The 72,089-nt window shown below is 30.5% G+C and overlaps 1 protein-coding gene and 2 long non-coding RNA genes across 3 annotated transcripts; 2 read left to right on the forward strand and 1 right to left on the reverse strand.

Annotated features, from left to right (window-relative positions):
- Positions 1-7,958: 7,958 nt before the first annotated feature.
- On the reverse strand, positions 7,959-8,506 carry LOC149987588 (uncharacterized). The gene is made up of 2 exons (XR_016506865.1): positions 8,283-8,506; positions 7,959-8,089 (listed from the first exon to the last, which is right to left on the reverse strand). It is a non-coding gene; the product is annotated as an uncharacterized LOC149987588 (long non-coding RNA).
- Positions 8,507-11,930: 3,424 nt separating this feature from the next.
- LOC149987589 (uncharacterized) lies at positions 11,931-12,793 on the forward strand. Its single transcript, XR_016506866.1, has 2 exons — positions 11,931-12,370; positions 12,525-12,793. It is a non-coding gene; the product is annotated as an uncharacterized LOC149987589 (long non-coding RNA).
- A 17,556-nt stretch (positions 12,794-30,349) lies between these two features.
- LOC112293898 (uncharacterized) lies at positions 30,350-34,414 on the forward strand. The gene is made up of 4 exons (XM_024543857.3): positions 30,350-31,203; positions 31,370-32,122; positions 32,237-32,485; positions 32,613-34,414. The coding sequence occupies exons 1-4, from the start codon at positions 31,153-31,155 to the stop codon at positions 33,612-33,614; spliced, it is 2,055 nt and encodes a 684-aa protein (XP_024399625.1). The 5' UTR covers positions 30,350-31,152; the 3' UTR covers positions 33,615-34,414.
- The last annotated feature ends 37,675 nt before the right edge of the window (positions 34,415-72,089 follow it).

The raw sequence follows: 72,089 nt of genomic DNA on the forward strand, positions 1-72,089 counted from the left end.
TAAATCACCAATTATATTTAATTGATGAATTTTTAAAACTTTATTCTTATACCATTAAATTTCTTGGATAAGGTAACTTTTGATTTTTTAATATTTGAAATATGTTTAATCACACAAGAGGTAATATAATTTGGTATAGATGTTATCAAGGAAATGAACCTCAAAGAATTATAATAGCAATATATCCTTGTATCACTTGAAAAGACTAAAAAACTACTCAAAGTTGATAATAGATTAAATTAGAATGGCTATTGGGAAAAATAAGAAGACTAAAAAATCTTGAAAGAAGACTAAGGACTAGAAAGGTATTGACAAGAGTGAACAAGGCTTCACTCTTGTCTCCATATATTCTCTTAATTAGAAGCTACATGATAAGGTATTAAGGACACAAATTGAAAGAAGATGCATAAAGTCGTGGAATCTGTATCAAAGAGAAAGTGACAAAATAGAAAAAAAAAAAAAAAAAGTATGTATATTCAAGAAAGAATTGGAATGGCTATTGCCAAAGACTAGAAAACATAAGACTCTTGAAATTAGACTAAAAATCAAAAAAAAGAATTGACAAGAGTGAAAAAGGTCTCACTCTTGCCTCTATATATACTACTTAAGTAAGGAATATGTGGCAGTATGTTATAGGACCTCTAATACACGTCCAACTTGAAGGACACATGTCTAATTTGTAAGGTAAGTTTCCTAGGTGTGTACCATATGTCCAACTTGTACTACAAGAGGTCAACATGTCGACAAGTGGCCTGCTTATTAGCCAAGTTTTCAACCTATCAATCACCTATAGACATGTATGAAGGCAAAGCAGCGTCTATGAAACTTCTAAGAAGCTTTCTATAAGATATTATCATATTTATCTACTTTGACTTATTTCTACCTATTCTTATTATTTAAATAATTATTAAGATAAATATATATATGTTTGTAATACAGGATCCTATAAGACCTCTAAAATAAATTGACTTTACAAGATACATATCTCAACTTATAAGGTAAGTTTTTTATATATATACTACATAATTATCTTGTTTTACAAGCTATTAACACGTGGTTAATTTATTGACTAAGTTTTTAACCTACTAATCAATTACAAATACATGTAGAGTCAAAGAAGTATCCAAAAAGCTTTTAGAAAGCTTTTCTAAAAGAATATTAAAAAATAAATTTAATTTTATCTACTTCTATTTAATCATATAAGTAAATATCATAATAAATATTTATGTCCATTTTTGTATTGTGGTTCTGCTTCTATATGAAAATAATGTACATAAATATTCAACATACAATTTATTATACAATATGATAAGATCTATATTATTAGACTTTAGTTAGTCACAAAATATGGTTAGATTATTAATTTAAAATAGTTAATTTAAAAGGGCTATTATTGAAGTTGATTTTATATTGATAATAGTTTTATATATTAAAAGCCACCTTTATAAGACATTAGTGATTCTTAAAATCTTATTTTGTTTCTTATCTTTCATGTTTAGGATATATATTATGTAAATCTTAATAGAAAAAGGATTGGAGAGGAGTCTTGATAGCAAAAAGAAAAGTTAGGACATCTATATGGATGAATAGAGATGGATCATAAAAATCTCCATTTCTATTGGCCAAAAATCATTCCCAATAGGCTTCAAAGAGGCTGCTTGAGGTCTTATTAGAGATTAGGGTTACTCTTTTAAGGCCATTCAAACTTTGGAGGCTAGGATTAGAAAATTTTGGATGATTTAGAGTTTTTATGAAAAAGATATAGGCAGTCAAAGTTATAGTATGGATTTTGTACCTACTATCACTCTTTTGGACATAACATGCACGTTTGGAAAGCAATGAAGGATTGGCAATTAGAATTGAAGAAAAATAAATTGACAATAATTTTTGTATATTACTTAATGAATTTTATGCTAGGATAAAGGAGTTATAAGAAGTTAAAGCCAGTACTTGTAATCTAAGGATAGTAAGTAATTTAATTTACTAGTAGTTGTGTTTTGAGCTATATCTTGAGTAATTTGACAAGATTTTGGCTAAAAAATTTTAAAAATGTGTATAATTATGTTAATAAACTTTATACACAAATTTTGTACCATTTAAATTTTTGGTTTTTGAGATATGAAGAAAATAGTGCTCATGTGCTTGTAAGTTAGGATTTAGAGTATCTGCTAAGATTTCTAAGATGTTAGAAGATCGATAGTGAATTTATAGTTGAATTTTTTTTTTGTAGTAAAGCTTAAAGATAATATCTTATGTTATATAAAAATTTGAGAGAAATTAAATGATTTGATCAAGAAATATAAGATTATAAAGTTCTAGGAGAAAAAAACCCGTTGCAAAAAATTAATTAATTAAAAGGATTTTATTATATTCTGAGCTTTTATTCAAAAATAAAGGGGTTTTGGGAGCCAAGACTTTGTATATAAGTTAAAGGTGGAATAAATCACTTATTAGAGCTTAGCTAATAAGTTAAAAATAAACTCTCTATACTTAGATACCTCATATATTCTTAAATTACAAACCATGTCGTATGACATTATGATACTTAACCATATAAGTAAATATTATAGTAAATATTTATGTCCATGAAAAATGTTGAAGCAACTCTAATTGTCTATATATCTTCACTTTTTGTCAATATTATTGCTCTTTATGGTGGTAAATTGAGTTGATGTATTGCAAGTATTAACTCCTTGAATTGCTCTTGAATTTGTACCATTGCATTCTTTATTTCAAAAAGCTTTGCTATTATAATTCAAATATATATATATATATATATATATATATATCATATTGCTTAAGACATATAGAAGAAAGAACTTGAGAAAAAAAATACTATGAACAATATTAGTTTAAAAGTGGGTAATCCATAATTTCTAATATGCTTTGTTATTTTTTTTTAAAAAAAGAATAATTTACTTTCAATCAGGTTTTGATTTTATAAGTATACTCTTGTTACTTTTTCAAAGACAAGAATTCAAACAAGATATGTAAACAAGTGAAATTTGTATAAAAAAAAAAGATTATATAGAAATAAGAAAATATCAATATTCAAAAAGAAATTAGAGTGGCTATTGCCGAAAGACTAGAAAACTAGAGATTCTTGAAATTAGATTATAAATAAGAAAAGAGTTGACAAGAGTAAAGAAGGTTTTACTCTTTCCTCCATTATATACTATCTAATTAGGAGTTACATTGCAATATTTTATAAGACCTCCAATATGTATTTAATTTACAAAACATATGTCTTAACTTGCAAAAAACGTTTTTTATATGTAAGCTATATAGTTAGCTTATACAAAAATCTATTAACACATGCAATATATAGATAACTTATTGGCCAAATTTCTAACGTATTAATCAACCACAAACACATGTAAAATCAAAGTTGCCTCTATGAAGCTTCTAAGAAGCTTTTCTATAAGATATTATCAGATTTATTTAGTTTAATCTACTTCTATATATTCATATTATCTAGGTAATTATTAGAAAAAATACATATTTTTGTAACAATAACTTAATTCATATCTCTACTAAAATGATAAGTATTAATTAAATTTTTTAAGTTTTAATTAATTTTTAACTATAAATATGTTTTAAATAATGACATTTAATCCTATTATTTTGATTATTTTTAATTATATATATATATATATAATATCATATTATTATATTTAATTTGAAATATATACTAATTATTTTAAATTTGAGGTATTTTAGAAATTAACATAAAAAGACTTAAGAATATTTTATGTATTCAAAACATGCTTTCTAATCCTATTTGGTAAAATGATTTGATGTTTATTTCAAGATATAGGAAGAATTAAGATTAATCTATCATATATAATGATTAAAATATAAAAAGTAACAAAAGATAAATCTCATATATCTTGATCTATTGATTAGAATTGAATTGAATTAAAATTAAAAAATTATCAATTTAAAATTCTTTATTTATGAATTTATTATAAATCATTTTAAATTGATAATTCTAATTCAACTCAATTTTTTTATAATTAAATTTTAAAATTAAATTTTAAAATTATATTAAATAATTTACATATTATAATTTTATATTAAAAATGATTTCATATAAAAGTTTTAGATATCAGTTATAAATATGGATTAAAAGATCAGCAAAAAGGTGCTTATAATTCAAAATCCATTGAACAAAGAATTTCTTGATTAATTTTCTATTTAAAATTAATTAATATTAGAAAAAGATGAACAAGCTTAAAAAAAATGTGGATATCACAATATATGTCTTCTTAATTTTCGCACTCATTTTATAGGATATAAGTACTTACATCAAATTTAATATAACCACTTCTAAGAAGTACTTAAATAAAATATCTATGTCTTTTATCAAAAGATATTTTATAGTGGTACAACCACATTAGTAATTAGATTGCAGTCAAGGACATGAATTTCAAAGAATGAAAATCCTAATACACTCTTTTGTCACTCAAAAAGACTAAGAAATCACTCAAAGATGGTAATATATTGAACTAGAATAGCTATTGTCAAAGACAATTAGACTAAGAATTTTTTTGAACATGTAGAAGACTTGTAGTGGCATTTGTGTGCAAAATTTTGTACCAAGTGGATGGTCAAATTAGAAGTTCTAGCTTGGTGAAACTCACTAACTATGGTTAGGGCTTGCAAGGAGAAATCAAAATTACCTAATTATAAAAATAATAAGGCAATTGGAATTTGTATATAGTTGAGGTTACTAAGAAGAATATTTTTGAGCAATTTGTATTGGTTTTAAGTAATTTTGAATTGAAATTTGAATTAATTTGTATTTAGATGGTTGAAACCTATTAGGATTTTTTAGATATTGGTAAAACACAACTTCACCTTCTACAACCAGGTGCCCAGTGTATTCCTAAACAAGACAACACGTATTAGGACACCATAGAGCTATATGTAGACATGGAAGCCAGATTTAAAATTTGAAATGTTTAAAATTTAAAATATGTAGAAGAAAAGTGTATCATAGTATATTATCAACATTCTTAAGTTGATGTAAATTAGTCTTTTAGAATTGCAAAGACTAATATTAAATGTAAACCACTATTGATATCAATACTAATTTAAAAAGATATAAGAGCTTACATGATTTTGGGATTTTTAATTTTGATCTTACCTATTATGTCTATATATTGGTGATATGATTTACTTCAATAGTGACTATATTAAAAAGAAAATGGTAAAATTGAACATGAATTTATATATATTCATTTTATTTGAAAAAAAATACAAAGCACATCTATAAATTAGTAAAGAAATTTAAGATTAAATAATAAATTGTTTTTAGAGTGGTTTTACTGCTAAATCAGTACATAAAGAGCATAATTGACTAAACTAATAAAAAATAAGAAACATTTTAGAAATGATGCATTTGAATCTATAACCCATAAAATTTTATATAAATCAATTTTAAAAAGTTAATGGTATAGAAATAAAAACATTTTCTTAAATCTTGATTTATAGAAATTCTAAAATTTAAATTTAGTATTATTTAATCTAAAAATAATAATCAAATGGATATTTATTTATCATTGAAATTCAAATTTCATGGCAAAAAAATAATATTCAGAAATGTGATACAAATTCATTTATATCTATAGATTCTAATTTTAATGCTAATAACTTAATATATGATTTATTTACATTATTTACACTTATTAAGTGACACAATGATTTACCAATAGCATGAATTATTACAATTTGATACACAAGATATATATGATTGATTGCTGGCTCTTAAAGTATTCATAAATATTAAATATCTAACATAGACACCATTTTATTTTATTCTCTTGTAAGTAATGCAATTTGGAAAAAAAAAAAAAAAAAAAAAAAAAAACACACACACACACATAACAAGTTTTTTTCTTGATGCAATTTTAAATTATTTTATTTATTTTACAAATATTTTAGTTATATTTTTTAAATAAATATATGTCTTTAAATTTTAAAACTATATATTTGACATGCAAACATATAAGGTCCAATATATGAGTCAATTTTTGTACATTTTATGTATTAAAAAATTAGAAGATTAAATCCAGTAAAAAAATATATAGAGATATATTTGTGAAGTAAAAATTATTTAATAAAATATAAAATATAATTCAAAATAAATTATAAAGAAAGAGCAAAAGATTATATTTTATGTGCAAAATAAGCAATGAAAAAATATTTTCAGCAGTATGATGTTTTTACTGTGAAAGAATTTTTTTAAAATATTAATTTTGAATTTGTGGTTTGTGAAAATCTTTTTCTTTGATAAAATTGTTAAATGAACCTGGACTTATTGAAATTAAATAGATTTAACATATTATTTCTAAATTTCTAAATTTAGTCAAATCCATAATTTTTATCATCTATCTTCTGTGGTTGGTTTTTTTGAACTAACTACATAAGTTATCTTTGTATATATTTTTCTATATTTAGATTGTTGAAAAAACTCTATTAACTTACATAAACTTATTATTTTTAGAAGGAGGAAGGTTTAAGTTAGTTCTCATTTACAAAAATAATTGCATTTGTTCAAAAAAATTATCTCCAACTTAATAATCTGATTACAAAATATATATATATATATATATATATGATGGAACTCTAAGCTAACAAATTCAAATGCTTTTGAGAAGTCTAGATATTAGAGCTGAGCCGGATTCCGAACATCGCATCGCGTCGCCATTTGGCACGCACTGGGAATGCAGAGGACTTTCTGCGAAGTTGCTGCCGAATTCTGCAGACAGGCCTGTACCAGCACATGCTGGCTCTACTTGGACCTCGGTGCCGTCTCCACCCGTCTTGCGAGCTCTGGCGACCGTAGCCTACCAGGCCATATAATCACCCCACCCCTGCTTGGACTCGTGCATGTATTCTCACGGTTAAGTGTGCGTGCGCGTTCTCGATCGCTGTGTCTTTGGATCGTTGTGGGCGGTGTCCTGCGGGAGAGTTCCTATTTGAGTTACTTGATCTTCAGCGCTGCTGTGTCGTCCATTAACCTGAGCTTCCCTGCCGAGTTTATCCGCTCAGCTCTGACCCCGGTCCCAATCCTCGGTCCAGAATTACGTGAGCAACGAGTGTTAGGATTTCTTGCCACGCTCAGCTCTGACGGTGCTTGTAACTTTGGAAGAGGTGTGGGTTTTTTGGAAGTGTCGCCAAAATACTATGGCGCCCACCATGACTGAAATCGTGAACACCACCCAGCAGGCATTGCACATGCGCGTGGCCAACGGTAGGTACTGCGCGGACGTCGCTAGGATTGAAAGGGGCCAAACGCACACCCTGGAGGTGGATTGCAACGATACGTACATGGAATATTCAATGGGGTCAGATCCGAGTGTGAACGATCTCATTGTGACTTCAGATGACCTCTGGGATTACAAACGCATCACCATCACTGAATTGGACGGCAAGTTCGACGTTCGCAAGGAGCTCCGGTTTCCCTGCCTCTCCGAAGAATTGGAGCCCGAGGTTGCTCCTGCGGCGAAGAAGCAACGCGTGAGCTCATCCTGGAAGCAGTGGATCAGGATTGGATTGCTCTTGTGAGCGCATTCGGGGAGTGAAGGCCCGGCTATTTTCATAGTAGAGAGTATTCTGTAAATACACAAACAATTTTGACACAGCACTTGGCTGCGGCTACTTCCATGTGTTAGACAGTAGAAACTGCTACTTCAAGAGTATTATGGAAAATATAATTCAAGAGCATCATTGAGTGTAATTATTATTAGCTTTTCTCTGGAAATTGACTTGAATAAATCATTTGACTTACGCAGACTCTAGTTCATCAACTTCTTTATTGTATAGAAAGTTTTTGAGTTTTTACAAGGCAAGAATGTAACGTTTAATTTGAAAGCGTGTCACATTACCCCTTTAGTAACTAATTTAAAGTCATCCCATCCTCGCGCCCTTTCCGATGATTCTCTTTGCCGGTGCCTCTGCGTCAATCATTTCATCAGGAGCGGCAGCTGATCCACATTTACGCCTCTGCCTTAGGGGCTCATTGGCCCGGGAGCAGCGAAGACTTCATGAAGCTCCGCAAAATAGGACTGGTCAGCTTCAATGTCTGCAATATACAAGCCGCGACGGAAGTGTATTAGCACCAGTTGTTGCAAATGTAGATTGTGGAAAGGTTCTGAGAATCGACGGAGGCACCATTTAAAACGGCTTGCAGAATTGCGTTGCAAATGCAAGAGCTGCGTGGGTCAAAACGTCTCGGAGAAGAGGGTAATGAAGGATCTCTCCTTCAACTTCTTCACCTGCAGGTTCTCCGCTTGCCCATGTGAGCCCATGCACGTTCTGCCAAGTTGTTGGGTCGACAACCGAAGAAACGCACACCTGCTCTTTCCGATGCTACTTCTTCTTCCGGCACCATCAAAGCACAAGCTCATGTTACCACTCCCGCCCATCGCTCTCAGCTGTTGCACCATTGCCTCGGCCATATCAGCTCCAATCGCCTCCAACAACTCACACAATCTGGTGCGGTTACTGGATTTCTGCTCTACTTGCCTTCATGGCAAACAGAGTGCCACCAAATTCCCAACGGTGGCTACTTTTATATATGTAATTTACTTAAAAACATTGATGAATTGTTGTTAGAATTGTTGAGATTGTGTGAGTTGTTGAGATTGTGTGAATTGTTGAGATTGTGTGAATTGTTGAGATTGTGTGAATTGTTATAGAATACTATGAGTGACAAGGTATTGATCAAAGTTGAAAGAGAGATATTCTCTTCCTTCATTACAACAAAGGGTTTTTAATTTGTGTGTAGTTTGAGTCCAATCATGGAATATCTTAAATTAAATATGGTGAAGCATTCACTTTTTTTTACAAAGGAGGCTGAGAACGATGTACAGGGAGAAATCATAATATTCAAAGCCAAAAAACGTTGGAGTGGAGATACTTCCACTAAGTTCAAAGTGAAGAAGTTTGAATGGATGGGAAGCAAGAAAAGTAGCCACCATTGGGAATTCTCCTAAGCAGCCTCTCTCTCTCTCTCTTGTCTTGATTACAATCTAAAACTAGTGTTCTTCACCCAAATTTTCCATCCTCTCCAATATGAGTCATCAATATTTCTTCTAGCTTAAAAATCATGCTCTCTCTTGGCCAATATGTTAACCAAAATTATCTTTCTTGCAAGTAAGTTAGTATTATTGATTCCTTACTATATTCTTCACATTTAACCTCTTTACTATATTCTTCACATTTAACCTCTTTACTATATTCTTCACATTTAACTTCTTTACTATATTCTTCACATTTAGAATCCAACCGGTTGAATAAAAGAGTATTTGTGTCATAAAATCCTATAAAAAACTATGACCCATCCTTTCTTTGATCTGGACTTTTGGAACTATATACCTATAAATAAGTGCACTTCTCTCTTAAAGCCAAACAATGATACCAAATAATTTTTAAAGATTAAACTCCTATATAATGAATGAAACTTGGAATTTTTTTGAACTATCTTTCAATTGCCATCCAATCACATTTGAATAGATTTTTAAATTTAAAGTCAAAGAAACTAGCCAAATTAACTAGTTTAAAGAGAGTCTTGTGGCTTAGGGTTTTAACAAAGTACTTGATCTTGATTTCAATGAGATATTCTCTCTCATTGTTTCTATCTAGTTAGTACTCTCATACTTGCTATTTCTGCTCAACAAGATCTTTATATCTACAGATAGATGTCAAAATTGCCTTTCTTAATAGCCTCTTTTACAGAGAGATTTTTATATAAAACTTGAAAGGGGTAACTCTTCCACAACTTGACATGGTTTATAAATTACACAAAATATTATATGGATTAAAATAATCCCTCTAAGAATGGTACAAAGTCATCAACTTATTTCTAAATTATCTTAGTTTTGTCCATTCAACTATAGATAGAAATGTATATAACCTTTATTAAGAATCAAATTTTATAATCTTCACTCTCAACATAGATGATATGTTGATAGCTTGTAATAATCTTTTGCTCATCCAATACATGAAGTCACAACTCTACAACTACTTTATGCTATCCAATTTCAGCAAAGTCCATCATCTTCTTAGCTTCCAATTTATTCAAATTGTACATCAAGATTGACTTTGCATTACATAAACTCTCTATCTTTAGTAGAAGTTTGTAGAGTTATGATTCTATCATGCTTAATTGATGCCAACTTCCTTCATTATAGGTACTAAAATTTCTATTACTAATTGTTCTATCACGATTGAGGCCAAAACATTATATGTCATTATTTCTTTTTACAAATATTGTTGGTTCTTTGAACTAGGCCATATTGTATATTCAACTTATTATTCAACATGAGACTCTTAGCCTGGTATATACATAATCTTGGACCAATACTTATTATGATGTTATGTTATAACAAAATTATTACATGAAAAAAAAAAAAAAAAAAAAAAAATGTATTATAGAAAATCTAAATTTAAAATATTGTAATAAATTATCATAAAAATATACATAATAGTCAAGGAGATAATAAAACTAGTAAGTCCTAATGTTGCCTCTTTATAAAATAAATTTCTAATTACTTTATATAGCTATAGATGAGATAAATTAAAATAAATAAGAAAAATAATTAATATAAGAATATTTTGGAAGAAATTAAGAATAATATGAAATTGATATTTAAAGAGCATTGGTTGTTAACTAAGATTGAAATCAAAATTCAAGGCACAAAACTATGCATCTATAGCAATTCTAAGTTTTTTTAGTTGATTAGAGAGTGGAGTTTGAGAGAAGACTAAAAAAAAAAAAAATTGGAATTGGTTTTGAATAACTTAAGTTTGTAATGACTTTATAAAGGCTTTACAATAATTATCAGTTATTGAAGTTTCAATTTTCTATAGGATTGATTAATGATTTATTTAGGATTTAAGACTTGATTAGGATTTTATTAAATTTTGATTTAGAATTACATTAGTATTTCATTAGGATTCCATTAAGATTTGATTAAAATTTACTTAGAATTTGTTTGTAATGTTTCAAGTTGGTGAATCAAGTACATTACTTCATCCACTAACTTGAAACTTTCAACAAACATTTCTTCTAATATTATCCAACTGCTACAATGTATGACAATCTTACAAAACTATTATCTAGTCCTAAAATTATCTAGTACTTGCCACTACATGGTATTTTTGGATTAGAAATACAATAATCAATGCATGTCAACTAAGTAAGTAAGTAGAAATAAATACAAACATTACAATTAATTAAACATCTATGAAATTTATAATAATAAAGTAATCACATCTTATTAACGAGTATGTGAGTCACACAATTGATTCATTAGTTGTTTTAATACAAAAAAGACAATTTTGCTCCTTTAAGTCACTATTTTAGTGAATTAGTATAAGAATTTTGAGATAAATAGAAAGAATAAAAAAATAATATAAAAATACAATGGAATGTTAGTTGCAAGAATAGATCTCTTGTAGAATTGTCCTTAAAAAGGGATTTTAAACTACATATCTTGTCTTTAGATTCGTCAATAGAAAATTAGGATTTTTAATAGTAGTCTTATTTCCATTAAATATTTAATGGAGCTAGAATTTAATTAGGATCTTAATCCAAAAAAATCCAAATATATATATATATATATATATATATATAACTTGGTAGCTTTTGGACAACTAAATTGGAAGGGAAAATAGAATAAAAAATAATCACAATAAATTTTATATATATATATATATATATAGTAGAGGGGGAAAAAAAAAAAAAAAAAAAAAAAAAAAAAGACGAAGAAGAAGAAGAAGAGAAAGAGAAGAGAAGAGAAAAAGAAAAAGAAAAAGAATTGAGATAAAGTAATAGATGGATGGGGGCAAGAGGCTGCCCCCAAATTCCGGCAACCTCTCTGCCGATAGAGGTCCGAGCCGCCCCAGATCCGCTCTCTCTTTTTGGTTTGCTTTTTTGCTTTTTTCACGCCTTCACGAGCTCCGGGCGATTCAGAACATTTTTTCTGATTTCTCTTAGTGTTGTGAAAGTGCTGCAGTGCAGCATTTCTTGACCCTCTTCTCCTTTTGTTTTGTTAATCACACTGTACTTAGGGCGGGTCTTGAGTGTTCCGTTTTTGGTAGGATGTGCGGATGTTGTGGTCAATACCAAATCTCACTATTGTTGTTCATTTAGTAATTATTTTCTTAGTGCAATATTACGACTGGAGCGATCACTTAGGATCTTGTCGCTCCCTCCCTGCCTTGTTATTGTGAAGCGATGTTCAAATGAGTTGCCTTTTGTAGTGGGAAGCGACAACTCAAGTGCCAATCTAGGCTTGCTGCAAAATTCTTCACGGCGCAATTACTCTTGGCATGGTCCTGTATTCTTTTGTACTGATAAGTATGCCACAGTACCTACATGTTTGAGTGCTCTTCTTGGGTTCTGGATTTGGTGTTGCACTAGAACGAGAAGCTCTTATTACTGTGGTGCTGTTTGGCATTGGATTAGATCTTCTATTACTCTCTAATGTTGGAATTTGGGCTGCAAATCTAAGGAGCAACGGCGTTGATTTTTTTGCTGAAACAAAGGCGTACTGCAACATTGCTTGAATTTTTAATCACAAGCATCCTGTTTTTACAAGTACGAAGTGGTAGAACTCGTGTACAAAAATTGAATTCTATCAATTCTTGGAAGGAATTCAGAAGGGTGTCAAGCGAATAAGCGCTTGAGCATCATGTTGAGCGTAGATGATCTTAGATGTAGAAGTTGGATCTTATTACGATTCCATATTACCATCTAATATATTACATTCTTGTGCAATCACCTTGGAACATCAAAACCATCAATTAGGCGGTAAGCAAATGCAGTGCATTGAAGGGATTGGATTCCTCTAACCACATGAGTTGAGAACCTACTAAAGGCGTGGCAAGGATCGAGAGTCATTGCTCAACAATAACCATTAAAATCTTGAATGTAGGAGACATTCGGGGTTCTTCCATACTAGGACCAAGTAATTGTGGTAAGCAGAGCACTTCTCTAGGTCCTTGGAAATTGTGCAAGGATTGTGGGCTTCCAAAAATTCAAGTATCAACATTGGATGTAAGCAAGAAAACTAGATTGTGTGGCTAGGTTGACGACAATCCACTAGGTTCTTCTTCTTGGTGATTACAACCCAACAACTGCTGCTACAAATTCTCGCCATTGACTACAATAGGCACATTACAGATCTTGATAGGCGGAAATGTTGAATTACCCTTAAAAAGTGTTGAAATAGAGAAAAAAGGAGTTTATGACAAAGGTTTTGGAAGTTCAGCGGCTACGAGAAGAAGTCTACATTAATACATCTTGTCATCTAGTATTTTGAAGATTTAGGAATTCCACAAAGACGAGCTCGTAGCTGAGCTCCTTTTTATGGATCTGGCTACCAGAATTGGTGTAGAATGCCTCACGAATCCCGTAAATCTACTCATGATACACGATTTTCCTGCAGCCCTTGTGTGCGTGTATGATTCCAACGGCTGTTGTATAATTTTAAATGGGAGTTAGGTAATCTTGTGCAGTTTTTAGAAAGTATCAAGAAGTGGTAAAGACGAAGAGAGCCCATTGTAGGTTGCGAGCCTTGGGTTGTTAATGGTTGTTGCTTCTTGAATTAAAGCAAGCTGATCACTTCCGCCTCTATACTACATTCTATTTGAGGTGGAGTATTTTACGAGATACAATCACACAAACGAGATTTTTAAAAATGAAGTCTCTCGCTGCAGAGCATATCTATTGAAGTGTGACGATCAACGGTATCACCAAGACAGGCAACAGTCTCCAGTATCCTCTTTCTCATCAGCCTTTCTAGATCGTAAAGGAAGAAGGCAGTCGGTGTGCTAAGGCGATACAATCGAGGTTGCGATTGAAGCATCAGCATTTTACGTCCAATTAACATGTGATCAAATGCGACCAAAAGCAAAGTAGGATCTGGAGCTCACATCAACATCAACGTGGAATCAAACACAAGAAATTGTTTCATAAGATCAATCAGTTGAGGAGGTTTTGAATCAGAGAGTGTTGCTGTGAAGCGGACGGAATCCAATTTTGCAGGTATACTACTTCACATGAAGAGACTATTCAGATGACTCTTGATTCCAAGTGAAGTCATCGCTCTTGCACTGCTGGAGTGGAGACATAGCGCTAATCAAACTATGGTGCTTCCCAACCTCGTCTCGACTCGTCATCAACCTTCTCATTTTGTTAGACCTTGAAATTAAGTTACATATGAACCAACCATCATATGCAATTATCATGATCAATTTAAATTGAATTGGATGAATTAGGGTTTGAAGTGGATGATAAATTATGGATGTAGGTTAATTGAAATTAAACGAATTTTCATTTGTGGATGAAAAGTTATTATAGATGAAAACTCATTCATGCATTGAAATTTATCATAGATGAATTTTAAATTTTTGATGATAATTAATACTAGATAAAAATAAAATTTTAAATTTAAGAAAATAAAAATAAAAAAATAAAAAAAATTATATAAACATAAATTAATCCATATAACAAATCGTCTTGAAAGGGTGTGTTTTTGTTAAGTTATTTAAGGGCTTTATATTGTTTTTATGATGTGTGAGGGTAGTTTTTATTAGTTAAGAGCATTATGAATTTAAGATAAAGTAGAAGACAACTTAAGTAATTAAATTGGAAGCTAGTTAATAATTGTGAATTAGAATAGACTTCCAACTAATTGAGGTTTATTTTACTTCACAAAGTCACAACTCAGTTAGTTGTCTTCTTTGATAGAATATATTTTACAAGATATTTAATATTAATTAATAAGAAAATATAAATCTAAATACATGTTATTAATCTAATTCTAATATCTTAATGTAGTGGTGATCTATACCAATACACAACTTTGCTTTTGTCCATCCAATTCTTGTCAAAGCTATATATAGCTGTGACAAATTTTGTTGAAGGATTTTAAAATCAATAGATACAATAAGATTGTGGTAGTTAAATATCATTAAAATTAGAAGCCTTTGAAAGAAGGAGGAATCAAATCAATCATATTTATCTAAGTTGACAATTTGTAAAGCAAGGCTTCAATTTGTAGGTACTAACAACCACAAGCTTGTAGACTAAAACCTTCCTTAGCTCAAGTATGGTAATGTTATGCCTCCAAGTAGTAGTGGAAGTGTTGTCTCTTGCGCAACATTTTCAAAGTTATAGCCTACACTTCTATACTATGTCAATTGAGATTTTAAGACATCTAACTTTAGTACCTCAAAGAATCTTGCATGCTAAAGTGAGAAAAATTGTGGTTCATATTTATAGATTTTAAAAAAATTAATTGATTTTGCCTACATTTTGGAACAAATTGAATAAAAATTTATACTAATTTTGTCTTTTTAAACAAGTAATATCCAATTTAGAACAAGATGTTTTAGTTTTCTCATTCAAGTCAACTTAGTAGATTTAAAAATTAAAATAATTATTTTTTAAAATTAAACTATATGTCTAATATTAAGCTTTATATTTTGATCTTTATTTTGATTTAGATTTTTTTTCTCTTTTTGTTTAGGAGAATATTAAAAAACTGTTTAATAGAAAGCTATAGTGATAATAAAAAAATACTAAGTAATATTCTAAATATATTTTTTAGTCTTCAGAATAAAATTATTTCATAGAAGACTTTGAAAATTATGGAATTAAATGATGAATCTATGACTATTGAGTAATAACCTTTTGATTCAAAAATATTTTAAGATTAAAAATTTGCAAACTTGCATATTTGCATATAAATTTATATACCATATATATGTAGATATAAAAGTAATTAAAGATATATCTAATTTTTAATAATGTAAAACAAATATAATTTTTGATTGAAGAGATTATTAATCAACGTATTAAAAAATCCTTATATTATTTTTTTAAATTAGAATAATAATATTACTAATAATTATTATTTTAAAAAACTTGGTTCTATCTTCTACTAGTAAAATCATTTACATCTTTATTAAAGTGACAAAAATCTAATAAAATTTCTACTTCTTTAAAATCCTTTATAAAAATATTTTAATTTATTTCTAAAATAATATTTTTTAATTGGCTAAATTTTTTTTTTTAATTCAAAAGTTTTTATTGAGAAATAAAAAAATAAATTTAAATCTTTTATTTGATGGCTTCCTTTGCAACTCTTTATTATGTATGGTAATAAGAAGTCTTATCATTTTTTACAAACAGAGACAAATTATACGTATAAAAAATCAAACTAAAGTAAAATTTGAAAAAAACAAAAAAACAAAAAAAAACAAACACACAAACAAACAAATAAACAATCAAATAAGGAAAATAAATAAATAAAAAATAAAACAAAAAAAGACAGAAACAAAAAATAAATAAATAAAAATAATAAATAAAATAAGGAAAAACAAAATAATAAAAAAAAAAAACAAAACAAAACAAAACAAGACAGAAACAAACAAAAAAAAAAAAAAAAAAAAAAAAAAAAAATGTTTCACTAATATTTCAAATAATATAAAATGCAATTTCGACTACAAAGTTAAGTAATAGAGCCTTGAAACCCTTTAAGATATTCTAGAACATATCTTAAGCATCTACCAAATAGGACATATATTGAACTGTAAGAAGCATCTCTCTTGCCTAAAGGGATGGGTTGGGAGAGAGGGAAGGCATTAGAATAATGTATTTTCTAATCTTTGGGACCTCCAATGGGGTAGCTTTAATTATATGGTAAGAAAGCATACAAGCAATAATATTTAATTTAAAATAATTGATTTTTTCAACAGAAGGAAACATTCTTATGATATTTGGTTAGATTTTTAAAAAATTTGAAGATTAAAATGTAGATTTGCTTTTAACTTTTTTCACCACCCAAAATATATTAACATAATATCTAATTGATAGAAAATTTATTTAAAGTAGTTCTTAGAGTATTAAATTATTTGAATTGTTGCAAGATATTCTTCAAGAGGAATAGTCTTAAAATATTTAATTCTTATAATTTACAAGTAATTTTCCTCAACTTTATATTTTTAGGTATCACATTATCTTATAAAGCTATTAATTTTTTAATAAATAAATATTTCAGAAATTAACATCCTTTATAATCATAAACGTTTTTGCAATGTTTTAATATTACATACTATTAATAATTTTTATTTTCATTTTTATAACTACATCTTTCTTTTTATATAGATTTAATTATGATAATTATTTTTAAAAATTATAATTAAAGTTAGATATTTTAGTGATACAAATCATATTAATTCATTCAATTTTAAACTTAAAAAGACATTGTATGTGTGTATATATACCTATATTCAATTGCTTTGTGAATCTTTAAATAAAAATTTGTAAAACATTTTAATGCATGTAACTTGCATGCTTTGATGTTTTTCTGAAACTAAATATGATATTTTATTATCAATTACACAAGCTTCAAGTGTTAATTCCTTTACTCTTTTTTTTAATTCATAGTTTTAATTATATTAATAGAATAAAGACATTTTACATTGAAATTGTTTGTAAAAATGTAAGAGTATTATTCCGATTCTAAAGATATTAATATATGCTGAAAGAGTTTGTAATATTAAAAAAAAACCTATAATTGAATTAGGCATGCGAAAAAGTATCTTAATTTTATTTAAGAAAAATAACTCTTGATGGACGAATCAATGGTATAAATTTTATCCAAAACATATCTCTTTTCTTTTCGATGTCATAATTTCACCAATAATCACATAGATATTTTTCTGCAAATTTTATAGAAATATTAAAAAAATTATTGTAGTTGGTTCTCTTTTTGACTTCAAAAATTATAAGATGTATTTCAATTAAATAATATAAATACTTTTATAATAATCATTTATTTTATTTTAATAATATTTAAAGAACATTTTATCAAATGAAAAATTATTATAAATTAAGAATAAATTTCTTCTCATTGTACTTTGCTAAATTAATTAAAAATTAATTCAATTATAAAAATTATCTTATAGTTTGTTTTAATATATTAAATTATCTTTGTAATCTTTGATTTTCTTATAAATCTTAGATCAATTCATGGACTTTTTTTTAAGTGTTTCTCATTAAACATAAGATGAAGTTTTTTTAATACTGTTTTTAGAAAATAATTGAGAATTCATATAATTACAAGAAATAGTCAATTTTTTGTCATATATACTTATTGAGAAATTTAGACCTAACAACATGTTTGTGATGTCTTTATTTTAAATAAATCAAATAGACTAAATAGAAGGGCCTAACATCTTAAAATCACATAAAAAATTAAAGAATTCTATATTATTTATAATTTTTTCTTCAACCTTAAGATGTTAATCACAAACATTGTTTATACCTAATAAAGGTTTTTTCTACATATTTTTATTTATCAATCTAAAAATTATAAATTTTTATTTGTAAAATAATAAAATATTGGTACTAACTTTAAAATATTTTTTAATCTTAATTAAAAAATTAATGTTTTTTTATGTGAATATAAAAAAATATATTAATATATCTCAAAATTTTTATTATATATTATATTTTACTTTAGTTTCATTTTCTAAGTATTAAGATTTTTTCAAATTTTTATAATATTATATTTTTATTTTTATTTTTTATGGAAATCATTAAATAATTTATCAAGAATATCTACTTATTCTTATTCTTTTTGTTAATCTTTTCAATTTTTTGATCTCTAATAGATAATTCCAAATCTATCAATACTAAATATTATTCTATATAATTAAAAAAAAAACTTTAAAATTATATTTTTACATAAAATATTAAAATAAAGTTTATAAAAATATTTTTCAAAATTTTTAAACTATTAAATAATAATAATAAATTATTAAAATAATTGATTAACTTTGTAAGGTCAAATTATTAAAAAAAACTAAGAATAAATTTCTATATATACCAAATTAAATAAATCTATTATTTATCAAAAAAATATAAATTTACCCTTTCATTTAGAATCAAAACGTTTTTCAATCTTTATGCAAAAAGAAACATTAATTTATCTTTGTAATATTTATTTTTCTTATAGGTCTTAGATTTACTCTGAATATCATTTAGAATTATTTTTTTTATTAAATATAAGATGTAGATTTTTCTTAGATTGTATTTTTTATAAGATTTAAGGATACAAGGAAATGATAAGAAATAATCATTTTTTGACTTGATACTTAATGTTTTTAAAATAGATCTACTGTCTTTTATTAATTTCTTTCCTCTTCTTGGATCTAATCAATTAAATAGGTGGGCCTAAAGACTTTAGTAATACATTTAAAATTTAAGAATTCCATAATCTTTATACTTTTTCTTCAATCCTATAATATTGATTACAAACATTGTTTATATTGCTTAAAAACATTCTTTGAAATATTTGTATTTATTATTCTACATTATTATATAAATAAAGACTATTATACACAACACATTGAGTGCTATAAATCAGTCACTTAGTATGCAATCTAAACCAAACAGAAAAGTACAACCAATACACTCTCAAAAAAAAGATGACAAATCTACATACAACAAAATCAAGCCATCTCTTACATTACAAAAGAAAAAACTAAGAGTGCAAGTATTAGTAGAAAAAGTCCTAAAGCTTTACTAAATGGCTGTATCACCTAAACCTTTTTGATATGGCCTTAGAACTATGTGTCTAGCTATGTCAATCAATATATAAAACAATTAAAGAAGGATTTTTTTATTTTTTATTTTTTATTTTTTAAATCTGCTAAACAATAGATTGAAGAAGAGACATTCTTGTCAAGTGCAAGATGATGAGTCTACACACAACTATGTTAAGCTACCTTTTACACTACAAAGAAAAAATCCAATAATAAAAATGTAAGCACGAAAAATCCTAAAACTTTATCAAATAGCTTAATTGCCATAGCTAATCAAATCCTTATAATATAATTTTTTTTTCTTTCAAAAATCACTCATAAGACTTGACTTAACAAGAATGTCAATTCAAAGAGGTTTCTTCATCTAAGTCTTCAAATCCTAGTTGGCACTAATAAAGTCAATCAACAGAAAAATCTACTAAACCAAACTAAATTACATACATTTAATAAGATTTGGCACCTGATACCACATCACCTAACATAAGATTAAAAAATATTATATTTTAACTATATATATCATATATATCAAAAAAAAAAAAAAAAATCTTTCTTTAATCATGTTTTTTCTAAATATTAAGAGTTTATAAGTTTTCAGTAATATTCTATCTATATGATTGAAGAGTTGTTTAAAATTCAATAAATAATATATCACTAACAACTACTTATTATGATTCTTGTTCTAAAACTTTTTAATACTTTAATCACTAGTAGATAATATCAAATCTATTAATATTAAATTTTTATTTTAAAATAAATAATTATTTTTTAATAATTTTAAAAAATATCAAAATAAAATTTTAAAAATACACTTTGTTGCCTTATATATAATATAGCTTAGAAATATGGTAAGCATTTGGTTGTGAAAATATTTCATATCATGTCTATAATTATTCTTATAATCCAAAAAAATAAAGTTCTTAAAAACATCTTTCTTGACAACTTTGATCATCTTATTAATCTTAAACTCAAGCAATTTTAAATCTTTTTAATTCTAAATCTTAAATCATATCAATTCTAAACTTCAAATCTTACCAATCCTAAATAAGCTAAAAACTTCGAATAAATTCTAATAAATTACAAAGATATTTCAAAAAAATCTTAAAGAAAATCTTCAAAAAATCCCTTAAAAATCGTAACTAAGCCATAAAAAACACTGAATAAATATTATTTTATTCCAAGAAAATTGGGGAAAATTTTTAAAAAATTTAAAAAATCCATTAAATCCTAAAAAGATTCTAAACAAATCTTATCAAATCCTGAATTTCAAGCCTTATCCGTAACAACCTATAATTCTTTAATTTATATTTGAATTAGTTTCAAAATATGTGTGATATCAGGCGTGTTAGTTTTAAATAAGCTAATAAAAGTTTTTTTTTAAAATATTCCAACTTAAAAATTGGAAAAAATGACCAAAAAACCAATCTAATATTAAGCAGCATTCTTTTCAAATTTTAGTGCTGAATTTCTAGCATCAAGATCTTCTATTTGCATAATTATTTTGTGCTCAAACTTGGTATTAATATTAAAATTTAAATCATATATTGGTGCAATAATTTGTAGCTTAATGTAATTTGATAGATCTTCATGTAAGACTAATATCCTTGCTAATCTTCAAAGTATCAACTATTGATACCATGTTGTACTTAAATTTCAATGGCTTTTAATTCAACTAAGAAAATGAGCTAAAATTTAAAATACACACTTATTATACATGTATTTACTTATTCACAAAAGGCCTATAATAGATGTAATAAGAAATTCAAAAGATAGTTAAAAATATTGACTTTTGATTTTGATAATCAAAAAAATAGTGTGAAAACCAAAATTTTGAATTTTATTAGCTCTAACAAAGTTATTTCTAATCTAATTCAAAAACATTCTATACTTCTAAAAAACGCTTGCAATCTTTTGTTAAACGTTACTTTTTTTTTCCAAAGTAATTCTTCTTTTTTTTGTGGATACTTGCTTTTATATATTAGAATATGTTTTTAATCCTTTTTCACAAATTGTCTTCTTTAAGTATCAATCTAATCTTTAATTCTTAAATTCTGCAAACTTTTCAACTCTACCTTGTGTTTATCTTGGCTAAGCAAAAGTGATGTTGAAATTAGTATATTCCAACGCTCATCTACAGTAAGCTAGTAAAACACTTTATATGTTCATTAAATAAAACTCACACGTCGAATCTTTTGTAGGTGGAGTAATAAATATAAAAGTGTCAGTCATAAGAATAGCAATAAATTCAGTATGATAACAAATAAAGTTAAAATAAAGCAGCCAGTGGAAGCCCGATGTCCATCTTCTCTTTTGTCATGCAAGTCAAGTTTATACAGCTGTTATCACTTGCTAAAGATTTCCATATCAAAATAAAGGTTTTGCAAAACTTAAGAATTAATGATATTTGTGTAAGTGATTATTATGCAAGGGTTTAATATGAATTAGTCAACTGCATGTTTACATATATATATATATATATATATATATATTTACATATTCATTCTAAAACTGAAATTTTAATTTGGGTTTATTACACTTGCTAAAAAAACCCAGATTATTATTTTAAATACTTCTTAGTTTTTTCCACATGTTTTTTATTTATCATCTTGATGGTAACTAAAAATTAACTTCTACATTACATTGCACTATAACATGTCAATAATTTTGTGATCAAGTTTTATGAAACTTTAGTAGTTGAATATAATAAAGTATGACATTCTTAAATATTAAATTAATAGTTTTTATTAGGTTTTGCAATCATATTTGTATTTTTATAAATATATAAATTTCGTAGTGTGTAGTAGGTAGTAAAGTCTAAAAATAAAAACCAAAATCCTCAAAAATACACACAAACTACGTCAGCATATATGTATATATATATATATATATATATATATAATTTTCAAACAAACTATCTCGTGGTTTATCATGTGAGCAAATTTTATTTTGAGATCATATCAACGTTCAACTCTTGTGCTAGGAATGAAATCCAATCGAGATTTTATCTGATTTTGTGTAATTGAAATAGGTGTTTTAAGATTTATAACAAGCATTTTCATGTTATTACTAAACATATATTTGTTCAAAAAAGGTTGGGTACAATTATCAAATAGTAGCTAATCATTTTAACATTCTTGTGTAAATTTTCTTAAACAATCATGGGAGATAATTATCACTAAACTATGTTCATGGTACATAAATTTTTCTGAACATAGTGTCACATTAATTATATTTTAAGTGGTAAGTTGTTGGCTCATAATCTATTTCTGAAATGTATACCATATTGAATTTTGATTAGTGTAAATTTATAATCTTTAATTTTAGAACAATCTTAAATATTTACTCAATCGTTTTTATTCTACCACAGATATATGAACATGAATATTTTTCTTAAATTTACTTATTATTTTCACATTATAGAAATACAGTAAAGGTAATCATTTCAAAAAATTTCTTTTAAAATTGAATAAGTTTCCATTATATAAAATCAATGTTATTTTTAAATTCTAAAAAACCTCAAGATTAATAGTGGATATTTACAATTCAATCAGAAGCAATTGACAAAATTCATTAAAAATAATAATATGTACAGCATTTGGTTTTGTATAAAATTGTTGAATTCTCTGTAAAAATAAATACCCTACCACAAGCTCATCACGATGTAAAATTTTGATGTTTTTTTAAATTCGTTGTAAAAATATCACTTGTAACCTGAAATGAAAAAAATTGTGATTTTTTGAAGACGACAGTTAAATACTTCAATTAAAAAAAAACTAAGTCCTCCAATTATTTCAGTATGATCAACATGAGTTTTGTATTTAAAATTTATGAGTTTTGTATTTAAAATCAGTTATAGCCGAATGACATGTACTATTTCAAGTCATATATTTGAAATACTTTATTTACTTTAAAAGCCCAAAAGTTAAATCCATAGAATATACACAAATATTCTAGAGTATCAACATCTTATCATATCTTGTTAAACTTTAGATGTAAAATCAATCATCAATGAATTGGATATTGTGATTAACTTCACTTTCAGAGTCATTTGAGTCTAGAGTTACAATCTATTTATTGTAAATTTATGTACAATAAATACTAGGTATTTGAATTCAATTGTCCAAATTCTTCTAATCAACGCTGACAATCGACAAAAGTTCACCAATAACTGTATGTTATTGCTGCTCATCAGATTAAACATGAAATAAAAATAGAAATTGTGTTATCCTTTCAAACTTCATGCAAGTAAATAAAGACATGTCAACTTCATTTGTTCTTAATTTACCTTTCACGTTTTGTCTTTAAATATCAAAGTGGCACAAATTCATCCAATTTTCTGCTGCTTTTGTAATTTAGACATCATCACCTTCCTCTATTTAAAACTTGTGCAATAGATACACCCCAATTTTGTCAAAATAAAATGTGTATATATATATATATATATACCCACACACACACACACATACATCATCACCTGGATAGCATTTCTTTTTTTCCTTTTTTTTTTTTATAATATTTATAAGAGAAACTATTTTGTTACAAATATAAAGTTCTCCCTCTATTTCAGATCGTAGTCTGACAACAAGCAACGCATCCATACATTTTGTTTTTACTTTACGTTGTTTCACTTATTCCCATTATAACCAAAGCTTGACAGCAACGAACACTGCAAACCAACAACTGTTGCGTAAACATAAAGAGACATTACCAGCACTTGCTTGACAACATCCGAGATTGTCCCTCATCAATCAATGCGACGGGTATACTCCAGTTGGCCAAAGCACAAACAAACAAAACACACATCCGAGATCGATCTTCCAGAACCATTCTTCGTAATCCGGCCAAAGATTTTGTTCCACTAGGGCGTTAAAAATGTGTCATCATCCCACCCCAATGTTGTTTTTCACACGAAATGGCTCAACTTGAGCAAGACGAGGATCAGTCAGGAGATGGGGGCTGAAGATGGATAGACAGCTAGGTGAAGCTACTTCTCGATACAGTTCATGACATCGCGTGGTGATAAATCGGATCAACTGGGTGGTTTTTGTCATCCCGTGCAAAAGCGAATCACAATTAGCAGCGCTGTGCGGGGCATTCCAACATCCGAAACTGGATTTCTGGATAGAAAAGGAGAAGGATGTCCATTCCAGAGGCTTCGACGAACTGGGTTCCTATTGACCTATAACGCGGTGTTGTAATTGTCTGGTGTCGACATGAATGTGGATATGTGTGGATATACATGTGTGTGTGTGGATATATTGCAAACCTTGTTGCTTAATTTTTAAGGAATTGCCTCTCAAAGATTTGAAATCGATGACACTATCTAAAACTGTTTATTTTTAAAATAAAAATCTAAAGGATGATTCATTTTATTTTATTTTCCTTGCCTAAATGTCATGTAGATGACTATGTACATAAAATGATTTCTATTTTTTTAATAGTTAATAGAAGTTTTGGAATTTTAGTTTTGTGATAAATTCTATGAAAATTTGGGATTGTAACTGTACTTGGAATTATTAATTTCTAAGTCTTGATATAAGATGATTAAATAAGTCCACTATTTCTCTCTCTATATATAAATGAAAATAAAGATAAAAAGTTGTTAGCATGCAATATGATTAGAGGGACTGATTATTTTTTGATTTTATTTTTTATTTTCTTAAGTTAGATTTAAGTTACAAATTAATAAAGATGTAAAAAAGAGTCCAAGAGGATCCCCAAAAGAATTGAGGTTTTGGCCTTATACCTTTGTTACAATAGTGATAGAGAAAATACCATAAAGCCATGTGCAAGTAGTAAACATTATTTATTATTTATTTTTATTTTTGTTGTAAATTGAAGAATCAAACATCTACATTTGACAAAAGTAAAGTTTGTTGAGACATTCTCATTAGTTTATTAAATAATTTTTATGGCTTTGTGGTGAAAACAAAATCTTAAGATTTGGAATTGAATAATGATGGGATTTCTACAAATATATTACATTTAAGAAATTAAACTAGTGTTTTCTTATTGTAAATAAATTCTCTTTTGTGTAGCTTACAATTTAAGCTTTTTAATTTAAAAAATATTAAGAAATGAATCAAATAGAACTATAATATTTAAAAATATTTGTTATATTAAAAATGATATTTCAAATATTTTGGAAAAATAAATCATATAAAAATTAAATATATATTCTATTTATGTAGAACTTAAATTTTGATCTTGAATTTCAATTAAATCTCATCATTATATCTATTTATTTTGTTACATATATATACATGAGTTCCATTAAAATTCTAATTTTAATAATATTAAGATAATTATATATATATATATATATATATATATATATCTCTTAATTTCGAGATTTTTAAAATGTATAAAACTGATGATTAAATAAACATAAATATAAAAACATCTTTATAAATTATAAAAACCTTTTAATAATTTGTTGATTTAAAACGAATTATAAAACAAAATATTACTATCTATTTGCTATTTTTAAGAAAAATAAAATTATAATATATTTTTATAAATATATATATATATATATATATATATATAATGATAATATTATAAATAATCACATAGCATACCACAAAATCGACATTCATGAATGAAGACAATCCAAGAAATAATTGTAGATAGTTATCAAAAAAACTTTAATAAACATAGAAACCTAATTTATTTATTTATTTCTTTATTTTTTTAAATATTGATCAAGCAAAGATAATTTATCCATCTAATTGATAAAAAATATAATATTAAAATTTGAAATAAAATTGAAATAAGACCAAAAATAATAAAATAAAATAAAATTAATGTAGTAGACTACATAATAGATTTGAAAGATAAAATGCTATATATTAGAGAACTTTGATTGAGTTGATATTAAAAAAATCCAAATCTAAGTAAGAAAAAAATAATACAAGAAAAAATTATATATAAATAATTTATCGGTGAAATTATTTTGTAATTTTCAATGAACTAGCAAAAGAAAAGATATTTAAAAAAGTACTTTAATTATAGTGTAATACTTTAAGGAGAAATCATTCAAGCTTTTTTTTACACTATCAAAAGACCAAAAATATTGTATATGAAATAATTATACTAATTATTTTTATTTTATATATAAATATCATTTATATTCATATCTTTTTTCAATTGAATAACTAATTAGAAAATTAATAATAGAAGAATTCGATGATCCTTTTTTCTACAATACAAGAACAATCTAAATTTGAGATAATATAAAAGTAACCAAATCGTTTCTAAACTTTAAGAAACTATGTATAAAATAATATCTAGTAATAATAAAATATTATTCTTTATTTATATTTTTATGTATTTATTTACAAAACCATCTTCTAAAATATGTATTGATCTATAAGATTATTATCATTTCAAATATCCAAGGATTTATGGTCAAATATGTAAGATTTGTTCCACAATTTAATTTTGAGTCTATTGTCAAAGTAATTCTAGAAAATTCACAGCATTTTATGAAAAAATTAAAAAAAATATTAGAAATTTTAGAAGAAACTAAATTCATCTTTCAACTAGATCCATAAAATTAAAAATTTAGTAAGTAATAAAAATAATTTTAAAATAAAATTTCTAAAACAAAACAAGGAATGATTAGAATTATTTTTAGAGCATAGTATTAAAAAACATAAAGAAATATAGAGATTGATTTCTTAAGTAAGTTTTCGGAAAAATAAAAATAATAAAATTTTTATTATGTTTTTCTATGATTTATGATAAAAAAGAAAAAATCTTAATAATTAAAATTTAGATAATGTTCACTTAGAGTTTACTTTAAATTCATTTTAATGTCTAAATATGTATTTAGATTATAAAAATTATATATATTTTGTAATAGATATGATTATTATAAAAGATAAAAAGTAAAAAAACTTTAATCTTATAATACTTATATTTTTGTTATGTAATTACTTAATTTAATTAAGTAATTATATGCTCAGCATCGCTCTGGTCCGCATCACCGATCTTAGCAATCTAGTAATCACCATTAAAACCCCTCTTCGCCAAAAGCTGAGCTGCGAGAGTTGAAATGCTGAGTGAGGTAGACACTGTGATCCAGACAAGCGGAGCTCACCACATCCTAATTCCTGCTGTGTATTGGGATCTCGCAGATCGAGAGGACTTCCTTTAACACGGTTCTAAAAAAACAAACCATTTTTTTTGGATCCATCGGATTCCTGGAACCTTAGGTGGCTGAGTTCCGATTTTTCATCACATCGCTTTTCAATCTACTTCGCTGAAAGAGTTGTAAAGTTTGTACTATTCGTGAGCCTTGACCACGTCAAAACAGGTTCTTTTTTTATTATATCTTTTCGAGTTGGATTATTTACTCCCATAATTTCCTGGAGCAAAGCACATTTCGCTTAAATTATCCCTGCATGTTTGGTTCGATCCTCATGGGTCACACCGGTATAATGCATAATGAAAAAGAAGCCACCGTGATACAATAACCAGCTTTTTCTATCTCAAACAAGGACAGATATTGACTGGAAGAGAGCAAGAGCAAGCACTTGCGAGAACCTAGTTTTTTTCTTTCCTCAACTATATCAGCATCGATCGTCTTCTGTGGAAGGCTGTGGTGGAGCTTGCCTTCCTCTATGTTCTGGAAACTTTGCAGCTGTATGCAATTGTAACCAAAGACAAAGAATGATGTGTATACTTTGTCCACAGTGCTACGAGTGCGATTGTTTCAAAAGGTGTGTGTGCATGTATACACACAGACATACACACACAGTCTCTTAAGGCTGCACTAGACACAGTTCATTGGAACGAGGCACAGCGAACACTCTGCAACTATTTAAAAACAATCTGCAGTCACTGGGTGATATTCTGCAGATATTTACCAAACACATCATATGCACCATTCTCTCCTTTCTTTTCTTTCTTCTCCTTCATCTTCTAGTGTTCTTTTTTTTGAAAAAAAATTGGGGGGTTGCAACATCCAGGAAAGATGGCCTCGACTGTACTCATGTTCAAACCTGGTACAAATCCCTGATTATTAGCCTCAATCTCTGTTAAATTCTAAGATTTGTAGGACACTTTTGCCTGCCCCCCATAAATTGTGCCATGTCATCGCTCCTCATCTCCGCACAAGTTGAGGTGGACTTGGTGGTTTGCTTTGAGACTTTCAGAAGTCAAAACACAATCTCGAGAATGCTCTGCACATTATGGACAGCTTCTTTCAATCCAACTGCAACCTCATTTGATCAAGCAAAGACAGGAAGAAAGAAAATGCGATAGGCTTAACAATTTGGAATGTGGTAAATGCTCTAATGGTTTAAACTTGATCACAACCTTTTGTCTCCTTCAGAAATATTTGCTTTCAACGGTGAAACCTTAAGACATTAGGGAAATAATGGCGAGCAGTAAATTCCTCTGATGGTGGAGCAGATGAAGGTGGAATTTATGAAACACTGGGTATCCCTGGTAGCGATGGAAGAGAAGGCTGGCAGCTGGGAAGGGTCTCTACAATGGGGTAGAGAATGTGCCGACGACAAAGAGGGAAGTACCATACATCTCCATCCAGGCCGTTGGAAGTGAGAAGTAGGGCGAGATCCATTATTCAAACAATGACCCCACCACCTCGACCCCTCATTAATGACACCCACAGCAGCTCCCAACAGCTTCAGCAAGTTGGAACCCAAGTTGGAACCCAAGCTAGCTTCTGGACATTTTATCAGCCGAGACCAGGTGAATGCCCCAAGTAACTAGCCAGCTGGGCAGTTTAGCTGACGGAGTTGAGGCTCATTTGGCAGTCCTTAAACCCTAAAGCCTTCATAGCCCCGTTCGCCAAGATCATGACGCAGCCGCGTTGAGCCCAGTTATTGGCTTATTTTGTAGGGAAGGGAAGCAGACGGGGCTCAAAAGTCACCCGGAAGTTGGAGTTTTGGATTAGAAATGTCGAGCTTCTTCTCAGCAAACGAAGTGTGGATGGCCGGGTGGCCAATAAGGTGTGAAGGCCTCCCCAAAAAGAAGCCTACGAAGGTTCACTAAATGCTTCATGAAGGCTCACCAAACTTCAGGCAAACTGCCCCAAAAAGGTTGGGACTCGGCAACCACAGCAGCACCTGTCACACCAGCTCCATGCATCTGGTCTCTCCCACAGGCCAGTGTTTTCGGGCAGCGTCTAATGTTAATATAATTATGTTGTTGATGTTGGGCAGATGAGCAGCTGATGAAGAGAGGGCAGTGATGGGCATTAGGAAACTTAGGCCAGAAAGTGTAAAAGGAAGGAGTAAATCAGAGGGCGTGGGGGTCGGTTACAGGGTGCCACAGCCACAGCCCCCGCGGACGCATGGCATTAAACACCCGAGCCTGTGTACCGCGTGGCCGTTGGTTGGTTTCGTTTCGACATGCATGAACTTTCAATACCAATAGGGAATCTGCTTCTGTGAGTCCTGTAATAAGGTCATAAATCTGGCTCCTGTTTTTGTGCTAATTCAGGTCCCCTTCAATACGTGATCTTTTCCACAGAAATAAAATGTGCAGACACAGAGGGTAGTTTACAGGATGGGAACTCATGCTTGAAACTAGAAAGAAATACCAATGTAGAATGGCTGTAGGGGAATAGGTTCCCAGCTGGTACTTGGTTCTGGATGAACATAAAATCCAAATGTCTTCTCGCATCACAACATTTTAATAAACCCTAAACCTTTAACACAGTTTAATTTCCTATAAATGATTTTGTTTTAAAAAACCCCCAAGCCTGCACCCCTTCTCCTAACACTTCAGGAACTCTCAACAATTAGTTGCCAGTCAGTGAGCTGCTTACATAATCTGATGCAGCTATCCAACCTCTACGTGTGTCAACACGTTTGAATGATGGACGGATGAAGTAAAAGGTCAGAGTGAGAGCTGGGTGACCTGTTCTGCGAAATCGGTGTAGAATTAGATGCTTGTTGGGAGTGGTGGTTTCGAATGCTTTACATTTCGGTGAGTGAGTAAAAGCTTCATGGTAAATGCGATTTAAGGCACATCTCAGAAATGGTCGATGATCCGTTCGGACGTGTGGGAGTTAAGAGAGCGCAGCCCCACTTCTCGGTAATTCGTTTTCTAGCTGTACGCCATCAACTCCCCTCCCTCTCTGCGCTCCTCATCTGATTGACACTCCTCATCTGATTGACACTCCTCATCTTTCTGTCCCCTTCTTCCACGCTCAAATTCTTCCTTCTCCAGTTTAAGTTTGCGTATTTGCAAACTCACTGTTCACTTGTGCTTCGGAGCTTGTTCGTTTCCCTGAGTAGTCACCTTCGACGTGTATGCGGGTACAGACGTGTGTGGAGGAAAATTTTCTTTGGAGGTCAGGGACAGGGAATGCGCTGTTAGCTGAATCGCTGAACTTCTGGTTGTTGCTGTTTCTACCATTTGGGGCAAATTTTGCACAGGAGAGTTTGGATACAGGTTGTAGGTGTGGGTGTTCTGATTAGTAATTGGAAGCAGATGTGTGCATTTGGAGAAGAGATTTGAGGCCCGGCTCAGATAGACGAAGCTCAAATCATGTTCAACAAGTTCAACAAACTTCGGTCCGGGTTGCGCGCTCCTGCCCAGGTACGTAGTGAACTTGCATTGGTTTGTGGAATGTGAAGTTGTAGGTTAGTTCCACATCGATAGGGAAGCTGTTTATGAAGAGGTTTCAGCAATTTCGGGATTGGCTCTGTCCAGCGGTCGGTTACAGAGAGATATCTTACATTGCGTGGCGATTTGGGATTTTCAGTCGGAGGGCGTTGAACACAATGGAGGAAACTGGATTCCTATGTACATCAGCAGTGGTAAGGGAAATGTGACGAAGAGTACGTTGAGAGGCAAGGATCCTGGCCTAATTGCAGATTCCGAGGCCGTCTCTGCGGAGGGGTTGTTTCCTGTCATAACAGGTGCCACGTCTCCCATGGAGAGGCTTCAGCGCAGCAGTAATACCATCGACGCTTGCCAGCTCCCGGTTGCGGTTGACGGGCATGGTAAATCGTCTCCGAAGTGCCCTGTGGTCACCGTCAGCAGGAAGAGCGTAGAGTTTATCGAGGAGCAGCCTCAGAACCTGGTCAGGAAAAGCTGGGCGGATGAAGTTGCGAACGCTTACCACTCCAATGGCGACAGCAGGAGGAAGAGCGGTGAGCCGGTTTTGAGGTTAAGACCTCAGAACTGTGATAGCAATAGGACTGTAACGTCGACTGAGTCAACTTTCAGCAGACGTGACAATTCTAGCAGGAGCTGGACTACTGAATCTATCTCAGATGATGAAGAGCACATTGACAGGTCAACATCCTCTGTTTTCTATGCATCCGAGGGAGAAGATGATAGCGAAGGATCCGCTGAGTACGCCGATGCAGAGGAGAAGTTCCTGCAAGCTAACACCGATTACTTCGAGACCTTGTCTCTGGAGAATGTCCGTAGGGATCAGTATCCGAAGCTGTCCCTCCACAGGCATGTGTACATGGACTATGCAAGCTTGGCCCTTTCTTCTCGTTTTCAGGTAATTCACTCAAAGATTTTCTTGTTGCGGATGCATCAGATCATTTTCCTATGACAAGGGATGGGTTGCGGGGTCTCAATTTTGATTCCGTTATTTTCTCTGCGGTGATTGCAGATGGAAGAGCACATGAAAATTGTCATGGCACAAGGTCATATGTTCGTAGGAAAATCCAGCTCCTCTGCTGATTATGCGTCCATGGCGCAAGTACGGCTTCTGGAAATGTTTCATACGGATAGCACCGAGTACACCGTCGTTTTCACGACCGGTCTCAAGGCTTCTTTTCGTCTAGTTGCAAATGCCTACCCATTCCGAAAAGGCAGTCCGATTTTGGTTGCTCAGGATAATCACGACGCCGTCAATCAGGTACTGCATCCCTTCAGTTCCCTTCTTCCTCATAAGCCAATTTTTCGTGAATTCAAAATTTGTCAACCTCCAGCAAAATCAACGGAAATTGAGACTGACACATGTCTTCTGCTTTCATCGTCTTCAGTTAACTGCGGCATCTGTTAAAGCTGGCGGGAGGCCTATTTTGGCTCCCCTCGAAGAGACCGACCTCTCTCTATCGAACGCAACTCTTCGACCGTTAATGAAGCGCCATATCTTTCAATCTTCTGGAAGCCTCTTTGTGTACCCTGCGCAATCGAGCATCACTGGGATCCGCCACTCAATGCAATTGGTCAACAAGGCACAAACTTCCGGATGGCATGTACTTGTGGATGCGTCGACATTGCTCCCAACGGGAACTCTTAATCTATCGCAACACCAACCCGACTTCGTACTCGGTTCATTCCAAAATATTGTTGGGTACCCTTCCGGAATGGGATACTTGCTAGTTCGAAGGGCAAGCTTCTTGGTAGGTCATGCATCGCACTCAAACGCCATAACACTTGCAGCGAAGGGGTCATCCACAAAAGTGCAGAATTTCCACATAGTCGCCGAAGACGAGAGCCTATCCAAGCTTTCCTTCGCCGGACTCGACTTGGGTCTTCAACATTTGCAAACAATCGGGCTGGACGTGATCCAGACTCGCGTGAGAGCGCTCGCGAACTGGATGGTGCAGAATCTGAAGGGGCTTCGCCACATCGACCCTGATGACTGGAGTTTGCTGAATGTTTATAGCCCCTACATGGCAGAGGACCGCGGCAACATTATCTCGTTCAACGTCCTCGATAGCACGGGCGAGGTGATTGTGCCGTCGTTGGTGCAGCGCCTAGCAGCTAAGAACCAGATCACACTGGCGGTGGGATCGTTCAGCAACCCTGGAGTGGCGAACCTTCTTGGACCTGCGAAGGACAGAGTGAGAAACATCAGCGTCTTCGAGCGAGCTCCGGAGTTCGAATGCGTACAAGTCTCCCTCGGTCCTCTGTCCAACTTCGATGACGCGTACCGGGTTGTGTACTTCTTGAGTCGATTCCGCAACCAGGACTACGTGTCCATGGAGGCGCTCGGCTTCATGGAAGAGTCCAGCTTATCATCTTCACAATTTGGGTGAATAAAATAAGGGCTTTCCGCCCGAACTGTTGGCTCATCTCTCCAAGAGCGTTCTTCAACGCTGCAGGGGACGGTCACAGTTCGACTAAACGTTGCATCTGTGTCAACATTTTTGCCACCAACCTGCGTTCAGCGCCCAGCTTCTTCCAGAACGGAGATCAGGACGTTGACGATTGCGCTGGCGGCGTTTTTCTGGGTGCGCCTACTTCGATGCCTAGATTTCAGACGGTGCATCGCACAGTGTGGATGATACCCAACATGCTACTCCAACCAGAGCAGCTCCTTCCAACCATCTCGTGTGGATATGTTAGGGGAGACCGCTACAGTCGGGGTCGCTGCACTTGTACGCCAGACCAAAGCTGTATAACGGCTGCGGTGGCGATTCAGACCGAGTCCTCACCAGGTAGTGTACGTAGCCGTTTGGCAGATCTAGAAAACTGTGTAATATGAGGGGAGAGTTGAGGAGGTTTTTTTTATGGATTTCCGGAGGCCAAGATGAGTCGGCGTCATGGCAGTAATCACTGCAGACTTGGTCTCGCTGCTTGCGCTCCGTGAGGTAGTTTGCAGTGGAACTAGTTGCAAGCAAAGTGCGAGGTGAGCATCTAAGAGGACTACGCACATGATTCCGAGGATGCGAGAGACAATCCTCGAGAGGGGTCATAGCCGGCGAGGTCTAGCTTCTGATATTCTTTGTATCAATTTTGTACGATTCTGATATTCTTTGTATCAATTCTCAGCATCCGCTCCTTTGGCAGCAACTGCAGCTTGTCTATGTGGAGCGGTTTGTTCGAACTTTCATCACTTCGGTGGAATTGTTACCACGTTTCTTAGCTGAGATCTCAAATTCAAAACGCTCTCTTCCCCTCCGCATTGTTGGCTATCTACAGTTGCAAAGTTCCCACAACCACAATCTCATGTGACACGTCAAATTCAGAATTTTAAAAATGCTAGTTGACCGAACCAAGCTTAAGTCAAAAGTTTTAAAATGCTAGTTTTTACTATGAAGCGAAAAAGAATACAAATTTTAAAATTTTTAATAGTTGTTTTTACACTTTGATTGAATTTGTACTTTTTTACTATTTACTTGATATTTTATGTATAAGTCATTTCTTGAAATAAAAATTTTGAGGGATAATTCTATTCATGCCATGTTGAAAAAAACATTATACTTATTTCATCTTTTCTTCTTAGAACTTTTGGATTAAATTTTTCAGTACAAAGTCAATAAAAGGAAGCTTCTAAACTTCAACCAGTCAAAGGATTTAAAGGTTGTGGCCTTTAGACTTGTTCCTAAGTATCAAGACCCCCTCAGTCTCTATATACACGGTATATATATATATATATATATATATATTCTTGTGTCAAATATTAAAGTATAATAACATTAATTAAATTAATTATTTTAAAATTTGAAGTTGTTGTGATTGGAGGGTGTACTAAATTACTTCACTATAGTGACATATACAAAAACTTTTTTTTTTTTTTTTTTTTTTTTTTTTTTTTAATATAGTAAATTTTGTTTCAACTTATATACTTTTACTCCATCATTGAAATCAAATTAGATATAAATATTCAATAAAGATATTATTATTGTATAATAGAGTTTGGTTTCTTAATACAATATAAAATATCAAAGTGTAGTTGATTGAGAATATTATCCTACAACAAAGCAATATAATCTTTTATTCCTCAAATGCTTCTTTTGTAATATGGATTTAAGATTTTTTATTTTTTTTTATTTTTTTTTATCAATTTATCTTATGTATACTATAAGAGATGTTCTAAGCATGGATATTCTTAAATGAAATTATGACAATATTATTAATTCTAATAGTTTTGAATTTAATTTCAATATTTTTGACATTGTCAAATGATATTTTTGATATTGTTACAAAATACATTCAATATAATTATTAGTCTTATTATTTAATTTCTACAACTTATTTATATAAATTTGATACTTTTTACGTATTATTTATTCATTTATTTATCTTTATTCAATAAAAATATTATTTTGATATACATTAATTGGAACCAAGTTTGAGGAGTTATGGAAGTTTCTAGAATTGGAGCTAGGTTAGTGGACTATGTAGGATCCATTGTGGAACCTTCTAAAAATATCTTAGGATAGTTATTTAAGTAGGGTCCACCATAGAACCTTACAGATGGAATTTAGGGTGATTATCTAAGTGAAGTCCATCATCTAGGAACATTTTAGAAAATCCAAGGTAGTAGAACAAAGTATAAATAGGACTGGCCAAGGTCTTTTTGGGCATTTGGTCAATTATGGTTTGGATCCTTTCTCTTAATAAAATTCTTCCAGTTTTGTCCTATTTTGTTCTAATTTCGGTTGCTTAGTTTTGACTTTTGTATCCTATTCTCTTTAAGTTCTGTTTAGTTTTGTTATGGTCCATTTTAGTCCTACTTTGTGATGAGGTTTTATATTGCTATGGTTTAGAAGGATTATGGACACTTGAGATAGATCAATCTTGTTTCAGCCATAGTATATTTTGAAAAAATAAAAAATATAATGAATATTTAAAAACTAAATAAAAGTAATTATTAGAAATAAAAATTATATATTTGATTTTTATTTTTTTGATCAAAAGTGATTTATTTTCTATTGTAAATCAAGTTATTTCTTTTATTTTTTATTTTTTATTTATAAATTAATAGCAAAATAGCAATATGAATATTATGATAAAATAATCTTATTTATCATTTTTTCTTTTATAGATAAATTACATTAATAAAAAGTAGTTCATTGTATCATATCAAATAATATGTAGAAATAGTTAGAATTGCACAGTTAATGCAAATTTAAAAGATTTCATTATTACTTTTTAAAAGATATTATATTTATATAATTTAAATAAATCTATAAATATTATATATTACATAATATTATATATAAACCAACAAAGAAATTAACCAATTCTAAGAAAAAAAAAATAATGATCACCAAATTTAAAATAAGGAAAAATATAATGTGCCTCCAAATAATAATTCTTAGAATAATGTTATTATAGTACAATTATTTTTTATAAAAAATTCAAAAAATTATATATTTAATCTAATATATTAAGTGATATTATTTAAAAGTTAAATTAAAAATATTACAAGTATTTAGTATAAATACAAATCATTATTTCAAAAAGAAATTAAAATATATAATAAGAAGATTAAGTGGATTAATTTTAATGCATTAATATGAAAGTAGTTTAAGAGGAAAAATTCTAGATATTATAATGTAAAAAAAAATCTTATTTAGGTATTAATTAAGAAATTTTAGACCATCAATTCAAAGTTTTTAAAGCATCTATTAGAAGATTTTAAAGCATCAAATCGAGTACTTTATAATATTAATTAGGAGATTTTAGAATAATAACTAATTTTTTTTGAAAATATCAATAGTTAATATTAGATTTAAAAAGACAATTGAATATTATATCTAAGAATTTGTTTTTAGATTTTTTTTGTTTTATTTTGTTTTTCTTTGCTTTTATTTATTTTTTTAATTTTTTAATTTTAAAAGCTTATATATATATATATATATATATATATCTATATGTTTTCATATAATAGAAATAAATATTATTTTATACTTAGGACTTTATAAATCTAAGACTTGATTTATGTGTATACATTATACTCCAAATTTAGATTTTTTGTGTATTTTATATATAGAATTTTGGAAAAAAATATATTTATAACTTAATTGTTAAATAATTATAAGAATATATTTTTTTAAAAGCCAAGAAACTAAGAATCAGTATGAATGTATAGAATTGAGTTAATTATGGTTTATAATTGAATTTAGTTTTAAAATAATTTTGTGATGATTTTTTTAATTAAATAAGAAAAATACATTAAATATTAGTTTGTTCATTATTTGAGATATTTAAGCAATTGTAGTAGTGTATAAGAGATTTTTCAAGAAAGATTTATTTATTTATTTATTTATTTTTAATATTTAATTTAATTTGACATTGAAGATAAAATGTGGTAAATAATATAAAAAAAGCCTATATATACAAAGAGTTGATATTGATTTTCTAAGTTTGACGGTTCTATAAAAGTCATTATTGTATAAAATTTTGGATTAGTTGAAGTAAAGAAAAAAAAATCTGCAATGTGAAAAAAAAATGAATAGAACTAAAGAGTGATGTAAAATATAATATTTTGAAGGTTTTGAGCATTAATTATCTATTTGTAAAAAAAAAAAAGAAAAAAAAGAAAAGAATTCATATACATAAAAGAAACATACATTGATAATTACAACCATCAATGCCATCTATGAGTAGGTTTGAATAGCTTTAAAAAATTACCATAAGCAATTGAGTTTCAATAAAAAAATAAATTATTTTTAGAATATATAAAAATAAAATAAAAATGATAAGATAGAAAAATTTAATATAATTAAATAATAAATTTGTATTGTTGTCAAGAACATGAATCTTAGAGAATAAAAACTCAATAACTTCTTCTATCTCTCAAAAATATTAGAAAGTAACTCAAAGATATTAATCTATTGAATTAGAATAGCTATTGCTAAAGATAAGAAGATTAGAAAGTCTTGAAATATGACTAAGGACTAGAAAACCATTGCTAAGAGTAAAGAAGGCTTTACTCTTACTTCTATATATATTATCTAGCTAAGAGCTATATGACAATGTTTTATAGGACCTCCAATATGTGTTGACATGTTTTCAAAAGTCAAAAGCATGAAGTCATGGATGATAATTATAATTAGTAAAAAATATACCATGTTATTATAAGCAAACTTTATCAATGGCAAAAGATTTGTCTACTCATCTCATTGGTAGTTAATAGTACAATTTAAATATTGCTCCAAAACTTAATTTACATGCTCTATTTGTCTATCAATTTAAAGATGAATAGTCAAAGATAGCTTTATATCTACATATAGAATTTTGAAAAGAATTCTCTAAAAACTTGATACAAATTGAGTTCCATATTCAAAATAATATCCTTGGAGAATTTATGATAGCAATAGATTTTGTCAAAAAAAAGCTTAGCTATTTTTTTTATTTGTGATAGATTTTGTACATAGTACAAAATGTGCCATCTTTATAAAACAATCTAATATTATGAATATAAAATCATACAAACTTGAGAGAAAAAGATTTGTGATAAAATTTGTAGAAATAAATAACTATGATTGTTTTAGAATAAATAATGGCTGAAGAAGTCTATAAGGTCAATGACAAGGAGTTTTTGATCTCAACCAAATGTTATATGATTATATAAATTTTTAAAATTATTTTTCACATTTGATGCCACCAAATTTTTTTAGATATTAGTTCCAAAGTTTTATTGTATCCAAAATGTCTAGCTATTAAAAAATTGTGACAAGCTTGAAAAACATGTAATTGTGCTTTGCCTTCTAGAATATATAATCATCTCTTGAAATAAATTAGATTATTTTTAAACTTAAATTTAGAAGAATTATAAGACTTAAAAGAATTATTCTTAATATCATGAATAAGAAGATCAAAGGACATACTTAATTGAACTTACTTGAATTAAGTTGAATCAACAATCAATATTGATTTTATTATTTAAAGATGAAAATACTTTGACTTCAAGAAAATTTGTAGTTGATTGATAGGTTAAAAACTTAGTCAACAAGTTAACCAAGTACTACACATGTTAGTAGCTTGTGGAACAAGCTAACTATGTGATGCATATACAAATGACTTATTTTGCAAGTTAAGATATGTATCTAACAAAGTCAATACATATTTGAGGTCCTATAGATTATTGCCACTTAGCTTCTAATTAGAGAGTATATATGAAGGTAAGAGTAAAGCTTTAGCCTTGTTAGATTTAGAAGTCACAGCTTGTTTTATAGATAAAGTCTTTGTAAAAATAAAGAAATATTATTAGTCAAGAAAACTAAATCTATACATATAAAAGTCATAGATGGTCATTTTTTACCTTTTAGATATGTTATCTATTAAATTTTTCTTTTAGATATAGCAATTAAAGATCATAATAGTGTAATAATATTTAATAAGATAAGATCTCTATTTAATTTAATTATTTTAAGATTATCATAGTTAAAAAAATATAATCTTTAGATAGATTAGATATCTTATAACCTTAATTTTTCTTATAATTTGATTTAAAATTTTGTCAAAGAAATTAAAATATACAAGTCTAGTACTATAAAGGACATAAATTGGAAGAAGATGTATAAACCTAAAAAATCTGTGTTAAAAGAAAAGTGACAAAATAAAAATAAAATAGTATATATATTAAAAAGAAATTGGAATGGCTATTGCCAAAAGATAAAAAACTGGAGATTCTTGAATCTAGACTAAAAGTAAGAAAAGGAGTTGATAAGAGTGAAGAGGGCTTCACTCTTACCTCTATATATACTATCTAATTAGAAGCTGTATTGCAATGTTCTATAGGACCTCTAATATGTATTGACTTTGCAAAACACATGCCTCAACTTACAAAGAAAGTTTTCTACATGTAGGCCACGTAGTTAGCTTGTTCTTCGAGCTACCAACATGTGTGGCACATGGCCAACTTATTGACCACGTTTTTAACCTAAAAAATCAATTATAGATACCTATGAAGTCAAAGTAGCATCTATGAAGCTTCTAGAAAGCTTTTATAGAAGATATTATGAAATTAACTTACTATTATCTATTTTTATTTAATCATATAGATAATTATTAGTTTACATGTGTATGTCCATAACATTTTGTGGTTTGAAATTTAAATGACATTCTAATCTACTCTAAGAATACAAAAGAATATGCACTTCATGTTTTTCATGTGTTATAAAAACTTAGAGAGACAATATTATATGCTAAATAAAAAAAAGTATATTTCATACTATTCAAGTTGATTTTCTAAGATCAATCATTTCCAATAAAGGTCTAATAATGGATCCAAAGAAGGTCCAAACTATCATAGATTGAAAGTTTTTAATAACAATAAGAAATGTGCAATGTTTTTTGGGCTTTGCCAATTACTATAAGATCTTCATGAAAAACTTATTTCAAATTACAGCCCTACTTATACATTTGACTTGTAAAGACAAACTCAAACAAAATAAATAAGCTAAAGTAGGATTTGAAGCTTTGAAGAGAATATTTATTTTTATACCAATTATGTATTGTATCAATTTTTTTGAGATATTTTTCATAAAAAAAAACACATCAGACTTTGATATAGATGTCATTTTGTCAAAATGAGAGCAAATGAAACATTTTTTTTGATAGCTCTCCATTTGAAGAAATTTTCAATAGTCGAGATTAACTATGAAATCTTCAAATTTTATGGTGTGTATACAAGTGAATTTTCAATTGTGTAGATTAACTATGAGACCTTTAAGAAAGAGCTCAAATGCCATTTGGACCAACTTACAATTTATAACAAAATGAGTTGGCTAAATAAAAGGAGTATATTAAAGAGAATGTGGCTAAGAAATTCATATACCATTCCAAATTTTCAGTACGAGCTTTAATTTTATTTTTGAAGAAAAGAAATAGATCATTGTAGATGTATGTTGAATATTGAGTATTCAAAAAAATCACCATCAAGAATAAGTACCCACTACCTTTAATATCTAGACTTCTTGATTAGTTGAATCAAGCTAAAATCTATGCAAAAATAGATCTACAAAGAACATACAATCTGGTATGCATTAAAGAAGAAGATAAATAGAAGACTACATTTTGAACTACGTATAGATATTTTGAATACAACGTCATGTCTTTTGGACTTACAAATACACCAATATCTTTCTAACATCTAACGAATGATATCTTTTGAGAGTTTTTAGTTGACTTTATTATTTGATACTTAGATAACATCTTAATCTATTCTAAGAATACAAAAGAATATAAACTTCATATTCATTGTGTGTTACAAAAACTAAAAAAATGTAAGATTCTATATCAAGATAAAAAATTATGTATTTCATACTACTCAAGTCAAATTTTTAGGATACATCATTTCAAATGATAGACTTATGATAGATCTTAAGAAAATTCAAATTATTATGGATTGGAAGGTTTCAAAAGCAATAAAAGATGTCCAATGCTTTTTGAGATTTGGCAACTATTATCAAATCTTCATTAAGGACTTCTCTCAAATTGCAACTTCACTTATATGTATGACTTATAAAGAAAAAATTTAATAGAATTAAGAAGTCAAAAAAATACTAAAAATACTAAAAATAAAATATTAATATAATCTTAATTAAAATCTTAATTAAATCTTAATCAAATATTAAGTCAAATTCTAATTGAAATCCTAATTGAATCTTAATAAAATCTTAGGTCAAACTTTAATAAATTCTAATAAAACCCTAAATTCTAAAAAAATCCTAGACAAATTTTAAACGAAATCTTAAAATAATCCTCATTTCAACTAAATTTTAAATTAAATCCTAAATCAAATCCTAATAAAATCCTAAATCTTAAACAAACTCTCAATAAATCCTATAGCAAAATGGAACCTCAAAAACTAATGATTGAATTATTAATATCATTCAAAATTTGCATACTTTATAATTTTTTAGTAAGAAATAAGTATTAGAAAGATAAAATCTACTACGCTTTTTAATTGAATTTTTTTTAAGATAATCCAATCAAGTACTAAACAACATCTTATTCCAATCTAAATGCTAAACTTCTAGTACCAATATTTCCTTTTTAAACCATTAAATTGCTCTTAGATTTTATTCAAATATTGGAAATAAAGTCTAGTATTCAATCAAAAATCATTCACTTTAATCTAATTGAAAAATTGCTTAAGATCTTAGAAATACTTACTGACCTTCAAATTCCAATTTCTATGAACTCAATCGACAAAAACCTTCACACACTTTGATCTAACTATTTGGTTGACTTCAAAATTTGCATTTACATTCACAACTAGCATACCAATACACTACCTAAAATTTATCCATACACACACCACAAAACTCAAGAAACCTTCAAATTTGTAAACATATTTTTATTTCTCAAAATCTAAATCAATCAAAAACAACATTAAATTTGAAAATTCCTTATAAACTCAATATTGACTCAATTGATATAAAACCATTGTACAAAATATTTTCTTCAAGTTTGCTCTCATATCTTACTTTTTAATTTACTAAAAAACTCTAGAATCACCATAGGTACATGATTTTGTGGTTGGAATCTAATTTCAATCCAAGTTGACAACTAATCCTCTTTGGATATCAATTCTTAGTTTCTTGAAATAAAATTTATTAAAATCTATTCTTAATTCCTTCTTACATATGTCTATATTATTTAATTTTCTAATCTACTTTGTTTTGTCTTATTTATGGACCTACAAAGTAAGTAGAAGCTTATTTTATAAAAAGGCAATATTTACATCTTTTAGTTTTATTATCTTTTAGACTATTATCTATATTTTAAAGATAATTTGCTATAATATTTTAATTTTAATTTTTTTATAATATAATGTTTTATTTTTATTTTCACCCATTAGCTTTATTACATCATAACATCTACTTTTCTTGATTATGTCCATCTTTCGGCATACACTAAGTTTCTTCATTACATTGATATAGGATATTCTTCATCTTGGTCAAATTTTTGATCTTCAATTTGTTCCTCTTCTCCTATCTCAATATTATTGAAAAAAAAAAACTTTGAAGTTATCAACTCATAGTATCAATAAAATTGCTCACAAAGAGAGCATAGAATAAGATATCTCTCAATTCTAAAATCCATTACTTATAGGTAGTGACTGCTATCATAATGAACAACTTCCATCTTTTGATGATTACATCCATCCAACAATCTTTTGAAACTATCTATAGCTATCTTATCTATTATAAAAATATATTTTTATCATATTTTTTATATCCTTATGATCTTTTGTCCATTCATCTACTTTATTTCTTAGCCTTCTTATATATCAAGAGCCAATCTTTTGACCAATAATAACTTATTTAAAATAATATCCTCTATAATAGAACTTATTCTAATTTTATCTTTACTTAATTACTTTATTACTCCTACTTTGCTATTAATCAAAAGCTTTTAATCCTAATGCCTTTATTAAATGTGATGTCTATGCTTTACTAATGCTTTTGTTAACAAATTAATAAGCATATCTTTTGTTGTACAATACTTCATATAAATCACTCTTATTTCAATCTTCTTACTTATGAAGTGATGTTGAATGTCAATGTGCTTGGTCTTTGAATGATGCTTTGAACTTTTTACAAATACAAGACATTTTTGATTGACATACTTTATTGAAGTTGGCTCTATTTGTATTATTTCAATGGCCTCCCAAAATTGACTTAGCCATATTGCTTCTATTATACCATGGCTTGCTTTAATATACTCTGCTTCCATTCTTGATCTTACAATTATTGGTTGTCTCTATCACAAAGTCAAGGTAGAGAGAATTTACCTCAAGAAAGTACTAGACTCCTAGCTATCACTAATTGCTCAATCAAGTCTTGAGATAGAAAAGACTAAGTTTATATATATATATATATATATATATATATATACAGATATGTATCATTTTTAGGAGCAATTATATCAAATATATAAGTCTTAAGTTCCAAAAATACCTAAAATATGATAAAAAACTCTAAATTCTTATATATCCTTGTAGGATATTATTTCCCAACTTCAACAACTCATATCTTCTAATCGGACCATTCAAATATACTCAAATTTAATATGAAGTACTGATGTACTTTTAAAAACTACCACAAAAAATTTCAATTGTAAACTCATTGCAAATCTCAGAATATTGCCAAAATCTTAATAGTAGCTTTAAATCCTAGTTTTTATACACCTATGTGCAATTTTCTTCATATTTCACAAACTAAGCACTTAAATATCAAAAATTTTATATGTATAGATTTTCAACACAATAATCTACTTTTTCTAAAAGGTTTAAACTAAAAATTCGTCCAAAAACTCAAGATATGGCTCCAACCATTATTATGAATAAATTCACTTACTTACTGCCTTTGATTTGGATGTGCTGACTTCAACTCTCTATAACATCTTTATTTGAATTCCAAATTCATCAAACAATATGTAAAAAATATAGCCAAAAAATTATTCTCTCCAATTTCAATTGCCAATTCTTTGTTGCTTTTTGTAAGCGTATGTTATGCCCCAAATAATGGCAATAGATATGAAATTGATATCTTAACTTTGAGTGCTAATAATTCCTTCATAAAAACTCCAAAGTATACAAAATTTGCATCTAATTCGTATACAAAAATCTAAAATTTCTGATCCTAGCCTCCAAATCTCGAATTTTTGTACACAAATTATAGTCCGAATTCTAAACTTTACAACCTTGGCTTCTAATTTCCAAATTCCTTCAAAAAAAAAATCCTAATCCTAAATAAGGCCTCCGGTAGCCTCTTTGAAGCCCATTGGGCATGGCTTTTGATCAATAGGGATGAAGATCTCTATTCCTTACCTTCATTCAACCATGCCTTAATTTCATTGCTTTCAATAAGCCTCCTACTAGTTAAGATTTTCATCTTTAGGCTCTAATCTCCTCTGAAGGCCTCATATTAAATATTTAGATCCTATAATTATTTTAATATCATAATTAAAATAGATAAAATTTAAAATAAATTTTCTTATATCCACTCTCTTTAAATTAATCTATTAACTATTCTAACATACACTAAAAATTATGAACATATTATATATTCTAACTATTTTTTACATACTATAAGCAATTACAATACGACAACAAACATATACATTTACTCCAATATTTATTTATATGATTAGGTAGAAGTAGGTAATGTACATTAATTTCATAAAGTCTTTTAGAAAAGCTTTTTAGAAACTTTATAGATGCGATTATGACTTTAGATGTGTTTATAGGATAGAAACTTTAATAACAAGTTAACTACATGCGATAGCTTATGGAACAAGTTAACTCTATGTAGTAGGTTGTGGAACAAGTTAATTCTATGTATTAGGTTGTGGAACAAGCTAACTATATAGTATCTACATAGATAACTTGTCTTGCAAGTCAAGACATGTGGCTAGTAAAGTCAACACATTTTGGAGGTCCTATAGAAAATGGCCACATAGCTTCTAGTTAAGAGTATATATGGAGGCAAGAGTGAAGCCTTCTTCATTCTTATCAATGCTTTTCTAATCTTTAGTCTTATTTCAAGATTTTCTTATCTTTTTGTTTTTAGCAATAGTCATTTTAGTTTAATATTACATCACCTTTTGAGTGACTTTTTAGTTCTTTTCAATGACAAAAGAGTGTATTGAGGACTTTCTTTCTCTAAGATTCATGTCCTTGATAGTTGTAAAGAGTGCTAATATACTATTTCGATCTTGTTGTAGAAGTCAGTGGATTAACTCACTTCTGTTATTATGTTTGGAAGGTTGTGAACTATCCACCTTTAAACAAAAAAATCTTCTTTTTTAACATTGATCTTTTTCTTAAAGAGAGTAGATTATCTCTCTTTGTAGAAATTTTTATTAGAGGTTGTAGATTACCCTCCTCTAATTTAAATTTTTGGATTTTTTTGAATTGTTTATGGAAGAAAAGATTATAGATACTACTCCTAGTTGAAGTGAGAATAGATTTGCAACTATTGTGGATCTTCATGAGCTTGACAATATTTTTAGGACAAAAATTTTATACATCACCAACATCAACTATGGGAGCACTACTTCTATACATGTGGAAGAAGTTTAGAGTGTATATCAAGAAGTTATGTAATTGAGGTAAATAAGTCAATTAGCTTCACAACCAAATTTAGAGGGTCTTGCTTCTATAAGCTTAAGAGAAGCAAGAATTAGTATGTCTAAGAAGTTTAATAGAACAAGATCAAAATTTTGAAGGTTTTTACAAGAAGTTAATCTCTATTTAAGATTACACCTTTTCTAATATGCGGATGGATTTACTCAAGCTGGCTTTATAAATACACTTCTATCTAGAAGTGTTCTTTTTTGATTTGCATCTTTGATGGAAAAAGATTCATGACTTTTTTATAATTTAAATTCATTCTTAGAAGTATTTATGGTCATATTTAGAGAAAGTGATTGAGAACGAGTAGTAGAGATCAAACTCTTATCTTTATGAGAAGGATCACAATCAGCTACTACATATGCTGCTAAAATCCAAAACCTCGCTTGTAACATGGATTGGAATGTCAAAGCACTTATCAATCAATTTTGATATGGATTGAAGAATAATATCAAAGATTTTTTTTTATTAAGAATGTCAAAAATAGAATCTTTAGAATAATTTATTGCTCAATCCATTACATGCAACAATAAATTTTTTGAAAGTCATTAAAAAAAAAGACTTAGCTAAAGAAGAACAAGTCAAGTAATGGCGACAACTCCCAAGTTTTCTAAAATATATTCATCAAGGCCAAAACCAATACAAATTGATAAAATATATTTTAAATCTATCATGGAGTAAAAAAAGATTTGACGTTATCAAGAGGGTTTGTGTTTATATTGTAGAGAAGCTCAGTACAATGCTCAAAATTTTCCAAAGAAAAAATGTAATTACAAAATAAAGAGCACAATTACCAAAAAAGATAATGTGTCAGAAAACAAGTTTTTCTAGTTACAATAGGGACGGTGTAACTGGAACCATGTGCAACATCTTATTCTCTCTTCAAATCCTTTACCTTGTTTTATAGTACATGTATGTTTAAAATCTAAAAATCACAAAATCTTTGCCTTATTAGACTCAAGAGCCTCAATCTATTTTATAAACAAAGATTTTGTCAAAAATCAAAAAATATGTTCAGTCAAGAAAACTAAACCCATACATGTAGAAGTCATAGATGGTCATTTGTTATCTTCTGAAAATATTATCCATAAGATTGTTTCTTTAGATGTAATAATTAAAGCTCATAATAACATAGTAGTATTTAATATATTAAGATCTCTCTTTAATTTGGTTATTCTAGAATTATTGTGGCTAGAAAAATATAACCTTTAAATAAATTAGATTTTTTATAACCTTAACTTTTCTAATAGTATAATCTAAGATTGCATTAGTGAAATAAAAGTACATAAGTATATTAGAGCCAAACCTTTATTAGTAGATACAAGAACTTTCATACATGCTACAAAAGAAGGGTCATCTTTTGCTTTATATACTATGCCTATTTTTAATGGTCAAAAAATGTCAAGTGGTATTCCTAACAAATATCAAGAATTCTAAGATATTTCTGAAAAAAAAATATAAATATTCTTCTAGAGCATCAATCTTACGATTGTTCAATTAATCTGTAAGAAGAGGCTCAACCACCATTCGGACCAATCTATAGCTTATCTTAAAATGAATTGGCTGCATTAAAGGAGTATATTGATGAAAATTTGGCAAAGAACTTCATACGCCATTCTAAATCTCCAACCAAGGCTCTTATCTTATTTATAAAGAAGAAAGATGGATCTCTATGGATGTATGTGGATTATCAAAGATTCAATAAGATCACCATCAAAAATAGGTATTCTTTGATTTCAGGACTTTTTGACCAATTCAATCAAGCAAAAATCTATACCAAAATTGATCTACAAGGAGGATACAACTTAGTTTTTATCAAAGAAGGAAGTAAATAGAAAATTGCTCTTTGAACTAGGTATGGATATTTTGAATATAATGTCATACCTTTTGGATTCATGAATACACCAACTACTTTTCATCATCTTATGAATGATATTTTTTGTAAGTTTTTAGATGAATTTATCATTTGTTATTTAGATGACATTCTAATCTACTCTAAGAATACAGAAGAACATGAACTTCATGTTTGTTGTATGTTATAGAAACTTAGAGATGCAAGATTATATGTCAAGTTGAAAAAGTGTGTATTCCATACTATTTAAGTTGACTTTTTAAGATATATCATTTCCAATGAAGGCATTATGATAGATCCTAAAAGGACCAAATTATCATAGATTGGAAGATTCTAAAGATAATATGAGATTTGTAATATTTTTTGGACTTTGCTAATTACTACCAAATCTTTATCAAGATTTTTTTTTAAGTTATAATTCCACTTACACATTTGACTTGTAAAAAAAAATTGAGTAAAATAAAGAAGTAAAAGCATCATTTGATGCTTTAAAGAAGGAATTTATTTCTATACCAATCTTGTATTGAATCAACTTTTTTAAGGCATTTTTTTATAGAAACAGATACGTCAAACTTTGCTATGAGTGCTGTATTATCACAAATAGGAATAAATGGTAAACTCCATCTTATAGCTTTCTATTCCAAGAAATTTTCAATAGCGAAGATTAATTATGAGATCTATAACAAAGAATTCCTAGGAATCAAGGATTCTTTTGAAGAATAACATCATTATCTAGAAGGCGCCTCAAGTCCAGTCACTATGTATATGGATCATAAGAACCTCGAATACTTCATGTCAATATGTGTTTTGAATCATCATTAAGCCCGTTGGAGCATATCTTTATCCATATTCAATTTCAAGATCACTTATCGACTAGAAAAATAATAAGATCTATCAAATGCCATTTTTAGATATTTTTATTTTATACCAAAAGAATCGTATACATCTTTTGATCAACAAAGAATGATTCCCTTGAAATTGGAGCATTTTCATCTTTAAGAAATAAAATCAACATTGACTTTTGTTTCAACCTTTGTGAAGCAAATTTAATCAAGTATGTCTTCTAATCCTTTTATTCATGATATCAAGAATCTTTCTTCTTAGTTTTATGATGTTTCAAAGTTTGAGTTCAACAAAGAACAACCTTCTCTATTTTGAAGGATGTCTATATGTTCCAGAAGGAGAAGTATGTTTATGTATTCTTCAAATAAGTCATGACTTTCCAGCAGTAGGATATTTTTGATTCAACAAGACTTTAGAGCTTATATCCAGAGATTTTTGGTGGCAATAAATATAGAAGGTGGTAAAAGACTTTGTCTAGTCATGTGACATTTGTTCAAGATCAAAAACTCTTTGTCATTGATCCTATGGACTTCTCAAACTATTGCCTATACTCAATTAAGAATGGTTTTATATTTCTATGGATTTTGTTAGAGATCTTTCAAGTTCAAGTTCATATGACTCTATGTTTGTAATCATAGATTGCTTCATCAAAATAGCATATTTTGTATTATATAAAAAATCTATTTTAGGTGAAGAAATAATCAAGCTTTTTATTGATAATATCTATTGCTATCATGAATTACTAAAGGATATTATATTGGATAGGAGGACTCAATTTGTATCAAGATTTTAGAGAATCCTATTCAAGATTCTAAAGGTAGATATAAAGTTCTTTTCAACTTTTTATCCTTGAACTAATAGGCAAATAAAATGGGTGAATCAAGTTCTGAAGTAGTATTTGAGCTCTACCATCAACTATCATCAAAATGATTGAACAACTCTTTTTCTATAAACAAAGTTTGCATACAATAATTTCGTACATTCTTCTACTCAACAAATACCTTTTTTTACCAATTATGGTTATTATCTATGACTTGATACTTTTGACTTTTCAAAAGTTGATAATCTTACAGCAGAAGATTTAGCAAATCATTTGTTAGAGCTATATGAAATAATAAAGATATAATTAAAGGAAGCTCAAGAATGACAAAAGATCAATGTGGATGCCTATTACAAGAAGCAACCACAATTCAATGTAGGTAACAAGGTATGGTTACTTTATTGTAATATGAAGACAACTCATGCTTGTAATAAGTTAGACTATTGTAGGCTGAGACCTTTTCTTATTTGTGAATAAATCAATCTTGTTGCTTATTGATTACATCCATCGGATTCCATGAAGATCCACCCTGTATTTCACATATTGTATAAATCAATGAATATCTCGGAAAGTAGACAAATTCCACCTCCTCTTATACAAGTAGATAATAATCAAGAGTTCAAGGTGGAAGAAGTCTTAGATTTAAGGCGGCGTTGACATAAGTTGAAATATCTTGTTCATTGGTATGGATATGATATTAGTAAATGCACATCAAATTAAATAAAGAATATTATAAATACAACAAAGAAGGTTGAAGACTTTCGTCGATGACATCCATCAAAACCAAGATGAAGAATTACAAAGTTCCATAAAAGATGATGACCACTTCTTTTGCAACTTGTTTCTAAAAGAGTGATTAATGTCATGGACATATATATTTATTCTAATAGTTACTTATATGATTAAGTAGAAGTAGGTAAATATAGATTAATTTCATAAAGTCTTCTAGAAAAGCTTCTTAAAAGCTTTATAGATGCGATTTTGACTTTAGATATGTTTATAGGATAGAAACTTATCTAACAAGTTAATCATGAGTTGGTAGCTTGTAGGACAAGTTAACTCTATGTAGTAGGTTGTGGAACAAGTTAATTATGTGGCGCTGTCGTGTTGTAACACGAGTATACAGTGAAAATAAAAAGAAAGGGGAATTTTATTAATATTCAGTTACCTCGAATATTGGGAGCATCGACCAACTCCAGTACAAATACTGAGTGGTCAGGTTCAGTGACTCCGTTATAGTCAGCCGGGGCATACTAAAATGCCATGTTCGATTCCAATAACGGGAGTCAGCAGGAAGAGAAGGACCAATTCATAAGATGGGTTCGAGGAGCCAATTGGATCCAATTTCGATAATCCAATCCGGGTCCTCTTATCCAATATGAGACCTGAATTGGCCGGTCAACCCAGTGCAGTCTAATTACGGGAAATCCAGGTCTTACTACGGGTCTTAGCCAATCTGACGCGAGGACCAATTTGACCCAATTACGGGAACATCCAGGTTACTACGGGCATCTTTCCCAATATAGGACCTGAATTGGTCGGGTGACTCAATGTGGTCCCGATTACGGGGTTCGATTCTGTTTCAGGCTGTCCTGTTCTCTGTGCCGTCTCAGGGAACGTTGTTTTCGGTAAATGGATTTCTTAAAGGCAAAAACGGAGGAGAAAGCTTGACGGCGAGAGCCAATTTCGGATCCAAGCTTGAGGTGGGAGCCAATTCCGGATCTAAGACGGAAGATTGAAGAAATTCAGAGGATAAGGTTAGGTGGGATATAGTTTTGGGGTGGGGTTTTTTTTTGAGGGGAAATCGGGGGGGGGGGGGGGGGGGGAAGGATTTTTCAAGCTTCTGCAAGGTTACCAGTTCGGTTTTTTCATTGGAGGTTTTTGGAAGATCAAGGGAATTAGAGAGAGGAGCTTTATGCTTCGGGTCGGGGAAGGAAAGACATAGAATTTGGATTTTTCTTCTTCGTAGAGTTTTGGGGACGACTGAGGCTATTGCTGTTGAAGTCAGTGTTGTAATGGTGAATCGGGATTTTTAAATGAAGTGGGTTTGAATACTCTTGACTGTTTTGTGAAATCGAGTTACGTCTGTGATTGAAGGATTAAAAGGGTGTCTATAGGATTGAGTATGCGGAGTGAATGAAATTTATTGGGTTAATCTAACAAGACAGTCAGTGGATACAAGATCGTAAGTACAAAGCAGTATTGAAGGTTAACAGTTTGGGTTGTACGGGGTTCTCTGTAACGTCTAGAGACCTACCGGCTGGGGCAAAAAGGACTTCGACAAGCAGTCGAATAGCACCCGTATAGATTTACGGTACATTGTTGCAGTCGTTTATATTCCAGCAGTCAAAAATTGATAGACTGCTTGACTATCGGCGAATCTCCATACTACCTTCTACAGCCAGACGTCCGGCGCATTCTCGAGCAGGAAAGCACGTAATACGACATAAGTGGTGAATCCGACGTGAAAGCTTGAGGTAGAAGGTATTGGATTTCGGTTGATTTTATCATTATTTTTATGGAAAACGAAAATAAAAATTTTGAAGGATTTTTGGGAGAAGTTTCTGGTGGGGAGTCTTCTAAAGGACAAGGTATGCACATGGATCCGTCTATTGCTAGTTTGTTTCAAGCCTTCTCATTGTCAATGCAGCAACAGCAAAGCAATGATCGGAAGGAAGCTTTGGCAACCAAAGCATTACAAGCAGTGGTCAATAAAATTGATCAATTTGATGGGAGGAATATTTCAAGGTATTTAAGATGTTATGTTCGTGAAATGGAATTAAATCGGGTTTCTGAGAAGAAAATGGTTGCACTATTTGGACTTGCCACGATACCGGAGATAAGGGACCACATTACATCAATTACGGATCGTTGTGGGAATTCATGGGAGGATTTTTCACATGCATTGAAAGACGAATATTTCTTGGAAGATGCTGATTGCGTTACTAAGAAGCTGTTTCTGAGATGGATTGAACGGCCCAATAAGAATTTGCAAGCAACAGAGCTACTAAGGGAATTTGAGAGGCAGTACTCTCAATTATCGAAGGTAGAAAAATTGACATTGGAGCCGAACAAAGTTGATCTATTTCTTCAAGCTGCTGATGGAGAATTGCAAGAGAAATTAGAACCCCTTCTTGAAGACAAAGAAGAAGATGAAGGATTGACAACGAAGTGGAAGAACGTTGAAGATGCGGTGGGGTTGCTTACAAAAAAAGAAAGGAAGAAAGATAGGAGTAATATTCCGAAAACAGTACAAGCACCCAGAGCTCCAATACGTACAACACCACCGACAATGCCTACAGTTCAACCTTCGACATCCTTGTCAAAGAAAGCAGATATGGATATGGAAGAAATTATACGAGGAATGCGAGATCTTCAAATCAAATTGGCAAGACTTGAAGAGAATACTTCTATAAACAATTCGAAGAATGTTTCAAAACAAGGATATGTACAAAGATGCATTTGGTGTGATGATGCTTTACACACTAGAAAAGACTGCAATGAATTTAATAATATGATACGGCAGGGAATTATTTGCTGGAAAGATGGGAAGATAGCATTGAAAGATAGGGAGGATCTTCTTCAAACCAATTTTGGCAAGGGAGGAATGAGAGCATTGGTTCAAGATTACTTAAAAGAGCATGAAACAGTAGTACGAGAAAGTGCAAGTTATGGTGCTAGAGTAGATGATGCAATTGGTGGAAGTACGAAAACTAGTGAGTTTTGGGCTTCTGCCGTTTCTACAATGCAAGAAGGGAAATTACCTCGAGAAGCGTTATTGAGAACTGCAGCTACAATACGAGGAAGAACAGGTTGGGAGGATCCTGTTGAGTCTCTTTCAGTTCATGCATATATTGCTAAGAGCCAACATGAAGCTTTGATGGAAGAAAAAAGACGAGGAATTTTTGATGATACTAGAGAAGGAAATTCTTTTAAGAGGCCAACTCGAGGAGACAAGGCTTGGGAGGCAGCTTCACAAGAATTGCCTGTAAAGGATACCTCAGCATCATTGGGAGAAAAAACAACGGAGACAAAAGATAAGGGCAAATCAATTGCTTATAAGCTACTTTCTGACATTGAAGCGGCAACAAATTTGAAAGGGGTGTTGGAAGAACGTATATTAAACGCTAAGGTGGAATTCACATTGAAAGAAGTCTTGGGAATTGCAAAGAAGGAGTTTCATGATGTTATCATTGACAGCATTAAGCGAAAGAGGTAATTAATGAGCGAAACTGGAATGAGTCATGCTATTGATGCAAGAATATGTAGAGATGAAGAAGAGATTGATATTGGTTACAAGCAACCAACAAATGAAAAGAATGGGTATTATTAGCGAGTACGTTTCGAAGATTTTAGTGACAAGGAAATGGAAACTTTGAGCCATTATACTCGAAAGCATTGGGCAAGGGCAACTACTGAGGTATTGGTGAAGGTAGGAGATATAGAAGAACCAATAGTTGCTTCGGTGGACCATGGTTCTGAAATAAATCTCATGTCTAAAGATCTTTATAAGAAGCAAAAATGGCCAATTGATATGGAACATGGATGGGCAATACGAGCAGCTAATAACACACGGGGCAAATTATATGGAGCTTGTCCAGATGTCAAAATTCGGATTGGAGATGTTGCTATGGAGCAACATTTCTTCGTTCAAGATACAACGTCTTATCCGTTGATTTTAGGACAACCTTATATCATGGCAACATGGATGGAAACAAAGGTACTTGATGATGGTTCTGCTTATGCAAGGGTACGTAGCGAGGATGGAAGGAAAGCTATACAATTTTTAATAGTACCTCGTAACCATGAACGGAATCGAGATAGGTTGAGGGAGAAACCATTGCCAAAGATTGTTGAAGGATTTAAGGATTTTGGGGAGGTACCATTATAAAGCGAGATTATGGAGGTACAAAAGAGGAGGTACTCTCGCGAGATGAAGGTGCCTTTGATGCGAGTTTTATTGGTATATTGGAGAATGGAAATATTATGTATAAGAAAGTTGAAGATTTTAAAAGAAAAGAAAGAAAAAGATTATATGATATTGAAGGACAGTTATGCAAGATAGGTACATTGCAAGATGATGAGAGAATTTTGGGTGTTTATGAAGAAAATGGACTGGAAGATTCATTGGAATTGATTACATCTATTGGGTTAGGGGATAATGATAAGATTGTTGAGATTCATTCGAGAGAGGTTTATACCATGCTTGAATCTTTTCAAGCACCAGAAGTCACAGTAGAGACGAGATATAAAACGGCAGATAAGAAGGTAAAGCCTGTTGCCGGACCATTACCAAAGGATTCTAAGGAACAAATGGGAGAAGCATCAAAAGAAGCAAGTTTAAGAGATCCAATGAGTATTAGACATCAGTTTACTGAAGAGACTTTTGAAGAATTGAAGATTGGTTTTGATGGTTCTTTATTGCCAGAGGAAATTACTTGCTTCAAAAAGATGTTGGCTAGACAAGGTAGATCGTTTGCCTTCGAATCTCATGAAATTGGGTGTGTGGATCCAAATATTATAATACCTATGGTTATCTTCACTGTACCGCATGTACCTTGGAATCTAAGACCGATTCCAGTACCAAGGGCACATTTACCTAAATTGGTGGAACTATTGAAAGAAAAGATAAAGATGAAAATATTAGAACCTTCATTTGCGCCGTATTCTAGTCGATGGTTTACGGTACCTAAGAAGAATGGGTCACTGCGGTTTATTCAAGATATGCAGCCGGTGAATGCTGTAACTGTCAGGAATGTAGGAATTGGACCTATTGTGGATGAATTTGCTGAGGCGTTTGCTGGAAGGGCGATCTATTCAATGGGTGATTTGTATTCAGGTTATGATCAATTTCAACTTGCCGAAGGAAGTAGAGATATGACAACGATGAGGACACCACTTGGATTGGTTAGAATGTGCACTCTTCCTCAAGGCGCGACCAACTCAGTTGCGCATATGATGAATGGGATGAATAAAGTATTGAGAGATTTTATCCCGGAAAAGACTATGCCTTTTCTGGATGATGTTCCTATAAAGGGGTGCAGAGAAGGAGACAAGGATGAAACTTTAGATACGAGGGGGTGTCGCAGATATGTTGTTGATCATATACAAGATTGTGAAAAGATTTTAACTCGGCTTGGAGAAGTTCATCTTACATTATCGGGTATAAAGTCCGTATTCGGAGTGCGAGAGGTTGTAATTGTTGGACATTTATGCGGATCTTACGGAAGAAAACCAGATCCGACTAAAGTTGATGCAATTGGAAGGATGAAAGAGGATTGTGATTCTTTAACAGAGGTTCGCAGGTTTTTGGGTGCATGTGTATTTTATCGAATCTGGATCCCTCATTTTGCTCACATAGCGGATTCATTATATGAACTGTTACGCAAGGGTTACCGATTTGAATGGGAAGAAAGGCATATTCAGGCAATGCAAAGATTGAAGAAATTATTGATGTCACCTCCAATATTGAGGAAGGTTGATTATAAGTGCAATAGACCAGTGATTCTTACTGTAGACGCTAGTCCAATTGCCGTTGGATGGACTGTGGGTCAAGATGATTCGAATGGGAGTAGATTTGCAGTTCGATTTGGAGCTAAAGTTTTAAGTATTCGTCAGCGTGCATATTCGCAAGTCAAAAGAGAACTTTGGGGAGTCGTTTTGGCTATGAAAGCTGAAAAGGACTATTTGATTGGGGCAGTAGTAGTAATTGAAACAGATTGCTTGCCATTGCTTGGAATGATTATTAACTGTTCAACGCCAGATATTACAATGTTGAGATGGATTGCTTATATTAAGTCACTAAATCCAGAATTTAAGCATATCACTGGAAAGGACAATTTAGTAGCAGACATGCTATCTCGAGCAAGATACGAGAGGGAGGACGAAATGGTTGAAGACATTGATGATGTCGGATTGAAATTCTATTCAATATCAAATCTCAACAGAGAAGACAAGCTATTTCTTGAAGAATCTTATGAAGGAGAATTATTGGATATTGGTCATTATTTGAATACCTTGTCTAAGTAGATGAATTGGTCTACAGAAAAATTCAAACAAATAAGAAAAAAAGCATATGGATTTTTACTTCGAGATGGATTCTTATGGAAGAGACCGAAGAAAGGAATTGGGATGCCACAACGAGTGATAGGCAAAAGGGAAGAAAAACTAAAATTATTAAAGGAGTTTCATGATAGTTTATGGGCAGGCCATAGAGGAATCTGGGCTACTTTTGCTAAACTCAAGGAACGATATTGGTAGAAAAATATGTATCGAGATGTGCTCTCATTTGTAGAGTCATGTGAAATCTGTCAATCGTATTCTAATATCCGACATCGAGATGGTCTTCATCCTACGTATCCTCTGGCTATTCATTTTAAATGGGTTGTTGATTTGGTTATTATGCCGGTTGGGTTATGGCAGATGAGATATTTGGTTTTAGCTCGTGAAGATTTATCAAATCAAGTAGAAGGAAGAGCATTGAGGACAAAATCTACAGAGGGGATTTGTAGGTTTTTGCTTGAAGATGTCATTTGCCGTTACGGGTGCGTAGGAAAAATCACTGTAGATCGTGGAGAATTAAATGCACAAGAAGCTCGTAAGTTCTTTGAAAAATGTGGAGTTAAACTATCACTGACTACTGCTTATAATCCGGAAGGGAATGCGAAAAGCGAACGCGGTCACCCGCCGATTGTGAAAGCATTGGTTAAAGCTTGTAATGGGAAGGTTAAAGAGTGGCCACGACTTTTGTCATTTGCATTATGGGCTGATCGAACAACACATAGTTCGGTGACAGGATATATGCCAGTAGAACTTATGACAGGTCAAAAACCAATTATGCCGATTGAAGAAAAGGTACTTACTTGGAGTATGCTACCATGGGAAGATGGATTGACAAGAGAAGAACTTCTGGCTATTAGGATTCGACAATTGGAGCAAAGAACGGAAGATGTCCAGATAGCATTGGAAAGGTTAAAAAGAGCAAGGTTACAAAACAAGGCGCGATTCGATAAGCAACATCGATTGAGACCAAAAGCAATCGAGGAAGGTGACTGGGTACTTGTTTACGACAATAGTCTGGATAATCAACATAGTACTTTGCGGAAATTTTTAAAACGTTGGTTTGGACCATATGTTGTAACAACTGTTCATGATAATGCGACTTACTCATTATGGGAGTTAGATGGTACAAAATTGAAAATACCAATTGCAGGGAAGAGAGTAAAAATATTTAAACGAAGACACGCGGAGATGAATATGGAAGACCCTAATGAAGGTACAGAGATTCCGCAGCAAGAAGATGAAAGTGATATGGATAATGAAGGTGACGAAGACGAACTGGACAAAGACGTAGGGGATATATTCTGAATCAAACAGCAATTGGGTAAATTGGTGCATACCGAAAGATGCACAGGTTCAGAGGGGGTGGATGTCGTGTTGTAACATGAGTATATAGTGAAAATAAAAAGAAAGAGGAATTTTATTAATATTCAGTTACCTCGAATATTGGGAGCATCGACCAACTCCAGTACAAATACTGAGTGGTCAGGTTCAGTGACTCCGTTACAGTCAGCCGGGGCATACTGAAATGCCATGTTCGATTCCAATAACGGGAGTCAGCAGGAAGAGAAGGACCAATTCATAAGACGGGTTCGAGGAGCCAATTGGATCCAATTTCGATAATCCAATCCGGGTCCTCTTATCCAATATGAGACCTGAATTGGCCGGTCAACCCAGTGCAGTCTAATTACGGAAAATCCAGGTCTTACTACGGGTCTTAGCCAATCTGACGCGAGGACCAATTTGACCCAATTACGGGAACATCCAGGTTACTACGGGCATCTTTCCCAATATAGGACCTGAATTGGTTGGGCGACTCAATGTGGTCCCGATTACGGGGTTCGATTTTGTTTCAGGCTGTCCTGTTCTCTGTGCCGTCTCAGGGAACGTTGTTTTCGGTAAATGGATTTCTTAAAGGCAAAAACGGAGGAGAAAGCTTGACGGCGAGAGCCAATTTCGGATCCAAGCTTGAGGTGGGAGCCAATTCCGGATCTAAGATGGAAGATTGAAGAAATTCAGAGGATAAGGTTAGGTGGGATATAGTTTTGGGGTGGGGTTTTTTTTTGAGGGGAAATCGGGGGGGGGGGGGGGGGGGAAGGATTTTTCAAGCTTCTGCAAGGTTACCAGTTCGGTTTTTTCATTGGAGGTTTTTGGAAGATCAAGGGAATTAGAGAGAGGAGCTTTATGCTTCGGGTCGGGGAAGGAAAGACATAGAATTTGGATTTTTCTTCTTCGTAGAGTTTTGGGGACGACTGAGGCAATCGCTGCTGAAGTCAGTGTTGTAATGGTGAATCGGGATTTTTAAATGAAGTGGCTTTGAATACTCTTGACTGTTTTGTGAAATCGAGTTACATCTGTGATTGAAGGATTAAAAGGGTGTCTATAGGATTGAGTATGTGGAGTGAATGAAATTTATTGGGTTAATCTAACAAGACAGTCAGTGGATACAAGATCGTAAGTACAAAGCAGTATTGAAGGTTAACAGTTTGGGTTGTACGGGGTTCTCTGTAACGTCTAGAGACCTACCGGCTGGGGCAAAAAGGACTTCGACAAGCAGTCGAATAGCACCCGTATAGATTTACGGTACATTGTTGCAGTCGTTTATATTCCAGCAGTCAAAAATTGATAGACTGCTTGACTATCGGCGAATCTCCATACTACCTTCTACAGCTAGACGTCCGGCGCATTCTCGAGTAGGAAAGCACGTAATACGACAGCGCCTATATAGATAACTTGCCTTGCAAGTTAAGAGATGTGGCTAACAAAATCAATATGTTTTGGAGGTCTTATAAGACATTGCCACGTAGCTCTTAGTTAAGAGTATATATGGAGGTAAGAGTGAAGCCTTCTTTACTCTTATCAATGCTTTTTGAGTCTTTAGCCTTATTCTAATACTTTCCAGTCTTCTTGTTTTTGGCAATAGCCATTCTAATGTCACGGACATACTCATGTAAGTCAATAATTACATATATAAATAAGTAGAAGTAAAGAAAAGTAGATAAAAATAAATTAATTCTTTAGTATTTGATATATAAGCTTCTTAGAAGCTTTATAGATATTACTTTGACTTTATAGGTATCTTTAATTGACTTTTTGGATTATAAACGTAGTCAACAAGTTGGCCATGTGCCACACATGTTGTTAGCTTGAAGACCAAGCTAACTATGTGGCCCACACATAGAAAAACTTACCTTGTAAGTCAAAGCATGTATCTTATAAAGTCAACACATATTGAAGGTCCTATAGAATATCACCACATAGTCCCTAGTTAGATAGTATATATAGAGACAAGAGTGAAGCCTTCTTCACTCTTGTCAACTTTTTTCTTGCTTCCAGCCTAGTTTCAAGGGTCTTTAGTTTTCTTATCTTTTGGCAATAGCCATTCCAGTTTCTTTCTTAATATACATATCAAGTTATTTCTATTTTGTCATCTTTCTTTGAAAGAAGTCTTACTTGTTTATTTGTCTTTATCATGTTCTTGTCATTAATAGATTGTAAAGAATATACTTATGATAACAAAGCTTTGTCTAATCTTGATTAAGGATAGATTACCTCTTTTTTTTGATAAGACATAAGCATATTAGAAGTTGCGGATTACCCTCTTTTAAACTCATATTGTTCTTAGTATTTTTCTTTGTTCTCAAGTCCTCTCTTCTATTTGTCTTGAGCGATATTAGACATCTTCTCTTTTCTAAGTGTTATCATGGCAGAACTTAATGAAATGAAGAGTGCAATGGCACAAATGTAAGAGCAATTGAGGGAATTAATGCTTGCGATGCATCAACTCAATTTACTACCACAAGGACCAAAAAGATTGGTAGGAAGTGAAGTTATAGAAATAATTGGAGCTGCTTCAACATCTGCACCAAATCATGTCTCTTCTTCTATGGTAGAACGCCCTTCCAGTGTTAGAGAACCAAGAATTGTCCTACCCGAGAAGTTTGATGGCATCAGATCAAAGTTTAGCGGATTTATCAATCAAGTACAACTTGTGATTGAACTTCAATCCCAAAGCTATCCACCTCCAGGATCGCAAGTTAGATTCAGTGGTAAGCTTCTTTCAGGTTCAACATTATCATGGTTTTTATCTTTTCTTGAATATCAAGATCCAATATTACATAATCTAGAGGCTTTTTTGGCGAAGTTTTGATCCATGTATAGAGAACATGATGCAATTTGTGTTGCAACCAATAAGATTTATATTTTACAACAAAGCAATTGATCAGTAACATTGTATGCTTCACAATTTTGACAACTTGCAACTGATATCAAGTGGGATAATGCTTCATTCATTAGCCAATTTTCCTACGGATTACAATATGAGGTAAAAAAAAATTAATGCTCAACCTACTTGACTCTTAAATATTGAGTCAAGCAATTGACTTTGCTGTGAAGTGCGACAATTGTCTTTTTGAGTTTTGATCTGAAAACGATACAAGTGGACCTCAACGTAACTATAATTCAATAGCAACACCAACATCTCTTTAACACATACATTCAAAAATAGAAGATATGCAAATTGATGTAGTACGTTTCAAACTTCTTACTGAGCAAGAAAAGACTCGTCGTCATCAAGAAGGATTGTGCTTATATTGTGGAGAATCTAAGCACATTGCTCAACATTACCCAAAGAAGTGACGCATTCATAAAATAAGGAGTACAATGATCAAAGGAGATAGCATGTCGAAAAATAAATTTGTCTAGCTACAATAAAGAACGTGCGGCTGGAACCTTGTACAATGCCTAGTGAAGGTCCTATCCTCTCCTCTGAACCCTCTCCATGTTTTACAATAAATATTATTCTACGACCTAAACACCTCAAAGCCTCTGTTTTGCTAGATTCAGGAGCTCAACATCTTTCTTAGATGAAAAATTTGCTAAAAGACATAGCATATTTTCAGTGAAGAAAACTAAACCTGTTCATGTAGAAGTCATAGATGGTCGTCCGTTGTCTTCATGAAATGTTACTATTAAAATCTTTCCTATAGAAATAGCAAATAATGGTCATAGTAGCTTTATAATATTTAATATTATTAGATCTCATTCTAATCTAGTCATTTTAGATTTATCATGGCTAAAAAAATATAATCCTAAAATAGATTGAACTTCTTGTAGTCTTGACTTTTTTGAAAGTATAACTAAGAGTATAGTTAATCAAGTAAAAAGTCATAAGTCTAGTATAATTAAACCTATATTTGTAGGTGGAAGTGCTTTCTTGTATGATGTAAAAGAAGGATCACCTTATGTCATTTATGCCACATCTGTTTCTACTGGTGGAAAGAATTCAAGTGGCATTTTAAGCCAATATCAAGATTTTTAAGATATATTTGAGAAAAAAAATGTGGATACTCTTCTAGAACATCGTTCCTATGACTGCTCAATTGACCTTCAAGAAGGAGCACAACCTCTATTTGGACCAATCTATAATTTATCTCAAAATGAATTAGCTAAACTCAAGGAGTATATTGAAGAAAATTTGGCCAAGAACTTCATATGCCATTTCAAATCTCCAGCAAGAGCTCCAATTTATTTGTGAAGAAAAAAGATGGATCATTGCGGATGTGTGTTGATTATCGAGGACTCAATAAAATCACTATAAAAAATAGATACCCGCTACCTTTGATATCTGGACTTTTTGATCAGTTGAATCAAGCTAAGATCTATACAAAAATAGATCTACGAGGACCATACAATTTGGTACACATCAAAGAAGGAGATGAATAGAAGACTGTGTTTTGAACAAGATATGGACATTTTGAATACAATGTCATACCTTTTGGACTTACAAATGTACTAGTAGCATTCCAACATCTAATGAATGATGTCTTTTGAGAGTTTTTAGATGATTTTATTGTCTATTACTTAGATGACATCTTAATCTATTTTAAGAACCAAGAAGAATATGAATTTCATGTTCGTCAAATATTACAAAAACTAAGAGATGTAGGACTCTATGCTAAGATAGAAAAGTATATATTTTACACTACTTAAGTCGACTTCTTAGGATATATCATTTTAAATGATGGACTTATAATGGATCATAAGAAAGTTCAAACTATTATGGATTGGAAGATCCTAAAAATGATAAAAGATGTATAATAATTTTTAGATTTGCCAATTACTATGGGATCTTCATCAAAGACTTCTTTTAAGTTGTAACTCTACTTACATGTTTGACTTGCAAAGACAAACTTCAATGGAATCAAGAAGCACAAGTAGCATTTGAAGCTTTGAAGACAGCCTTTGTTTGGGCACCAATCTTGTATTCCGTCAATTTTTCTAAGCCATTTTTTATGGAAATAGACGCATCAGATTTTGCTTTGGGTGCCATATTGTCACAAATGGGAACAGATGATAAATTTCATCAAATAGCTTTTTATTTTAGAAAATTTTTAGTAGCCGAGATCAACTATGAGATCCACGATAAATAACTTCTTGCAATCGTGGATTCATTTCAAGAATGGTACCATTAACTAGAAGGTACTTCTAGCTCAGTCACAGTGTATACAGATCACAAGAACCTTGAATATTTTATGTCAGTATGTATTTTGAATCTTCACCAAGTCCATTGAAATATGTCTTTGTCAAGATTCAAATTCAAGATTACTTATCGACTAAAAAAACAACAAGGTTTGTCAAATACACTCTCTAGATGATCTTATCTTGCATCAAAAGAAGGAGATGCTGCTTTTGATCAACAATGGACAATTCTCTTGAAGCTAGAGCATCTTCAACTTTGAGGAATGAAATCAACATTAACTGTTGATTTAACTTTCATTAAGCAAGTTTAGTCAAGTATGTCTTCTAATCCTCTTATTCATGATATTAAAGAAAATCCTTCAAAGTCTTATGATACTTCCAAGTTTGAATTCAAGAAGAATCTACTATATTTTGAGGGATGCCTATATATTCCAGAAGGTAAAGCTTGATTATGTGTTCTTCAAGCTCGTCATGACTTTCCAGCAACATGACATTTTGAGTACAATAAAACTTTGGAACTAATATCTAGGGACTTTTGGTCGCTCCAATTGTAGAAAGTAGTTAAAGATTTTGTACAATCTTAAAAATGTTTGCTCGAGATCAAAAACTCCTTGTCATCAACCTTACGGACTTCTTTAGCCATTATCCATTCCAGAACAACCACGGTCTTCTATTTCTATGGATTTTATGACGGATCTTTCAATCTCAAGTTCTTATGACTCTATATTTGTGATAGTAGATCATTTTATCAAGATGATACATTTTGTATCATGTACAAAATCTATCACAGGTGAAAAAATAGCTAAGCTCTTTCTTGACAATATCTATCGCTATCATGGATTACTTAAGGATATTATATCAGATAGGAGAACTCAATTTGTATCAAGATTTTGGCGGACTCTTTTTAAGATTCTAAAAGTGGATATAAAACTATCTTCGATATTCCATTCTCAAATTGATGGACAAACGAAGCGTGTTAATCAAGTTTTGGAAGAGTATTTAAGATGTATCATTAACTACCAACAAGATGATTGGACAATTCTTTTGCCATTGGCAGAGTTTGCTTACAATAATACAGTATATTCTTCTATAAAACAAACATATTTTTTTACTAATTATGGTTATCATCCACAACTTGATACTTTTGACTTTTTAAAAGTTGATAATCCTGCGGCAAAAGATATAGTAATTCATTTGTCAGAGCTACATGCAACGATGAAGTGGCAGTTAAAAGAAGCTCAAGAACAACAAAAGTTCAATGTAGATGTCTATCGAAAGGAACAACCACCATTCTACATGGGTGATAAGGTATGGTTACTTTGTCACAATATTAAGACCACTCGTCCTTGTAACAAATTGGACTATTGAAAGCTTGGACCATTTTCTATTTCTACACAAATCAATCCAGTTGCATATCGTTTACATCTACTGAAGTCAATGAAAATCCGTTCAGTATTCCACGTGTCTCTTCTTGAACCATATAAGATAGTGGACATACCAAGAAGAAGACAAGCTCCACCTCTCCCTATAGAAGTAGACAATAATGAAGAGTTTGAAGTAGAAGAAGCCTTAGATTCAAGGCGACGCCGAAATAAATTAGAATATCTTATGCATTGGCACGGATATGATATTAATGAATGCACATGGAAGCCAGTAAAGAATCTTACAAATGCAACAAAGGTGATAGAGGCTTTTTATTGACAACATCCATCAAAATCAAGATAAAAACCTTATTTATAAAAGAAACAAGATCTAAGCAAGATATCATTCTACTTTCAATCCTTGTTTGTAGCTTCTTTGTAGTTGTGATGCTCAAGAGATGGAGAACCAACAACCAGTGAATTTGACTCGAGAACCTTTGTTTGTTGACTTGTCAGATGAGACATTACGATTGTCTCAACCTTTAAGATGACGCAATCGAGATGAAGATCTTCAAGAACGACATGTTTTTCCTTGAATAGATGGCAAAATACAATGCGTTTGGTATCACGACCTTGGAAGAGACTCCCGATGTTTGATAATTTTACTAGAGATATGAACAACTCCTGATGGTGTTTCAAATGTTTTATTCGAAGGAAGTTATGAAGGCCTCAACAATGATCAAATAATTGGATGGTTTTTCTGCCCTGGTATGGAACACTATCAATGGTTGAGAGGCCCTATCAATCATCTTTGAAGAGAACAAAGATCAGAGTATGTGGCGAATATAAATTATTGCATCATAGATTTCTTCAACATATGATGACCGCTCCTCATGGAACTCGTCCCTAGAAGGGAAGGTAATATCAAGGACATACTCATGTAAGCCAGTAATTACATATAAAAATAGGTAGAAGTAAGTAAAATTAAATAAAAGTAAATTAATTCTATAGTATTTGATATAAAAGCTTCTTAGAAGCTTCATAAATACTACTTTGACTTTATAGGTATCTTTAATTGACTTTTTGGATTAGAAACGTGGTCAACAAGTTAGCCATGTGCCACACATGTTGTTAGCTTGAAGACCAAGTTAATTATGTGGCCCACATGTAGAAAAACTTGCATTGTAAGTCAAGGCATGTGTCCTATAAAGTCAACACATATTGAAGGTCCTATAGGACGTCGCCATGTAGCCCCTAGTTAGATAATATATATAGAGACAAAAGTGAAGCCTTCTTCACTCTTGTCAACTCCTTTCTTGCTTCCAGTCTAGTTTCAAAGGTCTTTAATTTTCTTGTCTTTTCGCAATAGCTATTCCAGTTTCTTTCTTAATATACATATCAAGTTATTTCCATTTTGTCATCTTTCTTTGAAAGAAGTCTTACTTGTTTATTTGTCTTTATTATGTTCTTATCTTTGACATCTAGTTTAATATTACATCACCTTTTGAGTGACTTTTTAGTTCTCTTCAGTGACACAAGAGTGTATTGAGGACTTTCTTTCTTCAAGTTTTATGTCCTTGATAGCCTTTTGGAATTCCATAAAATAGCTTCCACTCTTATAAAAAAGAACAAGTCGTATTGTTGATCTCTTGATCCTTTGATAGTTATCAAATAGATTATTCTAGCCTTTGACATGTCTTGACTTATAATATTTAATGCATATATAAGATCCATTGTTGTATTAATCATTACATACACAAGTGAGTCTATTGCTGTCTTGTATGGAATACTTTGGATTTGACCTTCAACTTCAGCAAACTCTTTATCTTGAACTTCATCAACTTCAAATTGGCATCCCATAGTATATCTAAAGGCTTATATTCTTCTTTGTTGAATCATTTCAATACTTCTTCAATATACTTGCTTTGGCTTATTATAATGGTCTTTTTAGAATAATCTCTCATAAACTCCACTCCTAAATAATAGTGAATTTCTTCCAAATTATTCATCTCATTTTTTTTTTATAATTTTGCTTTTAACTAATCCATTATCTTTAATGTATTGATTAAGATGATTAAATCATTAATATAGAAGATAATAATCAATATGAATTAATTTGATTGCATTACATACATGAAATGATTAGTCTTATTTCTTTCAAATTCTTCATTCAAAAAGAATGTGTCAATATGTTGATACCATGTTCTTGGTGATTGCTTAAGTCTATACAAAGATTTTTTTAACTTACAAATAAGATGTTGTTTGCCTTCTTGAATAAATCCTTGAGATTGATCCAAATATTTATTTTCTTCTAATCTTCTATTTAAAAAAGCCATCTTCACATTCATTTGATGCATCTCCAAATCCTTTATTATCCTAATTATCACAATGATTCTAATAATGTTGAATTTGGCCACGATAAAAAATATTTTATTAAAATCAAAACCAAAAAATTATAAGTTACTTTTAGTAATTAATTTAGCCTTGTATCTTATAATATTGTCCATTACATCCTTCTTGGTTTGAAACATCTACTCATCACCAATTGAGGATCAATTTGGTAGAAGTTGAGTCATTTTTCATGTTCTATTGTGCATGAGTGATTTGTATTTTTTTTTTTCATGGCATTCTCTTATTTCATAGTATCTATAGACTTTATTGCATTATGCAAATTCAATGGATCAAGAAAGAATGCAATATTGACATGTTCTTTACTTATTTAAAAAAAGATGTGATTCATCTACCAATCACCAAGTTTTTTTCTATCTCTCAAAGGATATCTTCTTTTATTTGATGAAGATTCACCTTCTTACATTCCAAGGTCTCTTACAACCTTCTTCTTTCTTAAAGCTTATCTCTTCATAATTAAAGATTTATATCTCTCATCATTTTTATCTTCAATATCTAGATTGTCTTCATTATTGGTTCTAGCAATTATAGACATAATTTGATCTACCCTCTTTTGCTCTTAATCTTTACTCACATCTATACTATCTTCATTATTATCATTTTTTTCTTCTTTCTTTGCTTGAATTAAAGATGTGTCTACAAACATACCATTACTTTCGCTTACACACATCTCCATGTATTTACAAGCACTTTTATGCTCCAAAAATCCTACATCATGATTCTTGATGATATTTTTAATTTCTAAATACATAAGCTTATATACCTTAGTATCTTTACAAGATCCAAAAAATATATATTTTGTACCTTTTACATCAAGTTTGAATCTCATACAATTTGATATTTTTGCATAAGTAATCCATTCAAAAATCCTTATGTATAAAATACAAGGCTTCTTACTGCTCCAAACTTCTTGTGGAATCATTAATGTGAGTACATTTATAAGGCATCTATTTCTTATATATACTACTATAACCACAGCTTTTGCTCAATATTCATGTTCAAGATTTTGTACTTGAAGCATATTCTTTACCATCTCCACAATTGTATGATTTACTCTTTCAGCAAGTCTATTTTCTTGTCGACTATAAAGAATAGAGGTTTGTCTTATAATACCTTGAATCTTTAAAAAATCATCTATATACTTTGACATATACTCACTTCCATTGTTTGTCTGTAAGACTTTCATCTTGCATTCATATTATTTTTTTACAAGTGCCTTAAATTCCTTAAACCTTAAGAAACACTTACTTTTAGCTTTAATGATATAAATCCATACCTTTCTTGAAAAATCATCAATATGTATGACAAAGTACCTTATTCCTCTAATTGATGGTATCACAAATATCAAAATGTAGAATCTCCAATTATTTGTTAGTACATATTATAATTCTTTTTGAAAATGAAGCCTTTTGTTTTTTACCTTGAATACAATCTTTATAAGCAAGTGATATAGCATTGTAGCTAAATTAATCAAGATCCAAGCCACTTACTATGGATTGGAGTTCTTTTATGCTTTTGGTATTTAAGTGACTAAGTCGTTTATGTCAAAATCTAAACTTGACTTGATTTTGTAGAAACTAAGTAAATGCCACCACTTCAATTCTATTCACCTTCTTATGATTAATAAATTAGAGATTACCATTTCTTAGGCCTTTGGGAATATGTTATCTATCCAATGTCTTCACAAAATATCTATTTATGTCAAATTGAATCTTACAACCATATGATAAAAGTTTGTTCACCAAAAAGAGGTTCTTCTTCATTTGATCCTTCATAATAATCTCTATTACAATGGAGCCAATTCCAATGGCTTTAACCATGCCATTCTCTGCTAGCTAAATATTTATTGTTAGAATTTCTTCATAAATATCATGTGTTTAGTAGTATCCAAATCTATAATCTCCTTATACATGGCAACAATAGATGCTCCTTCACTTGCTATGAAAGCATAATCATCTCCACCAAAACTATCACTTATATTGTTTGTATTCTTTCTATCTTTTTTCTTAGCTTTGTAGCAATTTTTAGCAAAATTACTTAATTTTTTATAAATATAGTAATTTTTCATATTTCTTTTTAAATTATTATTTTGGTGAAAATAGCTATCTTTTTTATCTTAAAAATAGAACCAAATCATCACTTTGAAGCTTCTTTTTTTTCTTCTTCATTACTTTATATACAAGTCTTGATGTGAATTAATTTACGGTAAGCTCTTTCATATTGATAGACTCCAATACTACAATGAAGTAGTTATAGGACTTAAAAAGGCTTATGAGTAATATCAAGACAATGTCCTTTCATCAACTACCTTATCAACAATTGCTAATTAGTTTGCAAGTACTTTTACTTTGTTGATATGAGCCATGAGATTATTTTTTTCTTCGATCTTTATTGTTAAGAATTTCTTCTTTATTTATAGAATATTGGTAAGGTTTCAATTTTCATAGATATTATAAAAAGTCCTTTATACTTTTGCTCCTCCATTACAAGCAATTATATGTAAAAAATTAATATCGTCCAAATTTGATGCAATCATGCAAAAAACCTTCCTTTTATGATATTTATACTCTTCTTTTATCTTGACATTAGCATTGTTGCTTAGAGGCTCTTTACTTTCATCAATAATATTCTAAAGATCTAATAATACCAACAAAAGCTCTATTTTTTTCTTCTAGTAGTAAAAATTAGCACTTCTAAACTTCCCAGTTACTCTCAAACTGTCATCTTTACTTGAAGCCATATCTAATGAAGAGATATATCAAAGAAAATCAAAAAAGAGAAGATAAAGCTTTCTAAATAAATAAAGTCTTACTACCTTAAAAACCTAAAATGCCTCCTTTGTGAATAAAAAAATGATTAATTTCTTTAATCTTTCTTAATTTTTATAAGAACACTTCTAATTTTACAAATATCTTCTTATCACTATAAAAAAACCTCTTAAAAAATTCAGTATACAAAAGCATAATACTAATGCACCAATTATATAACTCAGTGAAAAAAAAAACACAACACTAATATTCTATAACATCATTCTAAGGTGATTAATACCTTTTAAGACAATAATTTCACCTAACAACAAGTAAGAACAAAACTACATCAACAATTAGATGTAAAAAGAATTTTAGAAGATATAAAATCTTAATATCAGCAACCATTATAAGATCTACTCTTCACAATAAGAAAGACTTTAAAGAACTTCAAAACTCACAAGTAAAGGTGAATAGACTCATAATCAATGAAAGAAAAAGAACTTTGAAGTTACCAATATATAGCGTCAATATGATTTCTTACAAAAAAAGTATAGAATAAGACATCTCTTATTTCCAACATCCATTACTTATAGGTAGTAGGTGTTGTCCTAATGGACAACTTCTATCTTTTAATAAATATATCCATCTAATAATCTACTAAGATTATCTATAGCTATCTTATCTATTATAAAAATATACTTTTAATATATTTTTTATAACTTTAAGATTTTTTGTCTTTTCATCTATTTTATCTCTTAGCTTTTTTATAAATCAAGAGCTAATCCTTTGATCAATAGTAACTTATTTAAAGTAATATCTTCTATAATATAACTTATTCTATTTTCACCTTTACTTATTTATTTTAATAAATATCTTGTAATAGATTTTATTCATCATTAAAACAAATATCTTTACTTTTTTGTTTAAATAACTTGATTTACTTGCCTGCTATAGGTTTCTTTAATTCTATACCATCAAATCACATAACAAGTATGTTCTATTGTTATATACTTGTTTAAGAACATAAAGCTTAAACCATCTCTTTTTAAATTTCTTTGTTATACTATGTTGATTGTCTAAGCTATTATTATAAATAATACCTAATTGCCATCTTCAACTATCTTAGATTGTAGTCAATATTTTTTATCAAATCTTTCTTAGTTCTTTTTCTTTACTTCTTTCAAACTTTCTATTACTGCTGTAATATCATTAGATCTTCTTTCTAATCATTCAATCGATAATGCTAAAATTTCTTTTCTATTGAGGTCATCCTTCCAAGACAATACATCCCATATAGGCACTATCTCTTCTATTGGCATTATTGATTTTTATTCATATGTTAATTCAAAAGGCATATAATCTATTACTAAACTATGAGTTGAATGATTTGCACATAGTGCAAATAGTAGTAGTTTAGGCCATTCATGTGCTTTGCTATTCTATGTCTTTATTAATGCCTTAACAATAGGTAAATATCCATGCTTACTCTTACCATTATCTTTTGAATTATTTGCTATTACTAAAAAAAAAAAAAAAAAAAAAAAATCTATTAAATAATTCTTGTGCTTTCTTTGCATCTAATTCATCCTTATTTGCTGTGATCTTTTCAATACAACCATAGCAACAAATAACATGTTATAAAAATCGGCATACACTTTCAGTATCTTTTATTTTTAATACTTGCTTTTCAATCATATTTGATAAATCTTCTTGTGCAAGTATTAAATACTTTATTTTTCCAAGTTCCATAGGTATTGCTATTAAATCTACCACCCATTTATAATATAAAGGTAAAGGATATGTTAGATGTAATTTATTTCAATGTCAAATATTTGAATATACTTGCTAAGTTTCACAATTCAAAATTTGCTACATCTTTGTACATACTCTTCCACCAATATTTTTCTTTCAACCTATTAAATATTGTCCAAATATCTAGATGCCATGTCCATAAATTTTCATAAAAGTTTTTAATAATCTTTAATTGTATTTTTAAGTCACATATAACCTATTAAGATGTTTTATTTTTTTTAGATGCTTCTATAAATATCTATCACATAAAAAATATCCATAGACTTTCTTATGGATTTTCTTAAATTTTGATTTATGAAATCTT

Source organism: Physcomitrium patens, chromosome 16 (genome assembly GCF_059467195.1).
Source record: "Physcomitrium patens ecotype Gransden chromosome 16, ASM5946719v1, whole genome shotgun sequence".
Lineage (NCBI taxonomy): Eukaryota > Viridiplantae > Streptophyta > Bryopsida > Funariales > Funariaceae > Physcomitrium > Physcomitrium patens.

What these genes read in the sequence shown, in the direction of transcription:
- LOC112293898 (XM_024543857.3), top strand. Translation starts at nt 31,153, where the DNA reads ATGTTCAACAAGTTCAACAAACTTCGGTCCGGGTTGCGCGCTCCTGCC. An exon ending in GGTTGCGCGCTCCTGCCCAG is followed by an intron (nt 31,204 to 31,369) that starts GTACGTAGTGAA and finishes TGGGATTTTCAG; the next exon opens with TCGGAGGGCGTTGAACACAA. An exon ending in ATCACGACGCCGTCAATCAG is followed by an intron (nt 32,486 to 32,612) that starts GTACTGCATCCC and finishes CATCGTCTTCAG; the next exon opens with TTAACTGCGGCATCTGTTAA.